This window comes from Melanostigma gelatinosum, assembly GCF_949748355.1.
Source record: "Melanostigma gelatinosum genome assembly, chromosome: 17".
NCBI classification, from domain to species: domain Eukaryota; kingdom Metazoa; phylum Chordata; class Actinopteri; order Perciformes; family Zoarcidae; genus Melanostigma; species Melanostigma gelatinosum.
The window spans coordinates 17,642,407-17,714,495 of record NC_136650.1 but is presented as its reverse complement, the minus strand read 5'-3'; the positions used below and the strand labels follow the sequence as shown (position 1 = coordinate 17,714,495).

The 72,089-nt window shown below is 42.9% G+C and overlaps 3 protein-coding genes across 4 annotated transcripts; 1 reads left to right on the top strand and 2 right to left on the bottom strand.

Moving 5' to 3' along the window:
• Nucleotides 1-14,437: 14,437 nt before the first annotated feature.
• Nucleotides 14,438-17,489, bottom strand: LOC306791715 (stathmin-like). 2 transcript variants are annotated; one of them, XM_079288580.1, is made up of 5 exons: nucleotides 17,459-17,489; nucleotides 15,880-15,926; nucleotides 15,602-15,789; nucleotides 15,302-15,493; nucleotides 14,438-15,209 (listed from the first exon to the last, which is right to left on the bottom strand). In XM_079288580.1, the coding sequence occupies exons 2-5, from the start codon at nucleotides 15,893-15,895 to the stop codon at nucleotides 15,150-15,152; spliced, it is 456 nt and encodes a 151-aa protein (XP_079144706.1). In that variant the 5' UTR covers nucleotides 15,896-15,926; nucleotides 17,459-17,489; the 3' UTR covers nucleotides 14,438-15,149. The 2 variants fall into 2 exon arrangements, with proteins under 2 accessions (XP_079144706.1, XP_079144705.1); XM_079288579.1 differs by having other exon boundaries at nucleotides 17,397-17,483.
• Nucleotides 17,490-30,937: 13,448 nt separating this feature from the next.
• pkib (protein kinase (cAMP-dependent, catalytic) inhibitor beta) lies at nucleotides 30,938-46,856 on the bottom strand (the record flags this gene model as incomplete). Its single annotated transcript, XM_079288773.1, has 4 exons — nucleotides 46,778-46,856; nucleotides 43,007-43,052; nucleotides 32,219-32,372; nucleotides 30,938-31,020 (listed from the first exon to the last, which is right to left on the bottom strand). The coding sequence occupies exons 3-4, from the start codon at nucleotides 32,358-32,360 to the stop codon at nucleotides 30,938-30,940; spliced, it is 225 nt and encodes a 74-aa protein (XP_079144899.1). The 5' UTR covers nucleotides 32,361-32,372; nucleotides 43,007-43,052; nucleotides 46,778-46,856.
• Nucleotides 46,857-52,452: 5,596 nt separating this feature from the next.
• serinc2 (serine incorporator 2) lies at nucleotides 52,453-56,676 on the top strand. Its single transcript, XM_079288479.1, has 10 exons — nucleotides 52,453-52,584; nucleotides 53,821-53,982; nucleotides 54,087-54,274; nucleotides 54,440-54,519; nucleotides 54,767-54,904; nucleotides 55,021-55,190; nucleotides 55,318-55,408; nucleotides 55,502-55,661; nucleotides 55,785-56,000; nucleotides 56,077-56,676. Exons 1-10 carry the CDS (start codon nucleotides 52,546-52,548, stop codon nucleotides 56,213-56,215), a joined length of 1,383 nt encoding a protein of 460 aa, XP_079144605.1. The 5' UTR covers nucleotides 52,453-52,545; the 3' UTR covers nucleotides 56,216-56,676.
• Nucleotides 56,677-72,089: the final 15,413 nt, after the last annotated feature.

The window sequence follows — 72,089 nt, the reverse complement described above, 5'->3', positions numbered from 1 at the left end:
AACAAACTAGTTCGTATGAAGTGTGGTACGAACACAACAAAGAAAATACAGAAGTAGTTGTAACAAGAGTGAAAAAAACAAACATGAGAGAGATGTACAAACTCGGCGTACCTTCAAAGACTGCCACACCTGGCCAATCGTCGTGTGAAGTGGGCGGGATTGTCGGATTGTCTATTTTGTAAAATTGTTGGATGCAGCAAAAGTCACAGGGGAAGGACATGTCTGACACTATTAGACGACCTCACGAGCTTCATCCTTCATATATTGTCCTGAATATTTAAATGACATCGTAGGCCTATTAGATACATTTACACCTTGCTTGTGGTAATCCATTGGTGTCTATTTGGTTCCTGGGTAAAAAGTCTCATGATACCACAGACCTCTTTACCCCTTCATAGACATTACACAGTGTTATGTGTATTTGAACAGATGACTTCTGCTTGAAATGAGAGGCCTTTATCTGGCTGTGAATGCTGAGATCATGACCACAGTTGATGCATTTCACTATTGGCAAGTCTAATATCCCTGCTGAGAACTCAAAATCCCTCTGAGTGTAGATTCACTTTGATGATCCAGATAATAAGAGCATGTTGATATAGCTATCCTACCGCCTGCGATTCATAGGTTGATATGTCTTCACTTGCTGTCTTGCTGTTTCATCTTGTAGGACCGCAGTGGATAAAAGCCTTCGGGACTTTCTTGTGTTTTCATTCTCTGTGATTTTTAACGTATGTAATTGAAAGCAGTGCATTCGTTTTTTCCAATCATCAAATAAATCCAATCAATCAATGCACTCTAAAATATAATTCGTGAGAGAATATTTTCTTCCACACCTTGAATTATATTTTCCTGGTATAGTTTGCCGAAATGTAATATATTCTAACTGTGAAATGCTGTCCCTGAGGTGTCCCTCCCTCTGGGGAGGCAGAACAACTTTTATAGGGAGTAAGAATATTAAATGGCCAGTGCAGGGTGATCTCAATCCAATCAAAATACAGTGTTTTAATTTCCATAAGAAGCCAGTGTCGGGGTATACACTGGAGAGGAAAATAAAATGAAAAGGGAGCGTTGGGTTTGAACCGCAATGGTGATTTTTGTCTTAATCTGCTTGTGGCCACCTGAGTCAGCATTCGTCACAACGCATTTCGTTATACGGACTCAGTCGAATTCATCTTGCCAGTAAACGTATTTAAATGCGTGGGAGCAGAGAGCAGGCCCTGTGGCGCTATACTATCATGGCCTGAGTGCCAAAAAGTTGATATTCGGAACGGGACAAAGATAGAACACCAGCATTAATATTTCATGAGGGAATGCCATTTTCTTTGTACAATCAAAAGTGTTCTTATTTTTGCCGTCACATTTGATAAAGCGCTATAAAACTGTGGCTGCATAAAAATATACGTCTCCAGTGTGCATATTAATCACTGTGTGAATATATTACGCTGCTGCTGTTAGACGTATTCACCCTTACCCCTTCAAAAGATGTCCTTGCACGGCCAGGGGCTTCACTGCGCCTCTGAGAGACACATTAAACACTCAGATGGATCATTCATTCACATGATGAACTAATCGATTGATTTAACGGTGAAAGAGGCTTTTTTTTTATTTCATTCAGCCTCCTCTTTAGGTCACGTCAACAGCTAAGCTACAATGTCATAAAAGCAGTTTAAGTTGCTGATTGCAACGTTTGTAATGTTACCTCTGCTGCAAACCTCATTCCGGAAGTTTGATTGATGACATCTTTGTTGTTTGAAGCGTTGCTTAGGCCGGTGGCTGCGGCGCACGATGCTTCATAGATGCTGAGAAAAGAGGGGTGAGGGGTGGGTGCGCAGTTTATTGGCCCATCACTGGTAGTGCAACAGTATTATGTTTCATTTGCATTCAAATTTTTGTACAAATCCACTGCTTGTTCAATGGGCCTTAGTGAGATGGATGCACAGGTTTATAATAAACAGGGGACATCATTATGCAAATGAAGGAAATATTACACCCAGGAGTCGTAAACATGTCTGTGATGTGTGTGGTGGGTGGCAGAGGCTGGGGGGGGGGGGGAAGCGTGGCACAACACTGTTTATTGCCTTACGCAAATGTCATTATAGTCAGATTAGAAGGCGAAGGGGACCGAGGGTAGTGAAGCAGTCGCTGGCTTGAATAGCAGACTGATAGGTTTGGCATGGGAGTCTGTCTGCAGTACAGCATCAGGCGCTGATTGCACGGAAGATGTACATGGCTTTTAATAATCAGATTTACTGAGCACAAAGCAGCTCTAATTGGTTTTAAATTTTTAGCTAATTGGCATTTATGGAGAGCTGCTCAGCGGTAAAGAGGGATGGCGAGGAGAGGCGGGTTTGCCAGTGAGCGGCCCCGGCGGAGTCGCTACACCCGTGGAGGCTATCTGTCAGCTCGGTGACTCTCACACATTGACTCCTTTTGTGGCGAAATAAATGGATAAGAATAGCCAAACAGTGCACACAATGGGAGAGACACAGCGGTACTTAGCAAAGCGCCCCTTGTTAGTATTCCGAGAAAGAAGTGTCCATTAAGGTTAATTTTTAGTCTCTCCCCAGAGCTAGCTTAATGGACAGGCGCTCTAGCGGCCTCTGGCTCAGAGTCCCAGACTAAACATAGCTCTGACACAAACACTCGGCTGTGTGGGGAACTTAACCTGCATCAAACGGTGCATTAAAACTCTCTGAAGGAGCCTCCTAAGGTAGGGGTGTCAAACTCATTTCCACTCCGGGCCATATCAGCATCACGGTCGCCCTCAAAGGGCCGGTTGTAACTGTAAGACTGTAGAACTAACTTCTCCGAACATATTGTTAAATAACTCTCTCTGCATTGGATTATTGTTTATTCAAGTGTAAAAATATTGTACATGCAGTTATATGAATGAAAAATGATATTTAAACACATTTCTGTTATTATAACATCAATCATTTTAATTGAGGGTTAAGAAACCCACATTACTCTATCAAAGATCAAACTATTAAAGAAAATAACAAATTCGCGGGCCACATAAAATGACGTGGCGGGCCTGATTCGCCCCACGGGCCTTGAGTTTGACACATGTGTCCTAAGGCTTTACAACCTGGGGAAGGCTGCTTTTAGTGGCTTTCACAGTGCATCATATTTTTGTCACACTTCACAACAACAAACACGCTAAGCTAACCTCACTGCTTGTATTAAAACGATCAGTCATGTTGTCATCGTTTTATTTTAACACATTGGTCTTCATGGTCACAGCTGAATTGTGCTATATTCGTCTTTATCTTATCGTGTTGCCTTCATACATCTCTTTATAAGCAGTGCAGCGGGGGCCGGAGGGCCTGCTTGCTCGGTGGCACGGATGTGATGAATGGCTGCCAGCAGCTGGCACTGCCTGCTGATGGATGGGGGCAAAAAATGCTAATGGTCTGTTGTTTTAAGGCTTTCGCCCGCAGTAACTTATAGCATTGTGAAATCCTTTCGCCGCAACCCCATCAATTTGTCACAACCCAAAAGTTCAGAGTCAGAAAATAAAAAGGGAAAAGGGAGAAGGGCTGCTGGGTGATTTAAAGTCAAATGTGCAGCCAGAGAGCACACAGACTGAATGGAAGGAGCTGGAATGCCTGATCAGCCATATGTTTCATGGCATGTGTTAGCATAACATGCAGCTTGCTCTTGTAGAGTGGATTTATTTTCTTTAGTGTGTGCAGAGTGCCTAGCTGACGAAACATCTGTGATGGCTGTGGATGATAACTCAGTGGGTATAGCATCAGGAAAACCAGTAGCCTACAGATTATATTCTCTCTGGAGTAAAAGAAATACGATGTTCTTACCTATACAGTATGTCACAGAGTGCATGAGTTGCAGATTAGCCTCCGAGAAAGAGGGGTAGACTTTGTGGGAAGTGGATTTGAACCCGTCGAGTTGACACCTCTTCATTTCCAGTGGCACTGTTGTACCTGCAAGGAAGCAGGAACATTCCCAAGAGATCAAGTCTGTCTGTCCTCGGCAGGCCTCCCTGCAACATTTATGAGCGGCAGTACATTGATCCCACCTGTTCTGCAGCTCTCATTAGCACAGACATTTAGCAGCATTGGACACAGGCACAGAAAGGTTTTCAGGGGGATGTTTGCAGCGTGGATTTGCAGTCAAAGGCAACAGTCCTGCTGTCAATCCTACCCAAAATGATGTTCAACTGCACTGCATTACACTGAGAGGTGTCTGTTCTTCAGCCTACCCGCCTTTAAATAATGGGGTGGACAAAACACCAGAGGGTATATTGCACTACAATTACGGGGCACCGCAAACAAACTGCATCCTACTGTTGCATTAAACCACGTTAGTTTTTGGTAGGTGTTCCTAATAAACTGACAACTGAGTGTATTATGACCTTGTAAAGTTGATGTAGCAAACTAATTGGCAATTAGCTAGTGCACTCCGCAGTCCCTCCGCCTCACTCCCCTCCGTTACAGCGGAAAAGGACCTTCAGATTGCAACAACATGAAATCCTGCCATAAATACAACCATGAAGCATACGCATCATGACAGCACAGAGCCAAGCCACCATTGGCAGCAAAAACGGTCATGGAGCAGAATTACGACAAATGTGCACGTTGTAACTTTACAGATGGAACCCTTCACATTCCATCAGAAACTGATGAGGCAGATTTAATTGCGTCCAAAACATTTAGTTTGGATGTTGATTGTCAAATTACGATTTGATTAAGTTCGAACTGATGACTTTTTAAACGTTATTTCTGGGAATATCTTATATCCTGACTGTTCTTCTCGTCTAAACCACTTCCATTGGAGGTCAATGTGGAAGTTAGCGGAATAAAAAGGAAAATGACAGCAGGTCGATGGAACGCAGGAGACAGAACAACACACCTGCCGTGACATAGTTGCGTCCCCTTGAAATGCTTGCAACGTTATACATTTGTATGCAAGAGCGAGCACAGGAACAAAAAAGAAGTGAGAAAAGATGGAGCATATGTAAAAAATATCTGCTTCCATCAATTTATCCCTGTGGAGCTACGGTGACTATCCGGGACCATATCCAGGAGAAGAGGAAATCATTTCACTGGTAAGTTGTGCAGCCATCTCACAGCTTTCCATTCTGCGAGACAATATGATCCCTAAATATATCCCCCCCCCCCTCAATCTCTCACTTTCACACCTCCCTCCCCTTTCTATTTATTTATTTTCTCCTTAATCTTTTTTCATTTTACGCATTCACAGCAGACATCCAGATCCGGGCAGATAAATTCCCCTCATTGAGTTTCTAACAAGGAAATATTTGCATAACAAGGAACATGATATGTGACATCAAGTGCTTTGTGATGAAAAAACACATTCTCGCGCTCTCTCTTCTGGCCCTGATTCTGTGTCTGATATGGGATTTAAGGCCTTGAAGCTCAACAAGAATGAATGCAAACGGATAATAACCTGGAAAGTCCATTCTGTGGAGCAGCTGTGACCCTTTGATTGCCTCCCGGACCCTGCAGTAATCTCTTCACAGAGCTGACAAAATATCATGTGCATGCATACCCTCCCAAAGTGCAAGGTGCTGAAATTTGGTAACGTCTGTATATCATTCTGCATTTTCGGACAGTTTCAGAGATCAGTTTTTTGTTGCTCACGTAGCCTTGAATATGTTATCTCAAGGGACAATCAAACTTTGCATTGTTTCTCTTTATTGTCAAAAGGAGCTGAGGACGCTGATTGATATCAATGTTTGTCTAAAGTGCTGGTCACACAACATAATGGCACAGTGAAGTCCCTCTGCTCACTGTGATCAGTTGCTTCACTTGTGGAGGCAAAGCCAATTTGTATTTGTTGTTCCCCTTTCTGCTGTTGTTATTGCAGGCTGGTGCACATTATCTGAAAGCCTGTAGCAGCTAATAGTGGACCTTTTTGACCATGTCTTTTCATAAGAGTCACAAAAGTCTGTGGCTGTGAAAAACTGCTTCACTGCATGTAGTTTTAAATCAATATTATGGGACAAAAAGCAACAACAGACACTTTTATATGAGCTGAATTCAATTTAGAAGTAGCTGAGTCACCCCGAGCCTCCTCGCTGCTGCTGCTGCTCACTTGGAGACTAAAATTGTTGACTGAAAACTTCAAACCGCGGAGAGAAAAACACGGCCCATTTGGGACGCAACTGAATTTACTGTGTCACAACATCTCACCAGAGCAGTGTCCAAAAAAAGCACAACTGCAGACTGAAAGTGAGAATCTCATTTGCGGATGGTAATTGGAATCCCGTTTCGTTTTTTCAGATAAATCTTTATCTAAAGCTTGCAGATGTGTAGCCTCCGTGTATTTGGATACACAAATATCCATCCAAGCAAGCTGTGTTTGATGTAATTAGGCATTCTTCCAGTTTAATCAAATAACCCCGACACCAGACACACACACACACACACACACACACATACTCACTTCCTCACTGTTTGAGAGCAACTCAATTTCCAGGCAGCAACATCAAGCAGTGTTTCTGCCTGTAAAGTTCCACATCACATTCACATTTCTGTTTATCTGCTCTTCATTACAGACTCCCTCTATCATCGCCCGCTCAGAGTTGCTGCGATTTGAAGCCGCTTCCAGGAACGTGCTTCACCTCTCGGAGAAACAACTGCACATTCACCACTCAGGATTTAGTTGACTTTTCCACAGTGGCTTTGCATGAATCTAATTTGGAAGCCTTCCCCCGAAGAGAGAGAGGGGGGGGGGGGGGGTCATCACGGGGCCTCAATCATGATAAAAATCCAACGATCAGTTATAATTCTTCACAATAATGGGAGAAAATTTTGCAGTACCAGCGCACTGTGCCTGAGTGGGTGAGATTGTAGCTGCTCAACTGTATGTCGTCTCCAATGAGCACTGAGGCGTTTGGATTCGCTACTCCTACACTGCTGTACTGTGGGACTGCTACGTGTCAAAAGCATGACACACACACACACACACACACACACTGTAGGCCTTTTTGGATACACGGTGCTGTTGATCAATGCGTGTGATGCAACTTGAAGTGAAGAGATGCTTGGCTTGCTGACACCTACACAAAAACCAATGCTTACAGAGACGTAACACTCAAACATCCTCCTCCGCTTGACATCACTTGTTTAATATTTATTATGTCAACACTTTACCCAGGCTGATATTTGTCATTTATTATGTTGTATTGCGATGTATGATCGGGAGGTGGGAGTGAGCCATTTGGGTCCATTAAACTGCAGGTAACCACAGCAACAATACTCAAGTTTTACACCTCATTACCTGTCAACTCACAGGTGAAATGAACCTGACAATGGGTTGAAGTGACCACAAACATGTTTGAAAGGGTCACTTTTTAAAAGACGATTGGTATGAAGCTACATCGACAGATATTTTGGTTTTATGGGTTGTGCTTTTGCAATATCTTCCTCTGGAAGTTGCGTCACCACCGCAGTACAGTAAAGGTGAGTTTCTTGCGGCACTTAAAAGTGACATTTGAAAAACTAACATTTCTTTCCAGAATATATGTCTATTTCTTTGGCAAAAAGTTATCCCAACGAATACGTTACAAACATTTGTCCCTTTGCCCGTAAATCGCAAGCAAACCGTGCAACGTCTGGCAGTCTGTCTGAGTTATATGGAGGCCGAGGCCGTAGCCAAGGTTAGAAAAATACTCGGGTGGAAAGCACAAGTCCCCCGAGTTTCTGAAAATAGCTTTCAACATGAAGGTCTTCGTTCCAAAACCAGGAACCAATCATCATAACTTATTCATTTTGTGGCAAGTTGTGATAAAATTTGAATACACTGAATCTTTACTGGAAGCAGCCATACCGACCACGTTTCCGTTTCCGATTGTAGATCGTAAACTCCCCTAAAAACTCAAGCAAAACTTGTATCCGAACAACTTCAGACCGACACATTTTGACGATGCACTCTGCAGGATTTTAGGTCAGCCATTGGAATCCATTCCTGTGAAACTGAGCTTGAATCTAATAGGAGCACTGCAGTTCTCGTGATCTAAATGTGTCAAAACTGTTCACGTGTGTTGTGTTTGTGGCCACACCCCAATCAGTGAGGAGTTGTGGCTTCGGCAGCAGTTAGTAAATGTCTGTTATGGCATCGCTGAGACTGTGGAGCCATAAGTGCAGCATGTCTGAGAGTTTCAGCCCACAGAGAGCAGTGCAGCGGTCCTTTGTGGTTGAGTCCTGCTTTACCCATCAAGAGCATTTAACATTGCCTAAAGAATCCCATTAGCCTGGCTGTCAGTGGAAACTTCAGACTATGGTGTGAAGGCTTTTCAATCCTGACAAGCATTGTGGGGGAAAATACTTGAAAGGTTTCACATGAAAATGGTCAGATTTAAAGATATTTAGCAGAAAAATAACAGCAGGCGCTCTGATTTCAGACCTTCACCCGGATATGGAAATATGCAGAATATTTTGTGTTGTTACTAAAAGTTTTACTTTTTAGAATATACAAACATTGTAATTCAGAGTTAGAGCCCTCACCATTTCTAGGGAAACAACACATTTTTATATGTTGGATTACAGCATAAAATATCAGTTACTAGCAGCTAGCTCTGCTCTGTGGCAGTATCTGCCTTAAAAACCCAACATTGGTCAAGCCCTGGCTGATATCGCTGAGCAGCCTAACATTATCGCTACGCGTGTTCAACCACCTGCTGCTTTTAATATTAACAGGGCATCTCTTTGCATGCATTAAAAACCTCAGTCAGCCCTGAAAAAAAAGTATTTTCACATTCCTCCCCATCCTGGCTTTATCTCGCTCTTACTCATCGTCTCTGCTGATCTGCGGTTCTCCGCCTTAATGTGCCTTTTTTACGCCGCCTCCACTGACCCTGCTCAGCTTTGCTGGCCTTATCCCTCCCCGCCTCGGCCTATCTGCACACCGGCTCCGCTCCCTGTAGTCCGAGCCTTAGCTCGGCCCTATTTGTTGCTTCCCCAAAGACATTTTCATTAAGATGATGTCAGGATAGACTCACCTCATTCTGCATTATGTTTACTCAAGGAGATAAAGTCCAGCACGCCTTTCTTCTTTGTTGCGATCCCGCCAGGCTCAACATGGCTCTCTTTAGATAAATACTCAATAAATATACAAATGAAATAAGATAAGAGTGGCAGAGAACTGATTATTAATTCTGTAGCCTACATTATGGATTTCCTGGGATATTTGGTTTAAGATACCTTTGAATTTACATTGGAATAATGGAGTAAAACCTCAAAGCAGTGGTTCCCACCAATGTTCCCTCTAATTTTTCATGTGTCTGGGCATACACACAAGCTCCCTGAGCACACTGAGGACCACTGTGAGCAACATCAGATGTGCACGCTGTGGCCACACACCAGTATCACACCTGTTCAAAACCTTGGATCATAGCAAGTTACATGGCTTATTAAAAGAATCAAATTACAGCAGCAATTTTCACTAGTTTACTTTTAATATAAGTGATTTGACAAACTTTAAAGGAAAAAGACAAAAATCTTGTTGTTCATGAGATGTGTAGTATGTTTTATGTGAGAGTCCTGCTTGGCCATGGGAAGAGTCTTGCTTTGGCCTGTGTGAGGTCCTGTTGTGGCCTGTGTGAGGGTCCTGTTCTGGAAGAAATGATACATATACACCTTTCAGACATAACATTTTGTTCACATTAAAACATTCACATTTTGCACAATGACGTGTGCTGTAGCTTGTGATACAGTGTAAATTCCTGTAACTCTGTCTGTAAAATATGTAATTACTCAGTTTTTTATTATCATTTCTACTACCCATAAATGATCTAGTAGTAACATAATTGAATGATTAATATCCATAAGTAAAAAATCTTAATAAATGTCACGAGAATATGCACAAATCTGACTTAAATTTTACCTTATTTTTCACGTCTGTCCTTCTCACTTCTCCAATGGTTGTACACTTTGTCCAGGTTGATGGATTCGTCTGCTTCTTGCTTTGACTTTATGCGCATCAGCTGGTCCAAATGTGCCACTTCAAGACGATTTCTGGATGCTGTTTTGATTTTATTTTTATGTTTTTTCTGCTGAATGTGACGCTTGAGGTAGTCCAACTTCCATTCAGTCCACATTTTTCCCTCGGAAAACTCATTTGCTACTTTAGCTTCGCTGCATGTTTTGCAGAGTAGACCCTTCCCCCTCGAAAAAGAAAAAATCTCACCCAGTTTCACCGCTTGTTCTTCTATTTGAACATACTCCGACAGCCATTCCATCTTAAAATAACCACATTTCTTTTTTCCAATGGCTTGGTGAGTGGATGTGTTGCTGCCCGTTCGTTTCGCCATGATAAGGGGTTAGCGTTTGCGTCTCGTAACTCCGCCGCACTGTTGATAGCTAGCTAACCTGCACGGCGCGAATGGGCAGGGCAATAGTGTCAATGCTATGATTGGCTGCGTAGCGTAAGTGAACCGAATCGTATCATTGGCTGGACACCTGTCACTCACTGAGTTACGTTGCAAAATAGTACAGAAAACTAAATTATTATTATTATTATTATTATTGGTTTAATTGATTAGATAAGATTAGGACTAATATTAGATATTAATTAATACGTTTATGTTGAATTTTATTTTATGCGCTGCATAGATTTTCTTGTGCGCTGAGAATGTGCGAGCAGTGCGCGATTGCTCAAGCGCGCAGCTTAGAGGGAACATTGGTTCCCACCATGGGAACAAAGTGATGCTCAGAGAATTGAACATCTACAAAACAAAATGAAAATATTTTAACAAAGTTGCACACAACGTTACCACGCTAGCATGCTAAGTTAGCATTGCTAAGTTAGCATTGCCGTGACGTATGTCAGCACGTCAACAGTTAGCTCAAACCACAGCCTCATGGTGCTGCTATTGCTGTGAAATCGTATTTTAGCTGTTCGCGAAAGAATGCACCGCATTTAACCTGAGCAACGTATCCTCGACAACGGCTCCTACGATGTCCTACGAAAAGGTGCTCCTCGTTTTGAGTGCGTTTTCCTACAAAAGCCAGCAACACCTGTTCATTTCCATAGATTGTGAAATACTTAGCTAGCTTTAGGCAACAAAACCACTTAGTTAGGTGTAAAAAAAAGATTCTGCAGAGCCCTTCCAGAACTATACAGAAGGCCGCTCATCATCAGTGAGCAGGCCATTGTGTGCAAAAGTAACGAAAATCACAAGAGTGCCCCCCTGTGAGATGAGTACGAGGGAAAAAACAAAAGGACGCCGCAGCGTGAAAAGCAAGTTACAATGACGGCTGCGTGAATCGCTCTGTACTTCCTGTCAAGATAACCACAGGAGAGTCGAACAAGGATTGATTGCAGTAAATGCATGTGATTAGTAATCTGCAGGCTGGGCATTAGCAAGCAATGAGTCATAATGAGCGCCGAGTCTATACTGTCAACACTGTGTTCAGCTGAGTAAAATCATTCAAAGGGCTAGGCCTGCAGTGTTGTGCCAATTAAAGCGAGTTTCACATCACACTTTGTGGAGCTAATACCGTGCGTGTTTAACAATAAGAACAGTCCTTTCATGCTGAGTGTGACAGAGCTCTTGTGCATACAGAGCATGATTGAGCTGTCATGGAGAAGGTTGTCTCGGGGTCACTCGTGCTGTTGTAACAAAGCCAAATCACAGAGGGTTATTCCAGGTCATTTGGCTCGGTTTCTAATCGTGCTTTAACTCCACAGGTGGAGACGTTAGCGGTGCGTTCTCACTTTTTAACCCACACCTTGCTCCTTTCTTCGACGGTGGAGTTTCAATCGATTTTTTTTTGTTGTTCTTAATTATTCTCCTCTGTGCGAGAACAGCAGAACAAATCAGACATGGAGAACGAGTTGTCCGACAAGGACTTTGACAGCCGTGATATTTCTTTGGTGACTCGTTTTTTTTTTTTTTTAGTCGTGGCATATTTCAAACGAGTGCCAAGCTTCATCCTGCGTGACACCCTGATTGCCGCCTGCATTACACACAGCATGTGTTCAGCCAGGTACTTTCTGTGAGGAGCTCATAAGGTTTGACAGGTATTCTGCAGGATTTAAATGGTGTTTTAAAGTTAATATGAAAGCTCAGTCAGCAGCTCCCAAACTGTTGTGACATTGGTGGAAAGTAACAAATGTAGTCAAGTTCTGTCCTTAAAAGTACAGTTTAAAGTACTTTAACTTCAGTATTCCCATTTTTTTTTACGTTTTACATTTTACGACACTAAATTTAATTCACAGCATTAAATCACAGAAATATCTCAGCAACCACTGGACTGATAGAAAGGAAAGGTTGGACAGATATCCATGGTCCCCAGAGTTGACTGAGTTTGACGATTCCTTTCCTTTTTTACTCGAGTGCCACCAGCAGGTCAAAGGTCGCACTTGTCCTGTGACGTATCTTAACACCTACTGGATCGGCACAATCTGTGCAGACATTCATGGTTGTTGTGCCGCCATCAGGTCAAAAATGTAATCTGTCCAATAATTTGTTGGTTTATGACTTATTAACTATTAACTATGATGCGTTAGCAAGTAGCTGGAAGCACCGCTACGCCTATAGGTACAACCTCACTGAGCCACGAGCATGCGTGAAGACCATTAGTCCTGTTAGATTCAACTTATAGATTCAACTGCCCAACAATATCCAAATGACCGAAACCTATGCATGAACAATAATTCCTGACTTTTAAAATAGTAAAGCCAACAAAAAACAACGCAATTTATCGTCCTTTACTTCAATCTGCATCCACTGCATAAAAACTTCGACATGGTTGAAAGGTCCCAAAAAAGTATTCCACAATGTTGTTCCTTTTTTAAGCTGCTGCAACAATACAAGTGTGCTCACGTGCTACTGTAATAACAAACCAATGATGTACAGTATGTTTTAATTATGTATATGGCACAATACTTATGGGCCTGTATGAAAGTACTTAAAGTATGATACTTTGAACACAGGATTTTTATGTCGAATTGAGTTTTGTTCCATTGTTGTAATTCTGCTAAACCAAAAGATGGGAATTCTTTTTCCACCACATTCAGCATGTTGTTTACAATTCAGTACTAAATCAACAGCATCAGCTGTACCATACGCAGAAAACCATCATCACTCGTTCATACAAAGTCTGTAAGTTATGCAACTTACTGACAGTTTAGTGAGGTGAGACATTTCTTGCTGCAATCCGCATAGGTGGGTGAGAAATCGATACTGGTTTGATCGATACTTGGAAAGCAACAGGGAGAAGAAGTAAAGAACAACATTGCCCTCTACTGGTCTGTTTAACAGATCACGAAAAATATTAAATATTAAAACAGAATTTAGAGGTGTGACATAAGAATAAAAAGCAATCCACCTCAATCTCACCTAACAGACAAAACTACACTATTCAGATGTTGCTTCATGTCTGACATCGTGCCCGTCTGCTATGAAGGAAAGTATGAAGTTTACTCACGTATATATACTGTACACCTCAAAACTTCACTGAAGTACTGAGTATTTCATTATTTTATACCTTTCAGATTATACATACAAAACATATCTGTTCATCATGACATTGCTATAGATTAAATAAATAACAGTATTAGCTCCATCGTAACCAAAAGTGCTGTTTACATAATGCCTAAATATGAGTGTACTTTTACATTTAATGATTTAAGTACATTTTGTTGATAGTACTTCTGTGCGTTTTTTTTAAAGCAGGGCTTTATCTTTTACTGTAGTATTGCTACTTTTACTTAAGTAAATGATATGGTCTTTACTTTTGTAAGTTGATCCTTAAAACTATGATGCCCAGAGACATCAGTATAATATGCTATATAATAGTCAACTTGTTTAACATGTTTAAGCTCCGATAGAGCCATGATTCCCGAAAATGACGTCATATTTCATTTTCTTGGTCATCGGTGCGACCCAGACCTTTAATTAATCCACCAGCAGAGGGCGACAAAGACCGCAGTTTGTATTAAAGCAGGTTCACAGAACCTACTAGATGTGCAGGGATGTTAAACATACAGTACATAGACTTTAAAATGTTGGACTTCACCGCTCACAAGAGCAGCATTACGTATTAATTCACTGCATCTGTGATGAGCCAGTTTTACACGGCAGACTACGGTTATGAACGTGATGACTACTGAGCTCCAGCTGCTCCAGCAGTGAACATGCACACGAGCATCCTTACATAACTGCTTGTTCTATAGTTTTGAGAGTTATGTTCAATAACTAGTTTCTTTACAGGGAGGCATCAATACCCAAAAGATGGGCTCTGTTTTGGTTGTGCAATATTAAAGCCCATTAACAGGCTCAAACCTCACATGCAGTCTCATTGAAGAGTCATAATTTGCATGTTAAAAGCCACGAGGGAACATGACACCTTAAGCGGGATGTGCCCGTGTTATTGCTCAACATTCCCTACTAGAACTATCCAAAGCATGTCGCACAAGACAATAGTAACAGCAAGCCAAACAGGCATTTACATTTTTATTTGTTTTAGTACAACAGTTCAAGTCAACTAGCCACTGTATCTACCGAGATGCCGAAGTGTATTGCTCGTTTGCATTCCATGTGCAGACCACTGCTAAGTGACGTTCAAGGTGGCACCCATCTCCATGTCTGGCATGTTAAGTCACACCTATACAGCAAGAAGCCATGTGCGTTGGAGACAGTTTTACAAAAGCAAACAATCAGCACGAAATGTGATCTGCAGGAGCAAACTGGCAGACTCTGGGTAGCAAAGCCGCACAAAACGGATAACAGCCGACGCCTTGGTCGAAACGTGCGCTACTTTTTTATTTTAATATACAGTAAGTGCCCAGAACAGGTGTGGTTCACATGAACATTTTTTCTCAAAACTCACTATGAAATAGGTAGGGATTAAAGACTTATGCATAGAAACATGCTTCCTCAAAAAGAAGAGGATAAGTACACACTGCTAATTTCCAAAGCGGGCAGACGCTGCACTGACAAAGCTACATAGCAAAGGGAACGGACTCAACAAGTTGGGGAAATGATCCACATGTAAAAGCAGCGCAAGTACACTTATAGCAGGATAAAGTCACAGAGTAGAACTTGGGATTTATTTCAAAAAGGTGGGTAGTGAACACAGCAAAAATACTGGTCGAACGAAAAATAAATCAATCTTTGGATACGTAAAAAACCCTGTACAAGCCCCCATCCGCAGCCTTCAGTCTTCAGAGCCATCTTTGGTTTCCTTGTTCTTTCGCACCTCTTCCAACTTCTTGTCCTATTAAACAGGAATATATATTTTAAAAAAAAGGTTTAAGTTCCAACATCCTGGTAAAAACATGAAACTTCATCCATTTAACATTAACTGACCTTCTCCTTGAATTTCTCATTCATCGCCGCCATAAGTGCCGTGCGGTTCTCTTTGTTGGCCTCCATCTTCTGGTTGAGCTTGTCCTCGGCCATCTTACTAAAGTTGTTGTTCTCCTCCATAGCTTTCTGGAGCACTTCCTTTTCATGCTCTCGCTTCTCAGCCAAGTGCCTCAGCACCTCAGCTTCATGGTTCTGAAACGGGACGGTTAAAAACAATTATAATAAATTGTTTGCCCATGCTTGCGTCGGTTTCTAGGACACCATCGGGCTCAAGATCTATTATAATAAATATATTTCTACCTTGCGCCTCTCCTCTGCGGCATCCATCTTCCTCTGAATTTCCTCCAGCGACAGATCCTTCTTCTTGGGAGGAGACCGGGGGAATTCAGCCTTGGCATCTGGGGCAGGCGCAGCCAGGATGACCTCAAAGGCTTGGCCAGAGGCCCTCTTGTCAAGCTCCTTGATCACGATATCTGAACTCACGATATCTGAACACACAAAAGGTAAAACAATGTATTGCGGCAAAATGAGCCATAATTAAACTAATTGTTTACATTCAAATCTTAAATGTAATTCACCTTGGGAGGTCGCCATCTTAAAGAGTGCGGGTGCAGGTCGATTTTACCTGAAGGGGAAATATAACAACGGTTAGATTGTTGGGATTGATAGACAGTCCGGTGAGTTCTTATCAGTAAAAGGTGCCAACAGCGACATCTAGCGGATGTTTAAACTATTTATGCAATTACCACCATCTAAACAAGCGCGGTTAAAAACAAAGCGCAGTGGCAACACCCAGTGGCCGCCTTTAAGCTCTGCAAGCAACCACCGCCCAGCCACACACCATTGTTTATCATCCAACTTGTGGCAATGACATGCAGAACAATCCACGCGCAATCAAACCGATTCACGAGACAAAGATAGGCGAGGGCTCTGCGCGAGCCTGCTGTTAATGAACGAGACAGTCGCATTTTGTTGAAACTAAATAATGTGATGAAGATCAGGGCGGGTACGGCTGGCATTGCCAGGCGCAGACAGGCCTGCAAATCAAATATGCACCATCTGAAATAAGATTAGTGCGCAATGACAATATCTGTGGGGGGGTGGGGGGGGGCAAATTACTCACCAGGGAGCACCTGTTCCTTGCACCATGTGTTTGAGCCGCAGGAGGCAGGGGGGGGGGGGGGGGGGGGGTACACACACACAAGTACTGCAACAGCCGAATAAACATGCATGGCGAGCTCGAATAGCTGGACCTTTGTGCTCAAACGTGAGGTCAGCAATATCATTTTAAGTCTTAATATCGATGACACGTTGGGGGCGACGACAACAGCCGCCATGTTAATTTAGTCAAATGATTCATGAACGGTCACCAAAAATTGGGGTCGAGTGAAAAGACCCCTCCCCTTATTGTTCATAAAAGGCTGCAAACAGCCAGCTTCAGAAATCAAATGTTGACTGGTGAATGCCTGCACCTGGCCATCCCACATTGACACCATGGTTGTCATTTTTTAGATTTTACTTTGCTGCTGATTGGCTTCGCCTCGCTGACAATAACCACTCACACATTTAGATTCCAGCCTCACAAGCAGCAGCAGCAAACAAAGGAGCTTTTGACGGCAACGTGGCGGGAAGCTGCACACAAAGACGAGCCGACTGCAGGTTATTTTCCACAGAAAATGAGGAAAAAAAAAAAAAAAAAAAAAAAAAAAGCTTTGCTCACACACACACACACACACACACACATTATATAAAATGACTAATTGAAAACACGACATGTCTGCTACCTACACGTGACATGAAACGTGTCGCCCATAAATCCACTCTCCGTCTGCGTCTTTGTCGGTGCCAGTGTCTGTCTGCCACCATACAATAGGCTAACACACCGCCTAGCAGCCCACAACGCCGACCAACAACCGACTGTCACAATGTAAAGACAGCTCACGTGCTATGCTAACAAACAAAAAAACACACACCATACACCAACAAAAAAACCTGTAGGACAATTGTATAATTTTTAAAACTAACTCCATTCAAATATAAAACTTGCACGCCTGCATATTTTTTACAAAAAAGTAAACATAAAATTTGCACTTACGGCCGAAAAACAAAATACTCGTGTACTTCTTCTGTTGTAAAGATGTTGTGCGTCACACCCACCTTAAACAAGCTCCGGATGCTGTGCTCCTCTCTCAAAGAGTTTACCGCGAGCCCTGTGCTCGAGCATGGCACCGGCTCGCAAATAAATGGGCCACATTCAGTGGCGTCACGCCGATTGCGGCCAATCATCGGTTTGCTCCTCGCTACCAGGTGCCTCTGGGAAGTGTAGTTTTTTTGTGACTTTACGTTGAGACAATGAGCTCCAACTGTTCTACTCTTCAAAATGGATTAATCATGATTATCTGGATCAAACTCGGTTAGGTAGCAATCCTTAGTGATATTTTGGAAAGTAGTTTTTATGAAAAAAGCAGTTATTTGCGAGGGTCATTGTTTCCTCTATGTTTTAGTTTATTGTTCATTGCTTAGTGGATTTTGGAAATTTGCCTGACACAAATTGTTTTATTTTTGGCATTTAGGTACTAATTAATTGTAAGCAACTATTTTAACTTAGTAGGCTTTTTTTGTGGGAAACAAATTGTTTTTCAAAGCCGAATATTTCTCTATGTCTTGAGGAGAGCATAGCAGCAAGTCCAACTTTACATCATTTCAGGGTAACAGGATAAGAAATCACTATATGACAGATATAGACACATATTTCACGATGAAATAAAGCAATACAGATTCAAAGCCATGAATGAAATATAAACAGGGATGATTTTTCAATCCAAAAACGGGCCTCTAAAGAAATCCGAACCACGCTTTGTGAAATTCTGTCTCCACCATTGTATCTACCCAGTCTGTTAAATCTATTTCAAACTTCTTAAAATAATTCTGGAAACTGTAGTCATAGCTGCCATGATAACTGAAAACAAATCTTCTTTAATTTCCCTAAATAATCCAATGGTTTTAAATGTTGAAGTAGTCCTGAAAAGTTCAGGACTGGAAGACACCACTCTTGAGCTGTACCATGCAGGTTCAAGCAATTATATCCACACAAGCATCAGGTTAAGTGTCTTTGAGTGTCTTTGATGTCTTATAGTTTTGACCGTGACCTCTGACCCCTCTGGAGGAGAGAGAAAAGGAGGTACATGCTATGAGAAGTGCAGAACAGCAGAAGGTCTGAAAGCAAACTGTCCTACAGGAATCGATTGGGAGCAGTCTGCTGCAGGCCGCTGTTCCTATTCTGCTGATGCGTGCGCAGCACACACAGCCTTTACAGTGTATGTTAGCGGCGCTGAATTAGCAATAACAACTGGTGCATGAAGGCCGTACGGCTGCATTTGGAGGACCAACATGCCGGGCAGATCAGTAGCTGGAAGAAATGAAGTTGTACAACCCTCTGAACCCGGTCTGTCACAGACATTTCACCGTGACTGCTTGAAGTGAGAAGGTCATATTTGCACGACGTCCGGGGATTAAAAGACCACATGACAGTCAAAAATTGCATCCAAACATGCCAAATGTCATTTTCAAGTGAGTTAACAGTTGCCCTAGACTGTAGGCTGTGGGAGCAAAGTTAACATTGAGTTTGTGACAGTAACAGAGCAAATACACCTGCTTTTCCCCCTGAGTGTCTGTCTCTGAAATACCAGATGACAAAAACAACTGCACAGGAACTCCTGTGCTTTGGAAAAGGAACCATAATATTGGTCAGCTTTTCTTATTCCTGCTATAATCCCTTTCTTTTATTCGTCTATATTATGAAAAATAATTTGGTCATGAGGAGGATTCAAAACACTGTGTGTTGCTGTTTCGTTTCCAGAAAACTTAGATCAAATATTCTGCATCTCCGAATCCGATTAATCATCAAAAGCTCGTCTATGTTTGCTGATGCCTTCTTCCTAATGTATTGACGGTCAGATCCAATCTAGCGGTTAAGCAATATAGGTTTTAAGTGATATCTCTGAATCTTTGCAGCTCCTGCTCTATGGCTTCATGGAGCTCTCCAATAAAACTGCCAGGCGTTATGTAAATGCAAATGCTTGGACCGATTTCAGCTTCAATCGACCTAACGCAGGCTATTTGATTTCGGAGTATTTTTAGCTTAGCATCATTCTGACGACAGGAGGAGCAGATCAGTGTGTGTTCACTCGCAGTGATGCTGGGCTGAAACTATTTGCAGCCACAGGGCCTACAGTTAGATCTATTTTTACTGTTGCCATGTGCATGTCATTTCATCAACAGTGGGATGTTTCAGTGCAGACAGAGGAGGAGAGATCAGTCCATGCTGCACAGTGGAGGAGTTACAGCATCCTCTCCTGCATCGGGTCACTGAGTGTTGCTCTGGCCGGACCGATCAGATGGTCACAGACAGCCTCATTCAGTCTCACACATTTAAAGTAACAGAGTGCCTAACAGGGCTGCATGGTTTCACAGTCTGAGAGGAAACATAATTGCTCATATCAGCCATCGGACGTGATTCTTCGTTCCCCAAAGGTCACTGATACAAATCCCCAGGGTCTGGCTTGGAAAATTGAAAGAATAACGCTCTCAACGATAAGGGGAAAGGTGCCTTTGAGCACAGCAGCCTCTGTTGATGCCGTTGTTACTGCAGGACCTGCACAGGGGTCAACAATGTGGGAGATGCAACGTTTTTTTGGTCCTTCAAAGTGGCGTATAATTCCCAGTTTAGGGTGAAACCCACACATGAATTATTTTTAGATAGGAATGAGTTATTTCATGCTGAACAAAACAAATATTCAGAAATCAATATGATCTGTTGGTTTAATAATCACAATTTAATTTGTATAATGGTTGAAAAAAACAACATAAAACGTTGTTCAGCAAAATAAAAACACTCTAAATTTCATTTGCAAAATGACAAACCAGACAAAAGGACATCTGCAATCTGAATTTGTCATTTGAACACTAAATCTCATTGACAGAAAGAAACCGCAGAACTAACTCTTGCTGGAGATTGTTTATAATGCAAGGTGCTGAGGGGGAGGCAACTGGAGGCCTCTACACAGTTGGCTCCATCCAGCAGCAGCCAACATTTGCAGATGTGTGTGTGTGGAAGAGGATTTGGGTCTTTGCATCGGGTGTGTCTGGGGGAGCGAGCCTCTGAACTTTGTTTGTGTGTCTGTTTGTGTTGCTGATTATATTTTCATACATTCAGCCTTGTGGCGAAGATTGAAAAAGTCAGTTTGGGTAATCAGGGCATTGCTTAGACACAACACAAACATTTTCTATGCCTGACACGAAGAGATGATTCATAGTCCAATTTGATCATAGGGGAGTAAAATCTGCTTGTTCATAGGTTTTTCCAAATATTGAGGTCCAGTTTATGTGTTTACAAGCTTATTTCTTTAAGCTGTGTCCACGAAAATGAGTCAGCCGCGTTCTGATAGTATTGGAAAACGTTTTCCTGCTGAAGATGGATGCTGTCCGACAAACAGGTGCACAGGGTTAACTGCATGGTGATTTCAGAGGTTTGTGATGAAAGAGAGGACAAGTGGTTGCATGATGGGGCACACGGGGGTGAGTATTAATCTATGCCTCTCCCACTGTGTCTCACACCCGGGTTCACACACATCAGCGGCTGATCTACGCGCAGCTTTCCTCCCAACAGAGCAGAGGCGTGGGACCCTCCTTTCAGAAGCACTCGGCCATGCTGGTGTGTGCTGTGGCTGCAGCTGGAAGCCTGACCTATTTTTTAGTCCACACAAACACCGTGTGGGCAGCCTCCCTATCCCCCCCTCCCCCCTCCTGTCGGAGGCAGTGGGATCCAAGAACGAGCAGATCAGGGAATTGGGGGCTGGGAGTCCTCCATGTCTCCTCCATGTATCCGTTTGTGCTGGAATTGTCCAGATAGGGAGCCTGGCAGGTGTAACGTTTCTCTCTGGGGCATGCAGAAGGATGTTGTAGCCATAACAGCAATTGCACATATCCCATTGAGATTTAAGTGACATTTTCTGCTCGTGATGAACGCTGATAAGGTAGAGCAGAGAGTCCAAGCCTCTGAGTAACCGAACACGGATTCACAAGGGACACGAAAGCCCCTTTTTTGTAAATATTGCATGCAAGACAATACACTATGTCCTCTGTTACCATGACGGTAAATCTATAGGGAGTCATGTTTATTAAGTGTAGCGATGACACACCTTTATGTAACTGTGGGTGACATAATCACCAACTCATGCTCTCCTCCCTGGGAGGCTGCAGGCTGTCTAGAAGTGGTTTCAGCATCAATGCCCCCGCCCCCCATTTGCTCTGCGTGTGTGTCTGAGCTCACATGCAGAATGTAGCTTACTGTAGAAATTGTGATCTGTGTAAAAGTGGATGCAGAAATCCTTGAAAATATAATATTGGGCAACATTTGTGACCTTCCTTGGTTTTCCCTTTTTCTTTTATCAAAACAAGTGCGATGAAATAAGAAACAAAAAGACCCACAGTGAACACATGACAAAGCTGTATGTTTCAGGTGATAATATGAGTGGGGTCAGGCGTACCCGATACTCATGGTTATTGATGCCTAGAGGGGTTCTGTGGAACTCCTCTCAGCTAAGCATGATCATCTGCATAATACAAAATACAAAACATAATACTTGTCAAAAGCGAGTATGGTATGGAGACCATAACCTCCGTTTACTCCGGATGAGAGTCTAACAAACAAGTATGAATTCTGTGGAGTCCCGTGACTTGACTGTGGTCTTTGCTTACATATTCCCTGAAAGCTGCATTAATAGATTTTCTTTGCTGAAAACACAGAGTTGATAAAGTAGCACCCGTTTTTTGTGGCATACATATGAGCAAACAGCCACTTGTATACAAATCCAGCAGACACAGAGCAACATTAGTGTTCTCCATCTCGACCTGAGTCCAATATACTCTGTCAGCTCTGTTTTAGTCTCCTACAAATCCGAAGAAAACAACGATCTCCTGGGTTATAATCCGGTGCTTTTGACTCGCCCATCCACCCCTATATATTGATAAAGAGGACTGGCTCAGTGCTGCTCTCTTGGCTGTATAAGACAGTGGAAGGTATAACTATTAATATATGTTGACCTATAAATAAGTCGTTTAGTGTTTGCACCCACCTGCTGTTGTTTGAGGTCAAACCAATTGCCCCTGTCAAGATCCTGATCCCCAACCTCAGCTACCACCCATCCTTCAGTGGCTTGAAGCTGTCCCATTAGCTAATCCTTTAGTCTCTGCGTCACCCCTCCAGCCCCACCCGCCCCGCCCTCTCGTCGTCAGCCTCCCACTGTCCTGTCGCCTGAGTCTACACACAATAGTGCTGTTTTGGGTTCTCTCCCTAATGACACCCAACAGATGGGACTCACACCCGCTGAAACTGAAGACAGAGGGACACCGCTGAGAGTGATAAACCTTTTTTGTTGCACTGGCCCCACGGGGAGCAGCAGTGCATGTCACATGCATGTACAGCTATTGTGAGAGAGAACATCGAGCAGGAAGAAAACATCGAGCAGTGGTTGAAGCTTTAATGACTGGATTAATAATGCATGCCAGCAGCATGGAGGATAACGGCTGTGTCGGCTTTGCCTCATCAGCAATTTTTTCCCATTCAAGTAGAACAAGTTATTGGCCTTATGAAAACTATTGATTGTTGTCCCTTATGAGTTGTCTAATCCAATCCAATTTGGTGGACATTTGAATCAATTGTACACTCTGTTCTCCAGTTATACGCCTCGCTAAAATGAATGCAAGTAATATTTTTAAAGTCGCCCACGAATTCATAATCAAGGCAGCACTAGATGATGCTTTACAGCTTGAGCTTAAGAGTTGCTCAGACTTCTCTTTGTCTTCATTTGTTGTTTTTGTTGTTTGCATCATTTCACATCAAAATTAATCTGTTCATGTTTGCCATGTTGAAGCCATTTCTGGCCAGTGTGGAGGATTCGTTGATAAATTAAACTCAAGCCCTCAAAGCAGAGATTCATGTCTTTGCTGCAAGTGAGACACCAATGCTCTGACCTGAAAATAGAAAGCAATCGCGTCTGAAAACGAGGTAAAATGTAGACGGTATTACTTTGATGTCCTCCTCCATATTCATGATTTGGATAAATATTTCTTTTTGGTGTTGCCCTGATGTTTTCCATCACTGCGCTGCAGCTGTCCCAGGCACAGCCTATGGTGAAATACGAGTCCTGCCAACTTGGGAGAGCTTGTTTTCAGCACAGTAAAAGGAGTCTGAGCCCCGGAGCCTGCTTCAGGCCGGGTGGGGTGATGGGAGGGGTGGGCATGTGGTAGGATGGAGGGTTAGGAGGACAAAAAGAAAGATGAGGCGAGGGATGCAATAAAGATAGGGAGCAACCACCGCCTGAAAAGTGATGCAGGGTGGGGGCATAGATGGGACTACTTGGTGCTGAATCAGGGCTTGTTACCATCACTGGGCTCCTGTGGGACTATGATGTCAGACAGAGAGAGGAGGGGAGGCAAACAAAGGGATGAGAAGGGTGAGAGGGAGGCAGGGGAAACCACACGGGGATCGACAAAGAAGACCTGCAGAGATGATCCACAGATGGCTGATGAAAGATGCAGGCAAACACTGCCTGTCAATGGACGTGTATTAGAGAGCTACAAATCTGATTTCTGTCCTCCATGATGACATTAGTGTTATGACAATGATACTTGTTGTTGATTTCTACTTAATTGCACTGATTGGCTGACTGCCATTTACATACATGTTACTGAATGGCCCAACTGACATGTTTAGATGAGTCCTGATGTATGGAGGGAACTCTTTTTGTGTCCTGGTGAGTGTTAATCATAATCCCAATCTGAGCGATTAGTGTTATCCTGATATTATCATACCAACATCCACTCACGCGAGCCAGATGTCTGCGTGTGTGTGGCTCAGTATTATCTCGGACTATCCAAGCTTTTCAGTCGCCCGTAGCTCTCAGCTCTTAGACAAAGACAGTGATCTCTTTAGCCTTGTTGTGAGATCTCATACAGCTGTCTGTAACTTGTTCATTTACTATATATGTGAATGTTCTAAACAGCATTCGGATTCATTCTGTCCCAAGCACAGACCCAACCCTCTCATTCTTATCCTAGTGGATAACGAGTCAAACTGTGGGCAAGATGTATTTCCAGTGGAGCTTGTGTGCAATTCATCACGAGTCATACGTAGTTAAATTCATGACAGAGGTGGTAGCAGGACGCAGCCACTCATCTTTACATCCAGGAACGCCTGTCTGACGTGCTCAGGTATGGTCAGGAACACTGTCTGGAGATGGAAAAGCTGGACAAGTCAAGAGAAAATGTAATTCCAACTTCCCAAAATAGCTCCTGGTGTACGCTAGAGAGCACATCTTTTTGATGGTGTTTGTTGTTCCTTTGTGAGGGCACTGCAGCCATGGCCTCCGACAGTCAGAATACATGAGATACAACAGTAAGTGTTAGTGTTTCAATGTGCTCTGCTCACTAAAAGTCTATAGAAGGCAGTCTGCATAGCTAACAGTGAATCGACTGACCTATTAGTGTGCACAGAGAATATTGATGAGATAGAACAGGGACAGAGGCTGTCCTCCCTCAGACGCCGCTGTTGAATATAACCAATTGTGAAAAAAGACTTCAGCTGAAAGATAAAGAAGAGCTCAGAATTTGGGGTGGGGCAAATCTGCTCCCTTTCATCTGAGTATATCTTTATCAAGAATATGCTGGAGGAGAGGAGGAAGAGGGGATATTAGAAAGGCCCGACTGCAAAGATGGCACCACATAATGTTTGTGCAAAGTGATTTGATCTCTGTAAGAACGGGGTCAGGCTAATGCTCGTTCCATCTTATTGGGAGCGAGTGATGCCAGGCTGAGCTATCTGACAGAGAGCGTATGGAGGGAGAGGAGTTGTGCTATCCCTGTGTGTGTGTGTGTGTGTGTGTGTGTGTGTGTGTGTGTGTGTGTGTGTGCGTGTGTGTGTGTGTGTGTGAGATGCCAGGCTTACGCTGCCAGTCTCCGCCCCGTCACTGCGCGGGTGATGTCATATGTCTGTGTGTCTGTGTGTGTTTACAGCCTTGTGATTCATCGCTGGACAAAGAATGAAGCCACCGCCAGGGTGAGAGGAAGAGGGAACATTTAGAAAATAAATCTGCTGGGGAAATGAACTAATTCACCTACTTTTTCCCTATTAACCCCCCTCATCTCTTGACTTGTCTTGGTATCTCCCATGCATGAGGACAGATGATTAGAATAATGTTTCGGCTACACCTACTTAACTTGACTGATGCTTGCCTTCTGCTCAGAAGCCTGTTCGATTACAGCAAAGAAAGGTCTTTGGGTTGGTAGTTTTCGACCTTACAAATCATGTTCTACAAAGAATAACTGCCAATTATTGTATATTTGTCTTATGACATTCAATGAAAAAGGTCCAAACCAACAATGTGCCAAAACGTTCTGACTTTCATCCCAAAGACAATTCATTCACTCTGCAGACTATATCCCCAAACATGGTTTCATTGAAAATAAAAAGCTCAGTAATTTCCTAAAACAGCTGAGCACTGCAGTTTTTAACAAAGGCTGTGTGCCACAGACAGGGTATGGGAAAGTATTAAGAAATGGACGGAGGTACTGTTTAATGAGCAGTCAGAGCAGGTGTGGGTGTTTTGGTGGTGAATCATAAGAACTGCAGCAACATTGCCTTTGCTTAGGCAGCTCTTGTAGCTTGTGTGTCTTTTTCTCTCTTTCACTTGCTCCTCCGTATGTCTTGCATCTTTTCCTCTTCTCTCCATCGTTCCTCCTGAGGCTGCTGTGTGTCGGAAATGGCACGTTGACTTCCACGTGAAGGCTTTTCTATTTGCTGGCCTGCCTGGCATCCTCTCTGTGACCCACGTCTGCGTGGCCTCAGTAGCAGTCTCGTCATCCATCCTCCCTCCCTTCCTCTATCTCCATTTCTCTCTTTATGCCACAATAACACTCGTTGTCTGGATCACACACTCTGGCCTGGTCATGAGGGGTGAGAGACAGAGAGACATGAAGATTGAGAAGGAGAGAATGGTGGAGTATAGGCTGCTGCTATTCACTCACTTAGCTTCGATTGATAAAAGAGCGTTTGCCTATAACTGAGGAACCACAGTGCATTTCTGTGAGGCAATTACTTGAACAATTTCCTTGAGGAAAGCCAATAGCTAACCGCTTATACGCCATGCTATTCAATTATGTAAGACGACAGAGAGCTTTCTGCTCTGCTGCTTTTCTGCTCTGCGGAATTAGAAACACGCTGTCTTGTTATTTTAGATTTGTAAAATCAGATTCAAGAGAATAATGTCAGCGTTTAGGGCTTGCAATTCACTATTAAACTAAATGTATTTTTCGAAACTGCTTCCACATTGACTTCTTGTCATTTTGGCTTCTATATTTTAGAATAACAATTAAAAACTAGGAGGACAAATTTGCACTCAGGGCGCCGCACCCTGACATGTTGACATCACGCATGTGCCCCTTGTCCTCATTGCAGCCAAAGCCTTCAAATCAATTATTCACCGTCCCTCGTGTTCTATAAAAGCACGGCTGCAGACAATGCAACAAGGCCCCAATCTTCTCTGAGTTACCCTAGCAACAAGTTACGTAGACGCTGCCTGGGCGAAGGAGCTGCCTCGGAGGAGAGCAGGCTGCCGGAGAATGGAGGCGAGGACTAACAGGGATATTTTAGCAAAAACAATAAGTCCCAAACAGATTACACATTTCTGTTTTGCTTGAATAAATGGCCAATATTAGTACATAGATGTACCACATGCAGTAGAGCCATTGCTGTGTTTTTTTTTATATAAATGTTTCTGTTACATAATCTTCAAAGCCACACAGCATCAGCTCGCAGAATGCCTCACACACAAGTGCTTTACTGCGGCTGCGTCTTTAGAGAGACAAAGAGCCCTTGGGTGTAGGCCTATGCGTGCATGGTCTCATCTCCTGTCAGCGGGGCTGCTGGGACGCTGCCAGACAAACAGTCTGCACGAACACAAAGGTTCACGCACGGCTTCCAAACACATTGTGTGTGTGTGTGTGTACACACACCATCCATCATCAACCTCCACAGGTTAGGAGCAACATCTGAGCGAATTAAACCAAAACTAGTTCAAACTGTGTCCGTTTTCGTCAAATCACTCCCCACTGCCGCACGAGCATCGAGACAACGCTGGGCGTGTCCAAGTCCTGACTGTGTTTACACCGAAACATGTGCGCATGAATGTGAAACCAGAACCTCCAAATCATGATTTTAGTCACCGTGTTTATGTAACTTAAGGTAATTCATATGAATGTTGTTGTAAAAAATGAATTAAAGCCATTTGCTTTGTACCAGACATAACAAAGAAATTCCCTCGTTGGTCTGGGAGCGTGATGTGGGGTGAAGGATAATTTGGTGAATGTCTCCATCTGCTGCACACCCACTGGAACTGCTGCATTATGTAACAGGAGTGCGCTAACATGGCTGTTATGAAAAGGAACAGAAAGAGAGCATGTCTTGCCTTGTGCTCCCTTCAAGTGCTCCTTAAATGAAACACTCTTACTTAACACTTCAGAAGATAAAAATATATATCTGTGCCATTCATTAGAGATAGTGGCTGTAATGTCATGGAATAGAGATATGTTAGATTAAAATAATAAGTAGAAAAGTATATTTGTTTTATTTACTTTGACAAAAGCTTAATACATAACCTCCAGCTATTACCTAACTACAATAAGCTACATTGTGATAATCACAAATAAAACAATAAAATACCATCATTATAATCATTTTACATGCCATCCTTCTCATCACTATTACAAAGAGCGAACTAAAATATACCCAAATGTGTTCCACCGATAATTTAGCCCTTAATATTATCGGACTCATGGACAGATTTTTTTCATTTTTTATATCAAAATGAATGCAGCAGAACCAGAGATATCTTCTTTTTTATTATTCCACTCATCCTACTTCCTTTTCGCCTACATTACCCACAATGCAACGGGGCGGCCGGCAGGTAATCTTCTTTCCAACTCCGGACCCCCAGATTGTTTTCATTGTCAAAGTTGTAGTCTTCAGCCCCAACTGATGTTGACTCAAGTGACGTCACTGAAAGCAATTTATCAGACTTCACACGGCTCCTTCTGGAGACACAAAAGGCTTTATACAGCTCATTCCCTCATATGCAGCAGTACTCCAACACCTGTAAACAGACTTTGATGTGTATAATCGGCTGAGTGCTTGACACACAGAATTTTACAACAGAAATTGTTTTTTTGCAGTTGTTGATTCATAAGCCATTGGTCCATCTCGACAAAATGTCTGGTAGTAGCTCTGTGCCGTGCGCTAACGGGTCATATTAGCACGTTAACACGCTTACTGTGACCATCCTAACATGCTGATATTTAGCGGCTGACGTTTACCATGGTGATCTTTGGTTTTAACATGTTATTAGGTGTTGGCAATGACAGTTTAGCAGGTATTTAGTGAACCAAAGCATTGGACACACTTTAAACTGCAGTGTACCAGATGAAAATCAGGGGATCAACAGTGTCAACGAGCTTTATCCTTTGGGGAACATTAGTATCTGTACAAATGTCCATGGCAATCCATTCAAATGCTGCTGAGCTAATTCAGTCTGGACCAACTGACCTCCACACAGAGCCCCGATGCTAGTGTGACTAAAAATGTTTACATATCATCCTAATTGCATTCGACATATCGTATGTATGCCAATATGTAAAGACCAAGCACCAGGACTGAGGGCCTTGCGTAGAAATGAAACGATCCAACACACAGTTGTATATGTAAAGCTTGTGGTTTTAATATGGCAATTTTCTCCACCAGATAGAATCAACACATGGGATTCAATCCAGCGAAGTCAAATATATGCACCACTTAGAGATCAGGACACTACAAAAAATACACCTGAGTCATTGACCCCCCCCCTCCCCCCCTCCCTCCCTCCCTCCACCAAAAAAAGTGTTGATCATACAGCTTGTGCAGACCATGAACACACGAACTACAGCATCAGAAACAGAGGCTGGGCAGCAGCGCTCCAGGCTTTCCTTGTTGCATTTGTGAAACACATCCACATAAAGAGAGCCACCGACAAAACATCTTCAAATAGAGACAATTACAGAACAGCATTTCCTATGAGTACAGTATTATAATCATACGAGCAGCATGTATGACACACACACGCACACGCACATGGGTTATATTACAATACAGTATATATACACACAGTAGCAGTGAGTGGATAGCTGCTTCTCGCGCTCAGTGTTGCATCCTATTCACAGCTCTGTTTATGTGTTGATGAGTGTGAACAGACTTTTCTCCGTGCAGAGAGGCAGAAGGCGAGCTTGCTGCCATTTTCGGTGATCGAAACACACACTGTGGCGGTAGTGCTGTCGTGTCGCGTGATGCTTGCTCCGGTGCCCGGTCGGCGGGCATATGCTGCCCTTGCAATAAGGAGCCCAAGAAGCCCTGCCGAAGGTTACGCAAAACTGAAAACGCTTTTCCTGAAAAAAAAGTGTTGGATCTACAGATTGTACAGAATGTTACAAAAGTTGCGTTGTCTTTCATTTAAGCAGTGAAGACGAGTTACGATACCTCCTATTAAAACTGAGGAAATATCAGTAGCCCAAAATAGTAGATAACAGTACGTCACGGAGAAAGAACACAACACACGTTTGGGGTTGTGAGCTGCCACTAGGCACATTTTCAGAGGTTTGGAAAGTGAAGAGACTTTTAGAAGCAGCCTGGAGCAACAACCAAAAAAAGGAAATCTGACGTTTTTTCTGTGTTGTATTGAAGCAGCGTGTTCATTGCTGGCAGTGGGACACTATTCTCTGAAGGAATGTCAAAAGATGTGGACGGTTCTTCAACCTTAGCGCCTCTCACCATATGGACGCCTTAAGAAATGGATCCAATCTCTGTTCACTGTCACCAGGATCAAAACAGCCTGCGATGAGGGGTAAAAACTGTACATTTACAATGTAGATTCACTGTGCAACAAACATACACAGTAGACCAAACACAATTAGTGTAATAGCAGGAGACAACACAAAGAGTTTTCAATTTTCTAAAATCTACTGTTCACTGATGTGACATTTGATTTTGCTGGATTAAAACGCTTCGAGCCACTACAGGCTGCTATCAAATTCCCTCCTACTATCGTCAATGTTTATAATAACACACATCACTACAAAACTAAAACCAACAGGAAACGGAACACGTTACAGTTTGACTCGTGAGTTCCTGTTTTTCTTTAGTTCTAAATAAATCATACAAAAATAGTGTACAATCTGCCATGGTCCCTTTGATTCTCAGCGTAGTGTCCGCGGTGAGTATGTAACTCACCCAAACACACACACACACACTCACTGCTTCAGAACTAAGTGACGTCTGCCTCTTGTCAGATAGTGCTGCCGAGTACCTGGATCCAGTCCCTGGGGAGTCGCTTCGTCAACTCTCACTCCGTGGTTCAGCTGCTTCGCAAACAGACTGACTCTCCACAGATAATCACTCGCTCTCCAAACACGTCGCCCCCTCCAACTCGTTCCTCGTGCCGTCTCTCAGGTTGTCTTTGCATGTCTCCGGGGAGGTAAATAAAACGAGCCCCCCCCCTACGATCCCTCCTTCCCCTCGGAGGTCTCCGGCGGCGCTGGAGGCCCCTCCGCCGTGGGTGACTGGGCCCCTCCCGGACCATCTGCACACAAAACCCGAAAAGACACAATAAGAAATCTGTTGCAGTGACTCTCAAGGGCAAAACGAAAAACGTAGACTGTCCAAAGCTGTTGTAGATCAATGACTTCATGAGTATTACATCACGAGCAGCATTTTTTGCTTTTCAATTATTTTATGGCTCCTGGTGTGTGAAAGAAACTTTAAAGCTTTAAAGAAACATAGGATTTAGGATCATTTAAATGGAATATAATATTAATTTCTATGTTTTCATTCGTGTAACTTAGAATAGTTGTGTTTTCGATACCTTCGTCGTTTATATCTACATAGGGAGCCGGTCCTCTTTACAGAGTCCGCCATGTTTCTACAGTAGCCCAGAACGGTCAAAAACAAGCACTGGATCCAGAGAGGGGCCTTTCACGTTTTTTGCATTACCCGAAGGCCACCGTAGTTCTTTGGCATACTAAGGTAGGGCAGAGCGGAGGCCACTAAATCCTCCACACTGCTCCTGTGAGACATGTTTCTTACACAAATCTGGGACTAATTTGAAGCTATAGGGGTAAAATGAGCTCCAGCATCATGGGGAAGCAATGCTTAGCTGAGCTAGTTAGTATACTTACGAACACACAAAGCATTTCAATCCTTGAGAGTGCACAGAGATTGTAAGGATAGAAGCCAGGCTTGTTCTTAATTAACTTTTGGAGCATGCAAGACAAATTGTATCATTACCGGTATATGTGATTTAGCAGCATGCACATTTCCCTGCTATTCATGCAGTCAAAAACACTCAGCCCAACAGTGCTCTAAATTTGGCACGCCTGGTCGTGATGAATGACTTGGGAGGATTTCTTGGCATGGAGTTATAGCCAATTCCCAAGTGGCAATCTGAGCAGAAAGATGTCCAGAATGTGTCTTACAGGAATCTCAAAACCTAAGTCTTCAGTCACAAATCTTTGCCGTATCTGGCAGCTATATGGACCACAGTATTTCCCGGGTGTTTCCCTTTTCTTTGTCTAAAAAAATGATACATCTCAAACACCAGACATGGACCGTTCGACCAAAATTCATGTCAGGCAACTTCTCCCAGACTAAGTTATTTAGAAACTAGCTGTACTGATAGACGACTGTGCATGATATCAGGACTTGAACGACAAAGTTGATTGCAGTTTGAATCGGCCTTGTGCTCACTATCATAATGAAAAAGAGAACATTGTGCACTTTACCTGTGAGGTTCATTTCAGCCAGCTTAAGAGGCAGGTCGCCAGGGTTTACGCCTGCCGGTGAGCCCAGGATGTCAGGCAGGGCATTTCTCCTCCCCGAGCGGCCCGAGGAGGCAAAGTCCAACACTGGCTCTACTTCCGTCATCTCAGGACCTCGCTATGATAAAGAGAGGGACAGAGTACACGGTTACCTTTTTGCCAACACATGAAAACAGAGAGAAAGAATACTATTTGTTTAGCTTAACATTTGTGCAACAGGAAGGACTCAAATAACCCCCTGGTTTGTTACCACATTAAAGCTTGTGTTATTTAATTGATTTCACAATATATTCAGTATATCTTTCTGTGCTAACATGCGATGGAAACTACTTATTTCAATGTAAATTAAAGTTATCTGTAATTTGCCTGTATGTTAGCCCTTCTCTGCCTCTGATTGGCTGGTACTTATTGCCTTCGTCGGTCGGGTTGGTTAGGTTTAGGAAGAAAAACATAGTTTATGCTGAACGTGACTAATCGCAAAAGAAACATCACTGTTGCAGTGTTGAAGGAGGTGCTTTTGAAGTCTCACACAGTGGCACATTCGGCTCAGTCGGATAACAAGCTGCAGGTATGTTGCGTAACAAGGAAGAGTTATAAAAGCCTTTTGATTACAGAACTGTCAGAGGCCAAGGGCTGTTTACAGAGCGGGTGCAAAGAGGACCAGAAAAGAGGACAAAGGGGATATCTTTTTTTACCGTGAACATGTGACAGCTCCTGAATTAAATAAGCGCTCATAAATGTTGCTATCTGTCTTTATCCGAGTCTTTGATTCATCACCATCAATATGTTTTTTGGGGCTTTCTTCCTGTTGCCATGCAAGGGAAAACCCACGTGTAGTCAAGTAACTAACATGCGACAGTACAACATCAGGTTAACTTGGTGTTAGCAAATACAACATCATTGGATGGCTTAAACGATGTAGTATAATTATGCCTCCAAATCTGTGTTTACCCTGATCATGTGAATTACATTTCAATGGCACAACTAATCAGTTACATTTTGAGTTGTACAGAGCAAGGCAGTGGCCATTTATCTGAGAAAAACAACATGTACCTCATCTGTTTAGTGATTTGAGCGTCAAGAGAAAAGATTTATCCCTGAAGCGGAGGATGCGTCTGTCTGGTCTCATGGCAACCAGCAGCTGGGGAGTCAGCTCTCGGCTACACTGGTGACAGGCAGAATTACATCCCTTGTCATAGACACACACAAATACAGCGAGCCACTGTTGCTATGGCAACACTACAGAAAAAGCACCGCTGGCAGGTAAACAGATGATTCAAATCCATTCTCTCACTATCTCCTCTCCCAGTGTCCCTCCTGTGTTGTGTTGCCTCGCTTTAAATAACCATACCATTCTGTGGAGCAAAATCCCATTTCCCCATCCCTCTCCCCCAACACAAAGGAATGACATGCGAGTTAATGCGCACTCGCAGCTATAAACTCACACACACATGCACAATCTAGATCTCCAGAAAAAAAGGGCCACAGGTTGGCCATCTGTTAGCCTCAAGCGTAATTGTAGCACAGCCATTGAGCTCACAGAAGCCACAGTCGTGGATTGTGGCTTATATTTTCAACATATTTCCTCTAAAACCTTTACATAATCCCATGCTGACCACTAAGCCTCTGCACATTACACATACAAATTGTAGCCTTTGCGTGGCTTTGCTTGATTAAAAGGTGACACATGAAGCATTGGTGAACCTCAATATGTAATCATCAAATGAATTGTGCTACCTGCAATTACCTTAAAATCATTGACAGCCTTCATTTAACAGCAGAAATAATGTTTACGTTTTTAAATCTGTACATCCACTGTCCCCCCACAGCATCTTTGGCTTTACAGGATAAACATACAGTAAGATATTAATAATGAATGCAGTAATGACTAATTCATGTAAAATGCTATTGCACATTCAATGTTGTACCGTCAAACACCCTTATAATAGTCCAATTAAGGCCACAGCCAGGATTTAAATGCCGAGGTCGTGAGTCTTCCCAACGCTTTTAGAATCTTTTACATCCATCCATCCATCCATACATCCATACATCCATACATACATACGATGTATTTTATTTGCTTAGTTAACTGTTCAACAGCCTATATTAAATTACTACTTTGTTGGCATCACAGTAGAGAAATATAAATGTACTGTGAAATCAAGTTTGAACTAATAAGCAAATTATTTGAATTCATTTGAACGCAATCCATGTAATCATGAACGACGTTTGTAAGACAGTTGCATTTAATTGCGTCAGCCTTTAAATGCCTTACCTTTATTGAGGATTTTTCCAGCTGGCATTGAACTGAAAATGCTTCTTAACATCACGTCTCAATTTTAGGTTACTCCATTTTATATTAACATCAAGAAACTAATGAACGTAGAAATACCAAGAACATGGCCTCAGAGTCCTCGTTGACCGCCACGGCCGCTCTGATTTCAGGTCTCTACATTGAAGCGCTAACCAGTGAACCATTATGTAGCTGCAGTACTAAACGTGGCCTTTCAGTTGGATCTTAATGTAGGCGCCCCGGGAAGCCAGAACATTGTTCCAGTTTCCCTTCTCTGGCCCCACGTGTCAAAGCTGCTCTTTGTCCTGGAGCAGAGGCCACAGTTAAACTGAAAGTCCCACAATAGGAGTCTAATCAGCGGCAAACAGCAGGAGGGACACTTGGCACTGCTCGTCTCTCCTTGTTGCTTCAGTCTATCTGACATGCTTCTCAAGATGAACACAGCTGAAAAGCTGGGCTTTACCTGTTCATCTGGATAATTAAAACTAACCCCTGGCTGATATTGACTGGCTGAAGTGTCAGGTCTATATTGACCTTACCCGATACTGGCCACAATCACTCACGTCTGATACGGCAGCTGGTGTAGTAGAATTTTCCTCAGCAGTTTCGGGTGTTTTAGTCCGTACAACATGGAGTGGAAGTCCACCTTAAGAAGCAGTTTCCCCAGATAAACAAAATACCGTTGGCTTTGTTTTAGCATCCAATGATGATGTAAATGTAGCTCAGAGGTTTTGTATTTGTAGACATTGAACTGGCAGTGACCCATCATCTGAACAGGTTTATTTGAGCTGATAATCCAACAGCAGTTTAGATAGGATTAGCTTGTCAAGAAAATTGACCGAGACACTAAGACATCCGCCTCAGTCAGACACAGGGAAAAGCCGCAGGTATGTCAGGCAACAAGGTAGAGCCAAGAAAGCCTTTTGATTGAAGAACTGTCAGAGGTCAGGGGTTGTTTACAGAGCGCATGCAAACATACCGAGTACAAAAAGAGGACAAAGGGCTATCTATGTGACAGCTCTTCTATTAAATAGTAACTCATTAATGCTGCAAATTTCTATCTGACGTCTATAATTTAGCAATAAATTATACAGTACTTGAAACATCCTCTATATTCCAGGGACGCTGTGTGTAAATAGTCATGCGAGCTAAAATTGTCCTGTGTCGTGTTCACTTATGTCTTCTTGAAGGGTAGTTTTGAACACAACAGCACACGGTGTCGTTTCCGATTCAACCTCGCAGTGCTTTCAATGGTGCTGAGATCAGCTCCATTCAGAAGAGGCCTTGCTGGCTCTTTGAGAGAGAGCGCGCCTGATAGTTTGAATGGAAATACGAGTCCAAGGACCTCGAGAAAGAAAGCTCGTCTCAGCATACATTTTCTCACTCAGAGGATGGAAGCTTTCAGCACCACGGACAGCGCTAAAAACAGAAAGAGATGCTGAGAGCTCGATAACTTGCCTCTTCTGTTTGTGTGTAGAAAATGTCAAAACCAATCTCTACTCAAGAACCAACTTAGGAAAATAAATATCCCCTTGGTGTCGACAAATGCCATGTCTGGAGACCTTTCAGAAACACTCAGGATCCACACTTCAATTCCGTATACAACGAATGCCCCAAGAAGCTCTTAACGCACATTTCCACCGAACTTTTGCAACCAAAACACAGTATGTGGAGCAGCAGCAATGCGCTTACATCACCAGTACTTCTCGATGGTTTCTGACAGACCAAAGTGAGTGCAATGTGTAAAATGTCAATTAACAACAATGTGACCAGGATATTCAGAGTTCAGCAACCTGACGCCAATACAATATGAAAGTTTTAGCTCCAATATCTTGGTTTGTTTTTTTTAGCAAAAACAGTTCTCAAATGTTCATTGTTGTCTAAACAGAAGCAGTTGTACAGTAACTTTGCCTGAATGCAGTCTAAAATTTGCAGAGTTACGAATGAAATTAGAAACTTTTTGATCAAAGATGACCAGCTTTTGATGTTGGTCCTGCACCAAAAAAGTATAGCGGTTCGACACCGAGCTTCTGTAGTAATTAATTGTAGCATAAAGTGGGTTTATAGAGCTTATTTCTCTACGAAGAGCTGCTTCCTGCGGCTGAAAATGACAAGAGGCAAATGCTAAGAGCAAATCAAAAATGTAAAGTAGTTTTAGACAGAATACACTGTAAATTAATACTTATAAACTTTCATAACACACATGTACAGTCATTTTATCTATTATTAACATAAAAATATTGATTGGAACAGCTTCAACATTTTTGTTATGAGGTGCAGCAGTCGGTTTTGCTAAATACTGGTCAGCTTTCTGGTTATGGGGTTGAAAAATGTATCAACAATCAGACACTATCAAAATTATAATTCAGTAAATCGGGCATTTCTGTGGTTCAGTTGCATAAGAGAAGCTCTTAAGGATCCACCTTCTGTGAGAATAAATGCATGAACCAAGTTGTTTGCAAATGTCATGTCCATTACAGTCAGTGGTTGTGTCAGAATAAATGTGACATGTTCTCTGCATTCTCATCTCCTTGAGTGATTGCAGACACTTGGAACGGGGTTGTTTAGCAACAAACCAGGACTCATTGCTGAGAACACCACTCTCTAAATGAGTCAGGAAAACTCCATCGTCTTATTCTCAAACGTTACATTTTTTCATAAAGCAGAGCACTGCAATGACTTAATTAAGGTGAAATGCACAATGTCAGGCATTCCTTATTTTTGGTGGATTGAAAATGCATTCGATCGTGACATGAGTGAAACATATTGAATCCAACCACAAGTCGTGTGAGTGTTTTACACCTCTGTGTGTAAGGTGCGCATATAGGCTGATAATTAAGGATTGTGAACGTCACCGATTACAGCAACGTGAAAACAACTCTGTGAAATAATAATTCTGTATTTAAGAGCTGAACGTACCACAACGTAAACAAACGATCAAAAAACTAATTGTGTGACCAAGATGAGCGGGACGTTTTTCAGTGTAAAAATTGTCATGTCAGTGCTCTCTGATGGACTATCAGTGGTGGGGCAGGAGAGAGTCCTAAAACCCGGAAATGTGTTCATGTGTTAGCATTTTCGCACTTCCAGTTGCCTCCTCTCAAAGTCAAAGGGTTTTTTTGATCGGGTCTTTGGTTAACACAAGCTTTAACATGTTAAAGTTTTCTCCACGACATGAAATCCGTCAGTAAATACGAGGCGGCGGTATACGCAGTCTCTACGTCAATCCTCCGCATTCCAAATATGGTAACCGGTTGCAAAAAAAGTCAAGATGGCGATGGCCAAATCGTCAAACTCGAGGCTTCAAAACGGCAGTCCACAAACCAATGGGCGACGTCACGATGACTACGTTCCCTTCTGATACACCGTCTTTGTTAAATACTCCTTTTTTAAGCTTTTAAAAGCCGGCTGGCGAAATGAGACGACAAAACGTCATCACGCCAACGAGCACCCCTTCACAGCCTCATTGTGCATTCACGTTTCATTATCTTGCTGAACAAAAAGTGTAAATATCATGAACTTTTCTGCAATTATCCAAAATCAAGTGAGAAAAATGCACTGGTATTAGTCTTTTAAAAAGCCATATCAGACAAAGCGCTCTTCCCTCCAAACCAGAGACAATGATACAGATCACTTCTTGCAGCCAAGCAGCCTGGCTCTGCCTGCTGCCTGAGGCTGACCTCTATTCTGCTTCTCATCAGTCCAACACTCGCCGTGTGACAGTCACTGCACACACTGCAGCTTCACTGTAGTCTCTACATCACAGATCACTGCCTATCGCAAATGAACTGGCAATTACGTTACATTAAACATGATTGGATTTTCATTTGGGGAGATGTTTAATTCCATATTGTCACTGTGGATGTTTTTCAGAGACAAAAGCAACAGTGCTCATTTTTCCTCTCTATTTTGCAGTCTTGTTCCAATGCTTCATCTAATGATAAGCAAGTAGGAGCAGTAAGAGATTGCTTGCAATCATCCAGAACTGGTTTCCCTCTCCAGACGACCTCACCACAGCAAATCCAGCCCCTACATGTCCATCCGGCGTGTGTTGTTGTTGTGTTGCCACTGCATCTCCCCTCTCCCTGTGGTCATGGCATTAGTCAGTGAGTAAGACTCTGGGGGTTTAGGTCAGAAAACGGCATGCCCGCCCGACGAGGAACTGCAGAAGAAATGATGTTTACACAGCCGGCGCAGACACGAGACGTTTTGGATGAATAAATAATGCCTGGGATTAAGTCCCTCTCTATTTTTAGTCCTCTCATACCCTGTGATTATTCCTTGTCCTTCTCCCCACTTGTTTCACCGTTATCCTAAAGCTTAAAATGCTCTAGCTGCCATGGAAACTGCACCACTATAAAACTAGCTATAAAGTGGAGGAGGGGAGCCAAGAAAGAAACAGACTCTTTGCACTGCGATGTTTTGTTTTTTTCCAACTCATCTTTTGTTTTACGAGAAAGTCAGATTTGATGTTAACCGAGTTTGGGGAAACTGTGGTTGTGGCTGGCGGTATAAGCAATGAAAATAATGCAGCAACACAACAAGAACTGTATGTAGGAATGTATAATTATTCAGCATAAAGAGGTTAAATAGAGAAAGAGATGCAGCATTTATGTTGCAAATATATAGATTTATGCAGTGCAAAACTATCAAGTTCAATGCAAAATACAGCGACTGATAAAATATGTGAAGGCTCAACACGTTCGCATTAACAGGTTCACAGAAAGTCATACATATGTAGAAAAGCTGGAAGGTGAAGCGTGGCTCTGATATCAGTGGTTGATTTTCAAAAAAAGCTGCATTTCTTTTACCCTGAGCAGCAGCAGCTTTAGAGAGAGAGAGCGAGAGCGCGAGAGAGAAGCAGAGAGCTGAGACTGATCTAATGAGACAGCGTGATCACAGCCTCCCTTAAGATCTCGCGAACATCCTGGGCAGATCCTTCCGTCTTTTCTGCTGATCGGTGCCGCCCCCTTTTCTCTCTATGGCTGCCTGCTTTCATGTTTCAGAAGCCAGGAATCACAGACAAAAATGCATCAGTGCAGTGCTTTGTAGCTAAATGGCTTAGAGGAGGGACTCTTTGCCCCAAGAAGCTCTTAACGTGGTGACCTTGTGTTGCCAAAGCAAATGAGCACAGGGTTTCACATGGTTCCATGCTTTAAATGAGCTTAAAACATTAAAAGGTCTGCTGGAAACACAGTTTTCAGCCGACTCATGGAGCTAGCACCTAAGCGAATAAACGATGGGCGAGAAATGAGAAGCTACCTTTTGTTTACTTCTGTGTGACATCAAGAGTTATTGTTTTAAAATGTATTATTCATTTCAAGCAGTAAATCTGCCACTGTTATCATCATTTATTCTAAAAACCAATGAAAAAAACACGAAGAATATCAATACCAACATCAATACCAATTTCATTGTTGGTGCACAAATGTACTCTAACGAGTTACTTTTCTCAGTAGGTAAGGCTGTAACGTAACAAGTGACTTTTTAAAAAGGCAGTAAGTTACGTTTTAATTTAAGTAGTTTGAGTTACTTGGAAAAGTAATGTCACAATTATCATCACTCAGAGTCAGTCTGGTTTTGAAGTTCAATTACGATGCCAGTTTTCAGCAGTTTCAGGAAACAACCCACAACACTAAAAGGAAGTCACAAGCAGTCATTGATACCATTCAGCTACATTGTTTACTGGTACGCGGGTCCAAACAGGACCTCCCGATGCCGTCCTTCAAAAAAGCGCCTAAAAGCAATCCGCCCTCTTTGTAATTAACTGTGTTTAATGTGCAATAACAACAAGCTATTACACTGAAATGAGGCTGACAGAGTGGCCTCCACGTTGCCAAATATGAAACAGATTGAGCGGGTTTCATAAGGGCCAATCACAACAACAGAGCACCCAGCTATTTACAGCAATTAGCACACTTGACAGAGGGCTGTAAAGAACGGCTGGCTGGCAGCGCCTCAGGGACGATCAGAACATGTCGAGCAACAACAGACTGTTTTGGGGGACGTATGACTTTTACCTCTCATGTTCCGATTCAACCGATCATCAACTGATCCCTGGGCATGCAAATGGCCCTCCAATTTGCTCCATTGGAAAGGTCAAACGGGAGAAAAATCATGTTGTGAATGTGCTATTTTTGGCCTGGTGGTGGCTGCACACGTGACACCGGTGTTGCCTTTGATGTCGCGATACTCTCAGTCTAATAAGGCCGAGTGAAAGTGAGCACAGATCGGTGGCCTTTGACTTCAACCTTCACCTGTTTTGGTTAATCGCGGCGCTTTGGTCTGGAACTGGGTAAATCTGCGAAAAAACAACCCCGATGATGTCAGCATGGCTGTTTAACACAATGAGAGTATTTAGCTGCATTATGGGAAGTGTAGGATCAGGCATTACTGGCACTTGACCCATACTGGGAACTAAAAGTCAGGAAGTTTGACCATTATTTTTTTATCGTTCTCCTGAGAGTTCCCTAACTCTGTGGGAGTGCAACACTCAATCACAGGAGCACTCTTTTAATACCTAATGCCAACTATGAATCATTTAGACTGTGACTTTAATTTGGGAATGGATGATTTATTAGTCAGACGCAGTTATAAAACAGTTATAAAACTCTTGCAAAAAGGAAAGTTCAAATTACAAATATTAGACATACAGCATATTTGTGTTTTGTGTCATTTATTATTTCATTAATCCATCAGCTACCTGTTTGGATGCTCTTAACCTAAAGCTAAAGTTCTGAAATGTTAACAGTCATCAGAACACATGCAGCCTTACAAGAATTCAGCCAAAAAAAAAAACGTTTTTGGAAATATTTCACTGGTTTAAATCAGGAAAGATGCAATTAAAGAATTACAAATCTGACCATGCATTCAATGCCAAGTATTGTGATTCGATAACCGTCCCTCGGACTGAAAAAGGCCCATCATGAGCTTAAGGTGACATCTTCAAAGTGCAAACTCTGTCTGACCAACACTCCGAAACAAGGGAATATATATCTCTCATCACATCTCAACATGATAGTCCCATCAACTGCTTTCTACAATTTAATGACTGTTTGAAAATCATGATCCATCCCGGATTCAAAATAGAGAAAAAAATATTCACATTTGAGAAGCTGTAGGCAGAGATTCTGAAATAATCCTTTATCAAAGTTTTGACAAATAGTCTTCTCTCCAACAGCTAATTGTTTCAGAACACTGTCCATCCATAGCGAATAGTATCAGGTGTCAGGATCCATACATCTGTTGCACCCTGGCAGCTGCACTAAGGCCAAGATAATAAGTCTACACATGTCCGATATGTGTGACACCGGGAGGACAGAGTGTGCTGCCGTCACATCAATATTTCAGCACAAAGCCTGTTGTTCGGAAGAGTGTAACCGAGGCCGTCCTCGACCCCGGGCGCTCTCTGAACTAGACCATCGTGGCACGTGCAGCCCGGGTGGCTGCGGCTGCACGTGCTGCTCCTGCGCGCTGGCTGCCACCCATGGGCCTCTAGCACTCTCTGACAACAACCCTGGCAAGTGAGAAACGCTCACACGCACACAATATAATGCTATAAAGGCAGCACAAACACTGCCACCCTGCATCAGCACAAGTGTCAAGCTCTCGTGTGTTGTGTTTGTGATTGAAGCTGCACTATAGAGATAGGAACAAAGTAGGAGCTGCAACCGAAGAGGATTTAGTCTCCAGCGGTAGAAAACCTTGGATTTACACTCATCTTTCCATCCTGCCATCTCAACATCCCAACATATATACAGGTCCATACATAACAGAGAAGGACCAACATCAATTTACCTAACACCTCCTGTACAGCTCCTCCCAGACCAGGCAGGTCAAACAAAAGTAGCAAATCCTCAAAATAGCTTGGAACCGGAGAATGCGTGGCAAATTTGATTCCAAAATTGTTTAAATGATTCATTTTTCTTTTAGTCTATCAACTAATATATGTTTACTGTCTGTTTAAGCTGTAATGGTATACCTATCATGCAGAATGGCCTAGAAGCGCACCTTAATTAAAAGCTGCATCAATAACGAGACTAAATATCTGTCTCCACTTGTATAAAAGAAGAGTTGCGGTCCAGAAAAGCAAAACAATGAGCGAAAAGAGACTGAAAAGAGAAACTGGGTGATAAATCGCTCTCAGACATCGTCATTTGATTCAATGTTGATACAAAAAAATATTGACAAGTGCAGCTTTAAGTTCTGCCGCAGTATCTTAGCACCAGTGTTGAAGCCATCAATGCTCTTCTCAGACTCCGGACAAAGTCAATCTGACTTGATCATTTTTCGTTTCTGGCTGAAGAGAAAGGAAATGTTAATATTTCCCTCTTGCTGCTATTTGAAGATGCAAAACGTGCAAAGCTTCCAGGTGCAGCAGTGGAGAGGCATCTCCAGTGAGAACCACGGTTGATGGTGCCCATTGAAACTCATTTCAAAACAGCAGTTGCACCTCTTACCCGCTCAGCCTCTCCTTTTGCTGATCGGCCTTCAGATGGTTGATGTCTGAAAAAGAAAAACGGGTTTTTTTGAGATGCCGTGCCTCTTTCTAGGGCAGATGGAATTCCACGCGGTAATTACGAGGGAGGGGGAAACAAAGCAGCCGATTCTATTGTGTGGTCTGATACGCTGAAAAGGTCACTGATCTGTGGAATGAATGGATGCCTCGGGAATTACAATAAACCCTTTGTCTCCGCAGAGGAACCATTCCATCTCACCTACTGTTCCCTTCCCATCTAAATCAGTACGGAGAGACTGGCAGCAGGAGAGATGCCATTGACGAACCACAGTGCTTTCCCATAGAGCCGGGCAGAGGCATGCTGGGGGAAAGTCTATTGCGTTAAACCGACCAACCCTTGCCTCTCGCCAGGCTGGGCTGCTGGGAAAATGGGCACGGAGAGGTTGAGGTCAGAACAGTCTCACACATCCTCCGTCCTCTACGTCTCTGCTGAACATAGCCACTGTGATATGTCCTCCAGATCCAGGTGGGGAAAGAATTCACTGATGTGTTTAAATGGCAGACAGATAAAAGCAGCCTTGGCCAAATGGCAGCCAGCCAGTGGTCACAGTAAAGGGCAGTGGGCTGTACAGAAGCACCGGCTCGGACGCAACTCTTATAGGTCACTGGTCAATACACAGTAATAATGAATGACTGGAATGTAGCCCGGCAAATCACTGTTTCCATCATCAGAGTGGCGAGGCCCACAATCAATGGGAATTCAATTTGCCGCCGGGTGGTGGAATTGTAAGTGACAGGCTACACTTGGCTGTCGTTTATCTCGCAAAGAGACGCGTTTCAAACGTGGAGAACACTTTTCTTTCTTTCAATTGCAATTTTATGGCAGACAGCAGATGTAAAAGCAAAATATATATCCTCTTCCACTCTTCAGCTCAAACAACGCATCTGCAGCAGGAAGGAGGAGGGCTGGGTATCATTGGAAATTGTTTAATGCTACTGTTGCCACTACACCCGAAATACCACAGTTTTTGATAACTTTCTTTTCGGGATATAAACCTGGTTTTCCCTTTTTACATTGAACAAACTTCTACATATTGTCTTAACACAAGCAGCCATAGAAGAACTCCACTGAAAAAAAATTGTCATAAAGTTGCAAAGTTTTGGTTTGATGATGTGAATAAATTGCTATTTATACAGTGCAGATTTTCTATTTCAGTTGTTTTATGTTTTGGAGGGGTTTTTATTTGCTCAAACCAATCAGCAGTCACGTATCAAATTGCCTAGAGCGATGGTGCAGGAACAGTTGCTGGGAGCAGAAATATGAGAGGTTGTTTCTGTTAATTTGACTTGCAACAAACTGTAAAGCAGCCTCAATCTCATCCAAGACATTATTGGGGCTATTTTTCTGGCTCTGTCAAATTGAGTTCATTACGATGTATCAGTACAGTGTGCAGGTCTTTTGTCTGACTTTAGCCTTCATTTAGTTTTTTGATCCAGCACCTTGAAAAATGATTTCGACGTGTTGAAAATATACTTTAGCGAGAAAAAAAAAAGTGTGCTATGTCGCAAAGCTGTATGACTGAGGAGATCAGTCAGATGCTGAGCTAACCAGGACAACAACAAAAAAAACGGTTAGCACGCTACAGCTAACCTCTGTCTAATCAGTGCATTGGCTATTTGTGTTTAGTCTGCAGGTGTGCTCAAATTTCGCTCCGTCTGAATGAACCTTTACGATCCAAAAGTTACAGGATTTTAAAGTTACAGGATACAGCCTTTGACAGCTTCAGTCCAGAAATATCTGTATGAATACAATCTGGTCAGCCACAGTTTATGCGTCCGTCTTGGCTCTTCAGTGAAGGAAAGTTTTGGACAGGCGAGGAAGATAAGCTGCTCAGTCGTGCCGATGCTCCTGGAGATTAGGAGATTTTATCGGTGAGGCAGTTACCCGTTTACTGATTGCAGTGGCAGCCTTTGTTCCTCGTAAAAGATAAAAGGAAAGGCTGACTGAGGCTGTTCGGGAGGTTCGTGATAACGGCTGGCACCTCCGGGACTCCAGAATCAGAATGGGTGGGCGGTGAGCGCCCGCTGTGATGTCATCATCTGTCTGCCGACGCTTTGTGTGTTAACACGCGGTGACACGAGGCCCGTTTTCCAGGATAGCGGAAGGAGAACAGATGATGGGAAGTCTAAATATGTTTAAATATGACGAGGAATGAGTGTACTCCCTCGCGTCTACAATACCGCTCCACAGGACTATTGTTCTTCAGGTGACACAACTACAACTGAATGCTGTCGTTGCTCTGTGTGTCATGGATGTGTAAACAAGCACATTTGCCAAAATAAATGTATGAGGTGATGATATGTCACAGCTGTGTTGACAGCGCATACGCTGCCCCCATGTTACCATTTAATGCTGCTTTAAAACATCTTCCTCACATTAAATGCTGGTACTGTATTAAAGGTTTTATTTTTTAACATTATTGCTTTTTAATAAACAGTATAATAACTCTGAGGTAAGCAGGAGGAGTGAGAGACAGTCTGGCTGACTCGTGAGACTAGTTTAAAAAAAAAAAAAAAAAAAAACGACCTCATGGATATGCAGGTAATTAACACAGGGTGAAATTATAAATTTGAGGTGCCATGGAGCTTAAGTGACAATTAAAAGCAGGGAGGATCTGCTGATATACACCTGCAGATCCAAGACTTCATCTCCCTTCCTTGACACTGTGTGTGTACCTGCCTTGCCTTACCTTGCCTTGACACTGTGTGTGTCACATTGATGATTCGCTAAAGAGCACGTTGAAGAACACCAGCATTATGATCACTACACAAAAGACAGAGGCCCTGCAGTCGTGAATTAAATTGAAACATGTTCTGCTCCACATTCACCAAAGCATGAAGACTGAGGCTTGTTCACGGGCCTTCACACACGTGGAAGGGCGACTCGTCTGAATGGTAGAAGTTCTCTTAAGGATAAGGACATGAAGGGCTCACACACACACACACATTCATGAATGTGTGTGAAGGAAACTGTGTGTATATATATATAATATAACATTGCAGATTAGAGTTTTTCAGGGGTCTAATTGGTAAGCATTTTTTTAGGAATCCATAGTGGTCACATACTGTCAACTGGACCTTAACAACTAATAGTGACTGACACAACTTTTTAAAACATATTGGTCGAGTTTAACATATTCTTCTTGGTGATTTTAACATTTACATTTTGAAATGTTCGTGTTAGACTGGTGAGTTCGTACCGCATTGTTCACTATGACCATCATCTGACGGTCACGGTTCACGCACTTAAGCAGATAATCCATCCGCCATACGGCTCTTTGTTTGGAGCCGGTGGTGTTCTCACTTAAACAGCGATACGCACGATGCTGTGAGTCCATATGGAGGTCACAGGTGAGCTGCTGGAGTTGACTGGAGCCTTTACAGTGGCCCTGTTTTGTTTTTTTAACATTTGCTATAGTGTGGTGGTAAATTGTAACATCAGAATCAGAATCAACAGGTGACTGGTGTTGCTATATCAATTGCTCACATGTTTCAGCTCGTGTTGTTTGTTTTTGTCAGTTTCAGAGCAAATAATGGCGTCCAGCCTCATTGATTCCTCCCTGTTAAAATATACTGTAACCAGCAGCTTCTGCCCGTTCTGGAGGTTCATCCATATGTTAGCGCGCGGCAGCAGAAACCCAGTCTGATGAGCTACCTGTGGAGCGGAACAGGTGACTGTGGCGTGTATACGTGCGCAGCGACGGACACTCACCAGCTGATTTCGGTGCGCTTCGCCGAGGACCAAAACCACGAAGTCCGAAGTTGGAGCTACCCGCCGGCCACCCTCTCCTGCAGGGACGAAGAAGAGTACGCGCGGAGTGTCCGGTGCGACACGTCACACTGCTTCATTACGGCTGACACCGCTGGACCCGCGGCATAGTGGACTACACTGCACCGACAGCCGAGCACCTTGCGCTCACTCCAAGCAGCAACAGGGAGGAGCGTCAAGGTGCGCGCACGTAGGCCACGGGATTCAGGAAGAGGAACGGATTTGACCTTCAAAGTAAAAGCAGGACGGTTGAGAGCAGGGGGGGACTACTTTAATTATTTAAGTCTTTAAGTGAAACACTGTAGGGAAAAAAAACTAATGCTATCAGGATATTCATAGAAATAAAATTTAAATAAATTATGATTGAAAGAAGAGTCTAATATTGATTATCTGTGATGGCTATATTGCACGAACCTACAGACATGTGCATTATATGTTGATTTAAATTAGCTTGGTAATGCTTAGCAGGGGCGGACTGGGGGAAAAAAGTGGCCCGGGAGTTTACTGTCAGACCGGCCCACTCAATGCATCGCACGTATCGATGTCAGTGGCCTACTTGGAAAAATACCCATACACTTAACATTATTTTCGATGATTACAAAGAAATTACATCATATATGTTTTTTTTTATAATAATACTCCAAGGTAGTAGTTTGCTCGATGAATATGCTGAACTTTGGGCTAGTATCAGATGGTTATACGTATAACTACAGAGCCTTAAGGAATGAATGTCAGCAGAGAAAGACCACACAATAAAGAAACTGGAATCAGAGGGTAGAATTAGTTTGAACTATATTGAAATGAACAGAACATACGATGGGGTGTGAACATCAGTGGTATCAGTAGTGTTGCATGCTGGGTGTGTGATTGTGTGTGTGTGTATGTGTAGGGGTGTTGAAGGTGCATAACAAAACAATAAGTTAAGTAACAGAACCTAAACTAACTCTGCCAGCCCAGGTGCATTATAGTCACATAGTAATACAAAACAATATCAGTATACTCATGTGTTATTATTACCTCACTACACGAGTAGTTTTTGCAGCAGCTCACTCTTTTCTGCAACACCGTCTATGATTTTCTCACTGTCCAGCATCTGCAAAACATCTGTCTGAGTAGCCATCAACATAAAAGCCTCCAGGTGCTGTTGAGAGCTGGTTAACTTAAACATTATTTGACATAAATTATTAGAAATGATAAGATTGCCCTCTTTACAACTACCACCATGGATAGCTTGCTCATCGATTGTAAGCAAGTAACTACGGCTAACATGTTAAATTAAATAATCTCGATGATGCGAACAGCGCCAGCTTGCTTATTTGACCAGATCATAACGGTCTCAATTTTGGACATTTATCATTTATCTAGCTAACGTTAGCTAGGCTAGCTTGTAGCCGAACACTACCTCATCTGTGAAAAGCAAGCTAACATTGGCCAAGTCAATGCCACAACTTACCATCAACACTGTCACCAGTCGGTGGTTTCCCAAATAAGTCAGAGATTTTTAAATATTTTGATGCACCTTCCTCCAGATATCTCTTCTTTTTCTCCCTGAGCTTTTCAGCTCCACCTTTAAAGGATTTACGTTTTGGTACCGGTGCCATGCTGCTAGCTCGCACTCAAAACTGCTTGTCTCTGAGCGAGTGACGCAAGCTGCAGATACATGAATCCGTGACGGGACGCTACGTCAATAACTGACAACGCATGGTCAAATCAACGTAATTAACACAAGGACAGCCACAAAGTCATAAGAACCAGTCACATATATTCATATGACAACAAAGCACATCAATCCAGCAGACCTGCAGCGGATCCACGCATTCCACCACACAAGAGCACGAGCCATCAAATATTATTCATAAAAACGTTACTGCAGATGTAAAAAAACAAACGCAGTTGTCACTTACCAAATTCTTTGTTGACAAAGAATTTAATCCCAGTACATCGTTTCAGTTCCAGTAAGAAGTCCTTCTCGATTCATGGACGCCGTGACAGTCGAGCCGCCCCTGTATTTCGCCGGTCTACAGCGGCCATTCGCACCTGCGCCGGCCCCGCCCCGACCGTCGCCCGGCACGAGCGCACGGCGCAGACCGCGGTAATGGAGAAAAGTTTTTAAAAGCACCGTAGTGTCCAGCCGTGCTATGGCGTCTCAGATCGCGAGGAGTAGTATAATGTCAGTCTATACTGTTGATACAGTTTTCACTGATTATTGACTTTCGGTATTAGAGTCAATTGAACGTGTTCTGTGAAGCATATAATATAGTCGGGGCCGGCGATGTCAGAGACCGGCCCAAACCCCGTCGGCCTACCGGGGATTCCCCCGGTATCCCCGATGGCCAGTCCGCCCCTGATGCTTAGTATTGTAGCCTGTATTGAATCCTTCTCTATAGGCCTAAAAGGTGAGATAATTTCATTGGTGGCTTTTTCTTCTGTCCCGAAGCTCTCGCTGTGTTGTGTTAATTGCAATCAAAGCAAAACAGGACATCAAGTCTGCTTCTTTCAGGTGAAAATATCATTCACCATAATGCAGTGGAATGCTTTGAAAGCACCAATTTACCAAATTGTTTTGGTTGACTGGTTAATTTACTCAAAGATGGAAGATGGAAAATAATGTATTGTAGCCCATTGAATAGGCCTTCACTAATTATGTTTCATTAATATTTGTAGTAGTCTGCATAAGTTGTAGTAGTAGTTGTGGTGCATGGACTATTTTTGTACATATTTAAAAGGTCACAAACTGAAATAGTTTGTTTTATTCTGAAGTCACAGTAGTGCAGTTTCCCGTGTGACTCTCTGTCTTGTCCATGTTTTGTCTTGCCGCTGCTGCTCTAAGGTTTGTACCATTGTCTCTTCTTTAGTAAGGGGTGCACCGTATCTAAACATTCACATATTAAGAAATGGAATCGCCTTTTGTCTTTTGATATAATCCAATCACTCAGTAATTTGTCCTCAGTCCTAAATTACAGGCCTATGGATAGTTTATTGCATCTCTCCTTCTCATTCTTATTACAGGGATAATCTAACTCAGGCACTTTTTATACTTCCACCTTGAATACAAACTGAAAAGCAGTGGTCTAGTTGAAGCAATGTCAACTGTGTTTTTCACCAAAGCCTGTATGGTTTCAGTCAGCTGGTTTTTTTTATTTTATTACATCCTCAATATTTTGTTTATCTCATATGAGGAGAACAATTCAGGGTATATCATTAACCCGATACACCTGTAAAACAGGTCAAAATGGACTCCCTACCATCTAAGAGAACACACAGTACTCAGCCTCATATTCATCAGGTCCTTGGGTTAATAGGAAAATATCAATGACAAAGAAGAGGTGACTTCAATCAGTCCCTTGGGGAATGTTGTTGTAATGAAGCTGTTATCAGATTAACATTAAATTCATTAGACTGCTCATTAAGAAGTGCATTCATGTGAACCATGATTCATTATATATATATATATTGAAAGACTGCTACTCTTCAGACTGGAACAAAAAGAAGGCGTGGAGAAGCTTTGTCTCTGCAGTTATTATTCACAGGTGAACACCTTCACTGTATCTCTGAAGGTGAGACAGCAGCAGATGGAGGGGTGTTATGAACCGTTTGCTTCTACTGGTGAAACTTAATCAGTATTATTGTTATTTGCTCCTATATGGCAATACAATTACAGTGACCTTGCAATGGCCTTATTGTGCATGGGCTCACGCTTTTCCCTATGATTTAATCAAATGTATTCTAATGCATCATACATAATAGGGTATTTGATATGCTACTCCTAAAATAAGTTAACTCTCTTTCCACATTGAAAATGTGCACATACATCAAATGTATACAAAACACAAGTAATGCAATAGAATCGTACAGAATATAATATATGTTAGGTGAAGAAGAGACATATTGTACCTTTATTGTCAATCTGCTCTCATTCTGATTTATAATCATGTCATTGGGTTTCATATTAGATGCATATCTCATTATGTCATTTTGAATCGCGATTTCCTTCTCTTCTTTGTTACTCAATAGTTATTCGCAGTGGTGGGCGAACTACTCAGAACTATATAGTCTAGACTCGTAATAGTCATAATACCACCGTGTAAAAATACTCTGTTACATAAATTTAAGTCTCGGATTCAAAATCTTACTTAAATACAACAGCATTCGCATCAAAATGAATTTCATAACAATATATGAAAATTATAATTTGAGTAATATTTATTTGCCCATTAATGCGTTCATCACTTTAATGTTGCAGCTAAAGGAGGGGTGTTATGAAATAAATAAAGTGGAGTTAAAAGTGCAATAGTTTCCTCTTAATTGTGATAGATAGATAGATAGATAGATCGATAGGTACTTTATTCATCCCCAGGGGGAAATTTGTAAGGAGAAATTCTTGTGGAGTAGAACTATAAAGTAAAATCCACAAGTACCTCACAATTGTACTTGAGTAAATGTACTTAGTTACTGTCCATCACTGGTTATTAAAGCCATGATAACAAGGTCTGCTTTATTATTTGTGTTTAAACCATATTGTGTCTGTCATTGTAAGGACTTACATTGATGAGCAGGACTTTACACAGATTTTTCAGCTGCATTACTTCCACCAGGGTTCTGCTCCTTCAGCATTTAGTAGTCTGTGATATATTCCTCATACACATGAAGGATCTAGTGACCATGTTCTCATTTAGAGGACAGGCAGAAAGTTTAAATCACAGAATATGAACATGTATTACTGATGCAAACATCACACCTCTAACCAACATGACTATATGAATCTATAATACATTTACTGGCACAGAATACAGAATAATGCACAGACCTCATTTGCTCAGTGTTGTTATAATAGAATACAAGGGGAGGAAAACACCATAGCCCATTGACTTTAATACCAACCAGTTTGTATTTCTTAGATTGGAATAATATATGTGACGCTGCAGGTGGCAAAAAGCAAAAACGTTTTTTTATAAGCAATATACTGTGGAGATATGCAAATTGTAATACAGTCAATAATATTGCAATAAAAAACCCTTACAATAGATGCAATGTAGGACAAAATCATTTTTTATACAACGCAAACTTTTCTTTCACTACCCCCACTGGCAATAAATAAAACATAGTTGATTTGAAATGAATTGCTTTTGTTTTCTTAAGTATTTGACGGGTATAATTAGTTGGTTAGCCAGTTAGCGAGTTTGATGAACGATGTGGTTTTAAAATAAAATAAAATATATTAGGCATTGGAAGTTTTGAATAGTAGGTTACAGTGTATTTTAAAAGTTTGAGGTTGTAAATGATTCGACTTTACGACGTGTTTTCTTTTCTTTTGTTGACGTATATTTTTCCAAATTACCCAAACAGCGCCGGAAGTACGAGTACAGTGTATTTGCCGTTAAAATAAAACTGATAACGTAATCGTAGACGGTGCATAGACTACACATCAACACCAATTTCATAACCCTCCACAGAGTTGTTGTGTACACTTAACATCACAATCCATTGATACACACCAAAATAAAATAATATACCCCGAATGTGCGCACAATTTAAATGACGTACGTGTGCACATATATATATATATATAAAGCTTTTATTTTGAAGAGAATAAACGGTTTTCCTCCCATTCGGTTTAAATCACTTGACGTCGCCATTTCTGTTTTAGTTTCTTCCTGAACTTTTCAAGATTTCACGACTCCCGTCCGAACTGTGAGTTACACTAAACCAACATGGGTGCTTGTTTGGCACTGGGTTCCCTCGCCAGTTGTGTAAGTAAACATTTAAATATACTTAACTCTAGTATTTCACATATAATGTAGCTATGCGTTGTTTCGCCAAGAAAACATTACGTCGTGATGTCGAGACTCCCTTACTGCCTCGTGACATTATATTGAAGGTTTTTGTTCAGTGTGAGAGGCTTTATTGTCATTTTGACTTTATTTACGGTTCACTTACAATGTGGGTAGTTTGTTAATGTATTTAACTGGATACAGTCAACACGTAATATGAACAAAATACAATGTTGTCCGTTTGGTTGTTTATGAAAATGCGCCATTTCCGGGTTTTTCTCAGGCTCTGGGGCCAGTCCCTGTTTTGTTTCTCTTCACGTGTTGTGCTCATCAGAATTGCTTTGATTAATCCTCTTTTTGTGTGTTTAAAACAATGTGTTACAAGTGATTTTAGGTCAAATGCACCCATATCTGGAAAGAATCAGATGGCAAAATAAGTCAATTTACAGTAAAAAGCTGCATGATGAAGATGAGGGGTAACATGTACGCAACAGGGGAAGGATACAGTTTCCAAGACACTTGACTACTACATCTCACTTCATTAAGGCCAGTAATATAAGTGTGGCACAGCTATACATGTGCCACCAGCAGGCAGATGTAATTAAATACTTATTAACAGGCAGAATACTGAATTAATTTATACAATTTATTTCAATGTGTTGAGATTTGAAACGCGGCCCTTTCCAGTTTTTCAAAATAAAACCTGTGAAAACAGCCCTTTGTGCACAGGAGTTGTTTACATCCTGTGTTATCACTATTGGTTCTTTTTAATATTCTTTTGTAAACTTGGAGTTTTGCTTTGATATTTGTGTACTATTCCTCTTGAGTTCTTTGTCTGACATCAGCCAGTCTGAACCGTGGAGACGGGTTCTTCTCGTCATGGCGGCCATGTTTACACCAAAGGCCCGTGTACTCTGGTGCACACACTCGTATTTAATGAAGGATGACTGATCTCGGCTACAGCGCTTTACCTCTCAAGCAGTCTGAATCATGATTCAGTCTGCTGGATGTCGCTGGATGAGAGTCGGGAGGGATTTGTTGACGGGCCTGATTACTGCCTCTGTAAACCGCCGTTTGTCTTCTGCGGAAAGCGTGCAGAAGAAGAAGAAAGATGGCCATCCTGACAGCAGTCACAGTGTTGTTTGTTTAGTTGCATTACCCCACACACCCCAGAGTCCTGCCCCTGACTTCCCCTCTCCCTCACCTCTTCTGCAGGCGTCCTGTCTGTGTGGATCCGCCTCCTGCCTCCTGTCGTCATGCTGCCCGTCAACGTACAACTCCACGGTGACCCGGTTGGCCTTCTCCTTCCTGCTACTGCTCGGGACTCTGGTGTCCATCATCATGATTCTGCCAGGCATGGAGGAACATCTGAAGCAGGTACGTTAAGATAAGATCAAGTTTAATGGTCCACACTGGGCTGTTGCATGAGGCACCTTTTTAATGGTGTCATGAGGCCCTGTGTGTCTTTGCATTTTCTTCAGATTCCAGGTTTCTGCCTCGGTGGCACATCCTTACCGGGCATAGACAACAAGGTGAACTGTGACATCATTGTCGGCTACAAGTCTGTGTACCGCATGTGTTTCGCCATGGCCTGCTTCTTCTTCCTCTTCTTCATCATCATGATCCGAGTGCGCAGCAGCAAGGACCACCGGGCCGCCATCCAAAATGGGTTGGTGCTATTTATTCACTGCAGCCTCAGTACCACCAGTCATGTGTAGGATGAAGCCTTATGCTGCACTCTGCTGGCCAAACAGGGGGGCTGCACCTCTAAGTGTACTTAAACAGAGAGTAAACATGTGCATACTTAGGATATCTTTACTTCTTTTCGCCTCAGTTTCTGGTTCTTCAAGTTCCTGTTGTTGGTCGGCATAACAGTGGGAGCTTTCTTCATTCCAGATGGCATATTTAATACAGGTATGAAGCCCGGACATATTATCAGTTTCTTTTAATCTAAAGCATCCGGCAGCTCGCACACCTTCAGACAAATGCGATGCTACTCTGCCTGGTTTAAGTTGCAAAGCTGCAGACTTTTGAGTAAAAATTAGGGCTGAGGAACTGAGCTTCAGAAGCTTCAGTTCTACAATATATTTGTACCACAAAGTGTTGAATGCATGCTCAGATTTTTAATGTCCTGACTTCTTCTTCTTCTGTCTGGTCTCAGTGTGGTACTACTTCGGCATGGTGGGCTCTTTCTTCTTCATCATCATCCAGCTCCTCCTGCTGGTGGACTTCGCCCACTCCTGGAACCAGTCCTGGCTGGAGAAGGCCGAAAATGGGAACTCCAAATTCTGGTTTGGAGGTCGGTTTAAACGGAATGAATAGAATTTAGAATTCCAATGTCACGCGTGAGCTCTCACGCGTTTGTCTCACGACGCCGCTCTTCTCTCGTGTTTTTTTTTTTTTTCTCTCTCGCAGCTCTGCTGACCTTCACCATCGTCTTCTACGCCCTGACCTTCACCATCGTCGTGCTCTTCTACGTGTTTTATACCAAACCCGACGACTGTACCGAGCACAAGGTCTTCATCAGCCTCAACTTCATCTTCTGCATCATCGTGTCCATCGTGTCCATTCTGCCCAAAGTTCAGGTAATAGAAGACAAGACGACAAGCTAATATGGAATGAACGTTTGTCGTCTCTGAGCATTGAAGAGCGTTTTGTTTTACCGGCACAGTCATTTTATTTTCTCACTCCTCCCGTGCCGTGTCGCCACAGGAGGCTCAGCCCACCTCCGGCCTGCTCCAGGCCTCCTTCATCTCCCTCTACACGATGTACATCACCTGGTCCGCCATGAGCAACAACCCCAGTAAGTCACACGTCTTGTATTCACAACTTTGAAGTATGACAAGAAGAAAACACGCCCCTGTAACTGTTTGATTTCTGTGTTTTCCGTCCTCAGACCGGCAGTGTAACCCCAGCCTGTTGAGTTTGGTCCAGCCCATTACTGCAACTCCACCACCGGGACCGGCTCCTACGAAGGCCCCCGGAGGCACCCAGTGGTGGGACGCACAGGGCATCGTGGGATTGACCATTTTCTTGTTCTGTACTCTTTTTGCCAGGTACTTTACCGTAACAGCGGCTGTTTTTAGGCGTCATAAGAAGACATTTTTATTGAGCAATGACCAGAAGCTCACCGACTGCAAGTTCGTCAACATGACATGTTGTGCTCTCACCCGCCACAGCATCCGCTCCTCCAACAACTCTCAGGTGAACAAGCTGATGCAGACCGAGGAGGGCCAGGGTCTGACCACCGACTACGAGTCGGCGGTGGGGGATGACGGAGTCCGCCGGGCCGTGGACAATGAGGAGGAGGGAGTCACCTACAACTACTCCTTCTTCCACCTCAGCCTCCTTCTGGCCTCCCTCTACATCATGATGACTCTCACCAACTGGTACATGTAAGTATCAGCTGTCGTTGTTCTCGGCGAACGCCATCGCCGGCTTCTCTCTGATTCTTACCTCTTGACTCCTCAGGCCCGACGTGGAATACCAGGTGATGCAGAGCACCATGCCGGCCGTGTGGGTGAAGATAATCTCCAGCTGGTTCTGCTTGCTGATCTACTTCTGGACCCTGGTGGCCCCGCTGGTGTGCTCCGGCCGAGACTTCAGCTGAAAGTGGTGAAGTCCGCCCGGTAGCCCGTCGCCATTTGCTTTCTTTCTTCTTTTTTTTTAAAGAAAGATAGCTGAAGCTTCAAAATGATTATCTCGTGCTTGTATCTCCACATCTATGATGTTGATTAATGAAATGGTAATGAGCTTTGTTTGTGAACTGAATTAGTTGCATGTTTTGCCTAAAAGTTTATTTTTGTGGCTCGAGTTTTGATTTGGATTTGTTACACTACATTTATTTTAGTTGTTTGTACTTTTTTCATTCTTCGTTCCCTATAAATCAGTTTGTACAAACTTTTGTGGTGCTTTTTTTTTTCTTTTGTCAAATTTTACAACAAGAGTGCCTTCTTATATTTGCACAATTTTTGATATTTTTAATAACATTCACTCAAGTGTAACGTTGCTTTCACAAAATACTGTGTGTTCACTTTTCACGCTAATCAATAAAGATGACGTTGTGTTTCATGTGTGTGTGGGCAACATCTCTGTCCTGTAGGTGGCGCTGTGGTCACATGTGACCCTCTATATGTAATACATCTGATTGTGTAGAATCTATATTGACATTTGTGTGGTACGATGTATATTAACCTGTTCTTCTCATACTTCCACTTTCTGAGTTTTTCTTTAGAAACAACGAACACGATGTCATCAAGTCAGCAGCAGGGATTTCCAAATGCTTTTAGCACTGTAAATCAGAGCCAATCAAACCGAAGCAGATTATTAAAAGTAAGAAAACATATAAAAGTGTTTGGGAAAATATTAGAAATGCAAATTTTCGTCGTGACATCAGGAACCAGTCAGAGCGAGCGGTCCCTCTAAGCTGATTGTTGACATGTAGAACATGAAGCAGGCTACTTCAGCACAGTCGGCGCTTACATCAGTAATCTCTCGGAAACCCAGCCTGCTCATGCATGTGACATTTGTGCATTTAGAGGCGAAATACATCCAATGCAGGGACATTAACACCCCCCCCCCCTGCTACACCATGACACTCCCTCACACACTTAGATCACAGACTAACAGTGTGCATGCCTAATGCAGTATTATGGGTGACAGTGTCCAGCTGTGAGCAGCAGGCTGACCTCATGCTGTTATATAATGCTGAATGAAGCACTGATCAGTTGCATAAGCCAGTTATAGGCTCATGCTCTGGTTGGGGGCTCACCACGCTCCTCTCTGCCTGCTGTGTTTTTTGGCATGATGGGCCTGGCCCTGGAGGCCCTTTATACTGTCATCAACAGCAACTAGGTGGGGCCATCCTCCTTGGAGGGTTCGAAGCACCTGGCAACCAGGTATGAAAAAACAAAACAATCTACATGGAGCCCTGACACATTTACAGCCCCAATGGTCTTCATTAGACAGCTGTATGGAGTTCATCTCACACTTGTTATCGCAGGTTTGAGAGTGTGAGGACACAATAATCTCAGAGTACATCGCACGTTCCTGGAATATGATTAGGGTGTGATTATATATTAGGACATATTTTTTACATCTTACACTATAATATTCAAGTCTATACAATACGTTATTGAATGAAATATGTGTTGAATAATGTGTTGAGTACACAAAATGTGACCACATTAAGAATGAGGTCAGATTTTGTGCTCCGTGTGCCAATTTTTACATTTAATTTTTTCTCCAAATGCAGTTTAAGTGACTTTCCCACACTGACGAAGTGAAATTCTACGTAAAAAAATATCTTAAAAAAATATATAAATATAAATATATATATATATTTTTTACCTAATAAAAATATTAAAAAAATATTTTGAACCTTATAGTAATAATAGTAATGGTACTAAAATATATGAATTACTAAAGCAATTGCGTTTGTACGCAATTTCTTTTTAAATTTCCTATATTAATGTAAGGGGGTGGGGTCTCGCGCTAGTGCGCGTGGGTTTCAGTCAGGCAGCATCAGCGTGTCTGTCTTGCGCTCCAGCTGTGGCGGGATGTTGGGAATGTCAAGCTAACCGGAATAAGACACATACAAACCGGGAATTTAGAATAATTCCGAATAATAGCGCAAGAAATATGACACAATGGACAAGTTTTAAAGTTGTGCGACCGGAAATGCTTTGTTTTCTGTTTACCATGCATTGACAATGATGATGATGATGCTAGCACGGCGGGGGAATTGCAGTATCAACTTTCTAGTCCCGCTACCAGCATCTGTACCATGTTGTGTTTACATCCATTATCCGGACTGGACGACTCACGTTGTTTGAAGGTAACAACCAAGCTAAAACAGTCTGATACGAAGCAAACTATACAGCGTTAGGGCGCTAGATATCAGCAGCTGGGGGTGTAAATTAGCATTATGACTGTTGCCTGTTGTACAGTATGAGGTGTTGCTGAAAATGCCAGTAGCATTAAGTATCAAGCTAGCTCAGATTAAATATGGTTTATTTCCGGTCTAAAATACAACATTTAATATCAAACACGATTCACCACATGAAGCGCTCATGTGGTGTTATTTACAATATAATGTGAAGCTGCATAAACGTTTATCAGTATTTTTTAAATACAAGCAGGTGCTTCAGTGTTTAAGCTACACTTAGCGTTGCGCTTTTCTTTTTTTGTCAACGCCCCAATGCTTGTGCATTTCCGCTTTTATTTTGAAGGCCACGTCTGGACAATTTCCTGTGTCGTCTTGACGGACGTCGGCTAACTTTATGCAGCTCGCGAAGAGCCCGTGGTCGCACCGCAGAGAAGTGAATTTGAGCATCCTGCAGGTAAGGCAAGCTCATATACATGGTGTCAGTGAGTTGTTGTGAATATTACAATATATTTTTTGTCGCTTTGTTTCATGGTAGGATTTTACATGGTGTGGCAGGACGCGTTATTATTCTGCATGTTTTTATTCTCGCTATATCTCCGGAATGGTAAGATAAAGGTAGCTAACGTTAATATGGAGCTAAGAGGGAGTGCTGTCCTGTCTGTACTATATATTATATAAATAAATATATATATATATATATATATATTAATGTTACGGTGTTAAGCTACCTGAGCTGGTCATGGGCTTGTACATTCCCCAAAAACTGGCTCCATTCATTGTCTGTGAGAGGGAGGAGGTGGTGGAAAGCTGCGGCAAGTCAGCCAGAATGAGACATAATAAAACCGGAGGTTTAGTGATTTCCTTTTCAAAATAAACGTCTTTATTTATTTTTTCTTTTTGCCTCGTACAGTAAAATAGATATGGTGCGCAGTTGGTAGTTTAGAACAGCTGAGGTGATGTTAAAAATAGTAATGTTACGGATGTTAAAAGTGGGCATTTTAGATGAAAATTTCGAATTGCTCGTTTTTTTATGTGATGCACTTTCACTTTATTTCGGGGCTTTCGTTATTCCCGTCAGCTTGACGCTGATCGTAGTAGCATCAACTGCATGGTTCGGTCTGAAGGAGGCTATACTACGTAGGAGAAAAAAAAACAACCAAAATGTGAATAACTATTGCCCCAGTGCTGCCACTGCTGTTGCTTTGCAACACATGGGTGCAGGTAGTTGTGTGTCTCAAAAAATTGCTCCGACCTCCTGTTACATCATTTTACGTTTGTAGCAGACCAGCCTCCATTCAAAAAATCAGGCACTTTAATATATTTTATTAATTCGTCCGTAAGTGCGCATGCCCGTTGAGAACGTGCTGTTTTATAAGATATTGGTGTTTTTTGGCAACTGTTTCTCCCACCAACTATAGCACTTATTTATTTTCCTAATATGTATTACAGCCCCTGTACTGTCCAGTGTTTTTAATATTGGATCATTGTGCGTGAGAACCAGCTAGCACCAAAGGGTTCTCATTCACTGGATTTATGAATGCGGAATGAACAAAAATAGCCTCAGTATTTATAAAATGTTCTTTAATATAAATGCATTTTGTTGAGACGCATATTTAGACTAAAACTGGTGATTTATTTAACGGAATTTGGCGTTTCCGTTCCCCCACATGCAACAGAAAACTACACTGCCTGCATGAAGCTCTTCCTGCTGATCGGGAACATTTCTGCATAACCTGCTTACAAGGAATCCAACATGACATCATGCGTGAGAAACAGAACCGTTTTGGGGCGGATTTATTTATTTAATTTTTTGGCCGCAGCATCAAATCTCCGATAATATTACAGAATCACAAGTGAGTTTAGATTGGTGTGCTGATTTTGGATGCCAGTGGATAAGCCTTAAACGTCCCCGTGTTACAGTGGATTTCTACCAACCCTTGTTGTTTTTTTTACTATTTCTGTTACAAACAAATATGCACATTAATGTGCGTTTTAAACTGACCTACTACCTGCTGGATTAGAGGGGCACGTGAGGACAGCGTGGCTGAGCAACGTTATTGCTCTGCTGCAAAAACAACAATCAGTACAACAGCAAGAGGCATCTTTCATTTCCTCCATGTGATTGTGGTTGGGTTTTTTTTATATCACATGATTTTAGAATTTGCGAATTCTCCAAAAGGCTCGCCACATTTCTGTGGCACAAAGTGGAGACCTGTCCGGGTCTAGATTATGTTTCATCAACAAGATGATGTCTGTTATTGTTATGATACTATAGAGCTCAGAAGGGAGGGAGCATCGTTCTGCACATTATTTTCATTGTTGATTCATCTATTAATCATTCTGTTATTAAATCTATATAACGTGTACAATAAGGTTATCAACAAATGCAGTGAATAAACAATGACAGAACAGATAAAAGCAGCAAATATGTACATTGAAGAAGTATTACAAGTATTTTACTTTATTTTTTTTAAATAAATTATTTAAATGTTAATTGATTATCAAATTTAATTGTATTCATTTTTTTTGTGATAACATTTTTGATTTTCAAGATATGTATTAAAAATCAACCGTACATTACAATGTATACACACGCATATATACACACATACATACATACTGTACATACACATATATACCTACACAAAATAATAAATACATATACATATATATATAACCAACCCTAACCCTAACCCTAAACCCTAACCCTAACAATTCCAACAATAAAGAAACAGGATAACAATAGTTGGAATGCTTAACAGCATTCCAACAATAACACAGTGGCAGCCATACGCATCACTGTAACGTCGTAGTGTTTGCAGCTCTATTCAGAGCACCGAATGCATTATTGCACACATTTAAAGGAGCACTCCACCGGTTTTAAAGATGTGTCCAAGTGCACCGCTAGATGGCTAAAGGTTCTACACTTATTGTTTTGTATCAATAAGTGAGGAAAAGTAGCAGAAAGGGAAATTGTACTTGCAAAATACATATATATCTTTGATGCCTGCTGTCATGTTTTTTTTGCCAGAACAACTTCCCGAGCTCTGGATGTGTCCTCCAGTTTCCTCTCATCAGCCCTGAAGTCTCTCGGCTGCTAAAGCGGGAGCATTAACGGGCTTCTTGTGGCTCCGATAGGCCCCAGACGGCCCAAATGGCTTTCACCGTGTCCTGTCATTACAGCGTCCTTGGTAGCAGGTGACATGTGAGGCCACCGCTACAGCTTCACGCATGTCGTCCGTATCGCTCCTCCAGGCACTCTAAGGAAACACGGCATGCAGACGTACGCTCTGAAACTTATGGGGACATAAAGTCTTCTACGTGTACGAGTAGAGATATTATATTTACGCATGAAGAAGAAAAGTGCTCCTTCATAACCGTGACAGTCTGAACCCTTTGAGGACAAAGTGAATGTATTGATGACAGAAATATGGTTTTATTTCATTATTAAACACGCAGATATTGTGGCTGGGTGTCCTTCGTTGGATCTGTTGTGTTACTTGAGACGATATGTAACAAAAATCATACTTTTTGGAGAAACCTTAAGTCGTCATGCTTCAAAATGAAGTGCTTGGCAGATGGTTGAAGGCCAGCTGCAGTTTTCTGACGTTAGAATATCAAAGATCTCAAATGTTAAAAGTTGGTCCAAACACTCACAGTCAAACAGACACGTCGCTGTAATGTAATTTAAAAAACGGCTGTCACTAAAACACGGGGAAATATCAAAGTTACCCTTTTTAAGGAGCCAGTTGAGGACATCACAACATTCATTCTGACCATCCGCTACAGTTTGAACAGGAAGTGGGAAACGTCCTACGGCGCTTACTGTACATAACGCTGAACTTGCATTCCTCTCATTGGAACAAATCTCTTCCCGGTGCAATATATCATCAAACTCCGTGCTCTTGCCTTTCCCACACCTGGAAAATACAATATTTTTTTTAACTGTAAGCGACTACAGCGGTAATAAATCATCGCGTACTTTGCGCAGAACCTTGTGTTTATGATTTAAGATGTGTCATGTAACCGGCACTCCCATGCGAGTGAGGCTGTGTAGTGCACACACACACACACACACACACACACACACACACACACACACACACACAGCGTACATCCACGCTTAGATAAGGGTGACAACATTCCAGCTAGTCATGCAGCATGGGGACCCTCGGGTGGCCCCCCGGTCATCCATCATCAGGACTTCCCCCAGCAGCAGAGACGCCGGCTAGAATGTCAAAACCGCCGCAAGCGAACATATTTCCTCCCCGCCGGCAACCGGCCTACGACGACGGGAGCGGAAATTGACTCTCATCCTTGTTAATGAAAGGATACACTCGCCTGTGTGTGTGTATGTGTGTGTGTTGACATCCTTGCCTACGCATTTGCTTGCCCATGTGCTTGAGCACGGGGGAAACGTGTTGGCAGAAAAAAGCGTGCACGTGTGCTTTTTGGACACCGTATGGTCGGGTGTTAAGTGTCGTGTTTACAGTCTGTGTGTGTGTGTGTGTGTAGAGGTGCATAGGAATTGGTTGGATGCTGTCGGTGACCCTGGAGGCCGGCGTATGGACCCAGCTTGGGCTGCTCTGCTAGGTGGAAGGGCCTCTGGTTTCTGCGACCCACCCCGTGGAGAGAGCAGCATGTTAGGCAGAAGGCCTGTCAGCTGCAGGTCTCATTCACAAATCACCTAGTGGACACACACACACACACACACACACACACACATGCACACACACACACGCACACACTTATTATATCCAAGGAAGCCCCTGCTCTCTGGAAACATGTCATTCTGAGAACGTGTACATCGTGTTTGATCCATTATTATGGCATTATTACATTCTAGTCCGACTGAACACAATCAATGCATTCTATACACCTCAGACTCGTGGTATTGTGTGTGTGTGTGTGTGTGTGTGTGTGTGACGGCTCACGGGAGTGACTTGTGACTTGGACTGAGCAGTCAGTGTTATTGAGAGTGACACTTGTGCTTTTACTGTGAACAATGTCCATGGTAACAAAATGTGACGTCTCAACCATTTTCAACATGTTACTCAATTTTACATTAAATTGTCATGATCTTAGAAACGATACAACTTTTTCACTCTGGTATTTAGCTATTATTTTCATTAACAAACAACCTGTTGATTATTACATTTTTTAAACAAATATGCGGCCTGAGACCTGCTGTGTGAAGGCAAATGGCTCAACGTGAGCACAATTAATCATCATTTTATTGCACTCTGACTCTTCAAATCGCTGGAGGTGCAATATTTGTTCAAGGTAAAATAGCATTATAGATTAAATACAATCATGCAGCAGAGATGTCCTAGCCTACACATCATATTTGGATTGCTGCAAAAATCGGAATAGTTTAGCCGTAGCCTCACAGGCGCTCTCTGGCTCCTCCATGGGAAAGATGCTGGTGAAAACCTCTTTGGGGAATAGTCAGGTGATAACTCCGTGTGGGTTTGTCTCTCGAGTGACTTTAAATATTGATCGCAGCAGCTTTAATGTAGTGTGGACACGTAGCATTGCATTGATAGAGCCTCTGAGGAGAAAGTAGTTTAGAGTGCAAGGAAACTGACCTGAGTACCTCACACCGACCTCCACACCACACTCTCTTTTCCCCACCTAGCCTCTGTCCTTTCCTCTGTCCTATCCTCTGTCCTATCCTCTGTCCTTTCCTCTGTCCTAGCCTCTTTCCTATCCTCTTTCCTATTCTCTGTCCTTTCCTCTGTCCTATCCTCTTTCCTATCCTCTTTCCTATTCTCTGTCCTTTCCTCTGTCCTATCCTCTTTCCTATCCTCTTTCCTATCCTCAGACCTGTCCCCTGTCCTGTCCTCTATCCTATCCTCTTTCCTATCCTCTGTCTCATCCTCTGTCCTATCCTCAATCCTGTCCTCTCTCCTTTCCTCTGTCCTCTCCTCTGTCCTGTCCTCTATCCTATCCTCTGTCCTGTCCTCTGTCCTGTCCTCTCTCCTGTCCTCTGTCCTATCCTCTGTCCTCTGTCCTGTCCTCTATCCTGTCCTCTGTCCTCTATCCTCTGTCCTGTCCTGTCCTCTGTCCTCTATCCTCTGTCCTGTCCTCTGTCCTCTATCCTGTCCTCTGTCCCATCCTCTGTCCTCTCTCCTGTCCTCTATCCTCTGTCTCTGTCCCGTCCTCTATCCTGTCCTCTGTCCTGTCCTCTATCCTCTGTCCTGTCCTCTGTCCTCTATCCTCTGTCCTCTCTCCTGTCCTCTGTCCTCTGTCTCTGTCCCGTCCTCTGTCCTGTCCTCTGCTTACTCCTGTTGACATTGTCATGGTGGATCCAGGTCGGGTTCTCTGAGCAGAGAGGATATGTGCTTCTACAGCGCGGGCTCTTTTCTTATGTAACACCAGTTGTGTCTATGTTCCTGTATGTGTCCCACAGTCGGTCTGTTGTCCGTTATCCTGACAGAGACGGCATCGGCGGTAGATAGCGATACTGCTGACTCAGCTGGTTCCTACAGGTAGACCTAAGCATCGTCTCTTTGCATCGTGAGCGTGTGTCAGAATATCACACCAGCGTCTCTCTGTTTCTTAGATTCAGCTTCTTGGACACGTAGAGCCTCTTTGGCACACGGACTGTCTGTTGATTCACTGTTGGTGAAAGAAGAGAGCATATGGCTGCTCTCTCCCTGCATTACGTCACCTTGATATCCAAGCAGATTGGTTCACATTTACAGCTTGTTTTTACTCTGTATCCTGCTTAACGCAGCGCACACAGCCCGGCCAGATGCATCAGGCTCAGCAGCGTTGGTATTGATCCATCTGAGTTATATAACATCGTGCAGAGCGTTCAAGCTCCTGTGAAGACTTTGCATGTGGTTGTTATCGGCCATCCATTAGCTTCCTGGTTCTGCTTTTCTCCCTGGTTCTTCTTTATGCACTGATGGACTCTCACTGGCAGGGATTTTAGATTCAAGCATCTTTATCTCAACCTCAGCCAGCGTCTCAACCTGTTGACGTGCAAATGTGGCCGACTTTCTCGGTGATATTTGGTAAAGTAAGGAATCCAATCGGTACCAGAAATTGTATTATTAGCAAAAGCATACAACTAATTTGAAAGATTCTTTGGTTTCACATCTTTCACATTCTCCGAGTATCTTGAGGTTAGATTGTTAATATTATAACTTGGCGCTGCTGCTTTTGGGTTCATAAAATGTCAGAAAAAAGTTTTGAAAAGCAGCAAATCGTCACATTTGAACAGCTGGAACTAATACATGTTTGGCAATTCTGTTTGGTTAATCGACTAACCGTGGCTGTTTGATTGTTGTTGCTGTTTTTCCTTATAAAACAAACCAATACCTCTTTCATTTTAAAGTGGAGTAACATGCAAAATGCTTGCTATTATGTTGATTGTCATTCTTGTAGTTGAGAAAGTACGCAGGCTCAGATGATACCTTTCCTTATGCCACCAGGTGGTATGAGACTTGAGACCAGACGGGTTGATTCACACAGTCTTCTGAGACGCTGCTCACGTGGCTGCAGGCCTTTGTCATCACGGTGGTGATGAGTGTCTGCAAACAGTGTCACGGGTTTCAGTCAGCGGCCTCATACCGAAACCCACGCTCACTCCCTGAAACCACAAACACTCGCAGCAACAGCCCAACTTTAGACGTGGGGGACGAATATAGCAAGATGCTGGTCATCCGTCCTATATTTAGCTTTTCCTCGAAATATTCCCAACTTGTTTTCTCTAGCTTGCACAACGCCGGCCATTCTACGCCTCTTTGTGCCGCTCTCCTTGTCCCTGATTTGGTGTGCTGCCGCTCGAAATATACGCGTTCCACACCTTTCAGTCAATGAACCTGTAGTCAGTGAGTCTCTGTATGTATGTATATATATATATATATATATCTCAATATAACACAGTTTGTATTTATAGAGTAATTGGTTTACCACGTTGGGTTTAGTGAAGTTCAAAGAGCTGAAAGCATCTAGAATGCTCTGGCTTTAAAAGTTACAATGATTGTTGTAAACTGTCACTATTTGGAAGTCACGCGTACAGTATAGTTTGTATTTTAAATGAAGTATGAGCTTTTATCAGCCTGCAGTGCTGACCGAGGAAGTGCAGAAACATCAGCCGGTGTCTGGCACAGCCTCCAGCGGCCTGTAGGAAGGTTCTTTCTCGCCCAAAATAGGGCGTTGGCGGTGGACCACCCGGGCAGATCAGTCTGAAACTGTGATTCCTTTAATCTTTGGTGGTCCATGCTGCACATCAGCTTCCCGTACACTTAGATAAGGATAACAGAGCAGTTATCAGTATTTATTTGTGATCCTTAGATGTATTAAATACATACAATAACATATATTTTGTCAAAAAAGCATCAATATATGTATATTTTCCGTATTTCACTGCTTTAATGCAGCGATTACAACTTTCTTGGCTGATTTACTGTTTTAAAAAAATAATCATAATTATGATTGACAGCGAGGCTCCAGACTAACTTTTACCACCACTGTCCCGTAACTACTTGACACATGTATTTTGAAGTAGAATTGGGAGTGCCGCGGTGGGGGTATTATGGTCACAGTGCCATGGCGCACAGTACAAATCTTTATTATTGCACCTTGAGCACACATACAGGCCTCTTTGGTCCATAAAGGTACAGTTGTACATACATGGATTAAGTATGTTATTGGAACATTTGGTAGCAGGGTTTGAACCAGCACCACCCACCACAGCTGAGCTCTGCACAGCATCTGTCAACATGGTCTTCTGTTGGGGAAGTCGTCCAGCAAGCGGCGCCTATTTATTCTTATTTTTTTGTTCTCTGGTCCGTCTGTGGCGTCTGGAGGGAGTCAAGGGGACCAGTGGTTCTGGTGCTTTGTCGGTAGGTATTGGCTGGGTTTACACACACACACGTACTCCAGCCTTCTAGATCCAGACACTCTTATTCTTCTAGCCAGGTAGACACTCTGTACATGAGAAGGGCCCTCTGCTTCAGACATATCCTCAAACATGGCATCCCACATCTTAATAATGCATGAAGCACCACAGGCTGACTCGGTAAAGATCTCCCTGTACCGTAGGATTCTGCTGTCCCGGTGGTCTACGTGAAGTCCTGGTGAACTGGGATGCTGAGGAGGACCCTTCTCTCTCCTCTTGACGGACGAGGTGGCCCTGTGCCCAGAAACCCCCTCTGTGGCACTGCAGGATGGAGCCGGCACCGTCCTGAGCTCGGACGCCGGTGCTGACACTCCACCGCAAACCAACCAGGGTCGGGCCGATATATATGCGCGTCTGCCAGTATCGGCCAGTATTGACCAGTCACTGTGTTCTCCCCTCACTACAGCAGGCAGACTTTTAAGCAGAGACTTTGCTCAACTTAATCTCTAAACTCTGCAGTGAAACTTCTTTTCAACATAATCTGCTAAGCTACTTTAAAACGAATTGATATTTTTATGCCTCTGCGTCGGCCTCAGCCGTGGCTAGCATCATGTTTTCGGGGGATGCCTGTCCGTCCTGTCCATTCTAGTAATATCTCAGGAACGCATTGAGCAAATGTCTTCAAATTTGGTGCAAACGTCAACTTGCACTCACGATTGAACTGACTAGAATTTGGTGATCAACGGTCTCTGTGACCGCTCAAAATACGTTTTTAGCCGTAACTCAAGAATTCTTATTACGACAATTTGTCGTGATGACATTTTGGACGGACATGGACGTAAACTGCAACACGACTGGTTGGCGGAGGCATACAACAGCGAGGCGGTTTGTTTTTTCATGTTAACAATGGATAAAATGACTACAAGTCATGGGAAAGTTGTCGCTAGAACGAATTATCACCGGAACAGTTACTAAAGTGCATCCCTGCTCATTGTTCTGGTTTCATGGCCTGCAGCTTGACTGTTTTGGTTTCGGTTACAGGAAGTTAGTGATTGTAGTTGAACTCTGTGATTTGACCCACAGCAGTTGTGGTTGTGATACAAACGGCTCATGGAGGCACTTCAGCTACTTCTTCTCGGCGACTCGGTCAAATATGAACACATCAGACATGATACTCGTATTTTAAGAGTCAGTATGTCAGTAAAAAGTCCAACTTCAGTCAAATCCAATGTGGGAGGATTTCCACCACTGAGGGTGAGAAGTACAGTACAAAAACAAATCATTCTACAATCTAGTATACTAACTTTTTTGTGGGGGGGAAACTATTGTACACTGCTAACACACAGGAAGTGCAGTTGTGGTTGACAATGGAGAACTTTTTGGGGTAATTTCTTCAGTGATAAACCAGCAAGAGCTGCTGATATGCATGACAACTAAAAGAAGCTCGTCTGGCATTTCAGAAAATTGGCAAAAGTAAATGTGCGTTTCCACTACTGCTATGTAAATATTAGGAGATGGTTCATTGACACAAACTGTTTATTATTGTCCAGTCGGGGGCCATTATCCATTGCAGAGGAAGTCTCTCGCTCTTCCTCTCTGTCCGTCCCATCTCCTCACCTTCCCTGCTCACCTGTTTCCACTTTCCCTCATCAGCCCTGTAGCCCCCCCCCCCCCCCCCCCCCCCAGGTAGTATTTTACAGTAGATTGAAATTATATCCAATCTGATGTTTTGGCAGTATTTGAAGGAACGGCTTTAGAGGTGACTGTTGGGGTCAGGTCTATAATGATGAAATAAAATTGTCTTGTCAGCAGCCTTAATCCAGAAATGTAAGTACCACACGTACCCCTTTTTTTTAAATATTTGGAGCCCTCCTCACAAGGACTCTCTGTTGCCCGGTGCAGGACGGACGCCCTGGGCTCTCTTCCATTCCCCTCTCAGCTTCTCCTTTTTTTTCCAGATGAGTGGCTGACCGCCTGCCTTCATCCCACCGGCTGGTATTCCCTCAAAGCTGCACATGTCTGCAAGCTTTTAGCCTGAAAAAAGTCAGTTGCGGAGGGACGGAGGGGAGGAGGGGAGGGGAGGGGAGGGGAGGGGGGGGGGGGGGGAGACCCATGGCATAAAAGAGCGGGGAGTGATGTCAGAACTGCCTGGACTCGTTTCAGCCGGACCCCTGGCAGGAGTGTGGATGCTGTGCTGTGTGGTGTGTGTGTGTGTGTGGACATTCTCCAGAGCTGCTCTTAAAAACTGGATCCCTGTGCCCTCTGTTGCTCTCCATGCGGGTCCTTCAATGTTTTTTAGGGGTTTTCTCAGAATGCAGCAGCACCAGCTCTCCACCTGCATGCTGGAAAGTGGGACCTGAATGGGGAAACTGTGTTTTTAAAAGTATGAAGTACCCCCCCCCCCCTTTCCGATCAAATTAAAACACCAGCCCGCTCGCCCGGCCCCTCTACCTCTCACCGCTTTGCCAGCTGTGCAGCTCGAGACCGCTGCCAAAAGAAACACAAGCTTACGTCAACTTCCAAATAAGGAGCTGCTACTTCACTTTGACCTGAGAGAGATAGAGAGAGACACGAAAGGGTGTGTGTGTGTGTGTGTGTGAAGGAGGTGGAGATAGATATGGAGAGAGTGTCCCCTCCTCCTCATTCATACGCATAATATACTCGGCTACCTGTTTGTCAGCCCAGTGCACGTACGGCGGAGACTCGATTGCCCCTCTCTCTTCTCCGTCACTCTCATTCATCTTTCTCTCTCTCTCTCCTTCACTTCGTCTCCCTCTGGCTCTCTCTCTCTCTCTCTCTCTCTCTCTCTCTCTCTCTCTCTCTGCTCTCCCTGTTTCCAGTCATTCACAATCGGAGGACAACACCACCTGCTAACAGGTAACAAAAAAAAGAGAAAGAAGCCATTTGATATCCTCTCTGTTATCGGCAGTGATTTTGATGTGTGTGTGTGTGTGTGTGTGTGTGTGTGAGGTGATGTGAGTGACATTATGTGACTGCTGGGAGGATTTTTCTCCATTCAAGGCTTTGTTATCTGCAAAAGGCTGCAAACATCAATGAGCCAGTGTGTGGTGGGAGAAAAAAAACAAGACTCATTTGTGGAATCATACTCGGAGCAAACGGAGACATTTGAAATGAATATTTGTTTGCCGTCTTTAAACATATAGATAGTGCAGCTTCTGCCGTGAGGGTGTTTGTGCGTGTGTGTGTGTGTGTGTGTGTGTGTGTGCGTGTGTGTGAATGAAGGAGAGGGAGAGTGCATATAGTGAGTGTGACTGTATGTATTAAAGCTCACAGCTCAGACTGGGAGTGAATGAGCTCCCTGTGTTGTTCATCCAACCTCCCTTGCTTGGCATGTCCCCCCCCATGTGGACTGGGGAGCACTCCCGGGGTGCACACACACACACACACACAGACACACACACACACACACACACACTCCCCGCGGGCTCTCCTTTCAGTCCCCGCGGGGAGCCGCTGTCAGGCTGCTGCTTTCTGACTCGCCAGCTAATGCTAATGCTCGGCTGACATTGCGGTGGGAACACAGCAGCAGACGAGGCCATTTGTTGCTCAGTTCACATGCGAGATGAAGATTTAGGTTGACGGGGAAACAAGTTCAAATCAGCGCGCTGTTTTCACTGTGTTTCACGGAACTGTCAGTGAAATTACTACTTTTGGACTCGACATCTGAATGAGTTGAATCATCTCGTTGTTTCAGTTGGAACTTAATGTTAGAAATTGCTTATTAAGTAGCTTATATTCAAGGTAATTTACATATTTTACTCATAAATCGGTTGTATTTTGAAATACTCCACAATTTCCTCCTAAAATGTGGCCCAAAATAAGGTTTTGAAACAGTTCATTTGATTGAATTGTTCAGAATACTATCGCTTAGTTTCTCATGCTAACCGGTCCGGTGTTCTTTGTCATCCCCACGCATGCCTTTCCTCTCCGGTTCCTCCTGAAACACCGGAGGAGTATCGGTGTACTACGGATTCAAGACTCCCAAAGTATTGATTTCTTTCTCTCCAAAAAAAGCCGTATAGCTTCGAGGAGGGAGGCACCTCCGCCTGCCGCTCTCTCTCTCGCTCTCGCTCTCTCCCCCCCCCCCTCTCTCTCTGTAGTCGGTGAGGATGCTGAAAGATAAATTTAGCCCTCCAGCTCTCCTTCCATCTGCTGCCACATGGTTTAGGGCCGTTACCATAGGAACCACCGCTGGGTGCCCATTAGTGTGAGAGGAGGAAATTGATAAGATTTTTTAAAAAGCCATTCATACAATATTCTCTTTCTGTGCGCGGTATGTGTGTGTGTGTGTGTGTGTGTGTGTGTGTGTGTGTGTGTCAATAGATGCAACATTTCAGTTTTTGGAGTTCACTTGAGGTGATGTGTTTCAGCACCTGCAGATTTGCAGCCAACTCTGCAGATCGTAACTGAATGCCCACACTGCAAATACATCAGAAAATGTATTTTGTATTTGCCCACACAGATTTTGGGGATGTGCACTAAATGCAATATGTATTTATACTTTACACATTTCTCATATCACCGCTTAATGCCCTTATGGGAAACTTCTTTTCTCTCTCTCCATGGGGGACAGGCTAATGTTCATGGAGGACGTTGGCCCAGGTGTGATTAGTAATATTAATGATGGCTGCATTACATTAAGGTGTGACGGTTCAATGAATCTAGTATTGTTCACACTGACTCACTGGTATGGCTGACTGGAACACCATAAAAGTTACAAAG

Bases quoted from the DNA above. Each gene is read 5' to 3' on its own strand.
- LOC306791715 (XM_079288580.1), bottom strand. The intron at 15,494-15,601 runs GTAGAAATATAT...GTCCCGTTTCAG, and splicing joins CCGCAGAGGAGAGGCGCAAG to AACCATGAAGCTGAGGTGCT. The intron at 15,210-15,301 runs GTCAGTTAATGT...CCTGTTTAATAG, and splicing joins ATGAGAAATTCAAGGAGAAG to GACAAGAAGTTGGAAGAGGT.
- serinc2 (XM_079288479.1), top strand. From the start codon at position 52,546: ATGGGTGCTTGTTTGGCACTGGGTTCCCTCGCCAGTTGT. The intron at 54,520-54,766 runs GTATGAAGCCCG...GTCTGGTCTCAG, and splicing joins AGATGGCATATTTAATACAG to TGTGGTACTACTTCGGCATG. The intron at 54,905-55,020 runs GTCGGTTTAAAC...TCTCTCTCGCAG, and splicing joins CTCCAAATTCTGGTTTGGAG to CTCTGCTGACCTTCACCATC.